The sequence below is a fragment of the Apium graveolens genome, chromosome 6 (assembly GCF_009905375.1).
Source record: "Apium graveolens cultivar Ventura chromosome 6, ASM990537v1, whole genome shotgun sequence".
Lineage (NCBI taxonomy): Eukaryota > Viridiplantae > Streptophyta > Magnoliopsida > Apiales > Apiaceae > Apium > Apium graveolens.
In genome coordinates, this window is record NC_133652.1 from 88904902 (window position 1) to 88976990 (window position 72089).

At 35.1% G+C, this 72089-nt stretch overlaps 4 protein-coding genes across 8 annotated transcripts; 1 reads left to right on the forward strand and 3 right to left on the reverse strand.

Moving 5' to 3' along the window:
- Positions 1-27385: 27385 nt before the first annotated feature.
- On the forward strand, positions 27386-31731 carry LOC141667023 (SKP1-like protein 21). 3 transcript variants are annotated; one of them, XM_074473312.1, is made up of 9 exons: positions 27386-27477; positions 28443-28545; positions 28987-29208; positions 29391-29582; positions 29681-29791; positions 29881-29956; positions 30160-30361; positions 30956-31088; positions 31371-31731. In XM_074473312.1, the coding sequence occupies exons 2-9, from the start codon at positions 28510-28512 to the stop codon at positions 31374-31376; spliced, it is 978 nt and encodes a 325-aa protein (XP_074329413.1). In that variant the 5' UTR covers positions 27386-27477; positions 28443-28509; the 3' UTR covers positions 31377-31731. The 3 variants fall into 3 exon arrangements, with proteins under 3 accessions (XP_074329413.1, XP_074329416.1, XP_074329415.1); XM_074473315.1 differs by having other exon boundaries at positions 30160-30283; XM_074473314.1 differs by lacking the exon at positions 27386-27477 and adding an exon at positions 27531-27808.
- Positions 31732-31936: 205 nt separating this feature from the next.
- On the reverse strand, positions 31937-39379 carry LOC141667022 (signal peptide peptidase-like 4). The gene is made up of 14 exons (XM_074473311.1): positions 38945-39379; positions 38029-38187; positions 37787-37898; positions 37510-37629; positions 37164-37315; positions 36869-37057; positions 35542-35576; positions 34965-35127; positions 34033-34086; positions 33319-33411; positions 33085-33227; positions 32759-32829; positions 32382-32465; positions 31937-32236 (listed from the first exon to the last, which is right to left on the reverse strand). Exons 1-14 carry the CDS (start codon positions 39071-39073, stop codon positions 32130-32132), a joined length of 1611 nt encoding a protein of 536 aa, XP_074329412.1. The 5' UTR covers positions 39074-39379; the 3' UTR covers positions 31937-32129.
- A 3104-nt stretch (positions 39380-42483) lies between these two features.
- Positions 42484-50188, reverse strand: LOC141664386 (U-box domain-containing protein 33-like). Of its 3 annotated transcripts, XM_074470324.1 has the most exons (9): positions 49478-50188; positions 48734-48855; positions 48229-48350; positions 47326-47430; positions 45740-46163; positions 45448-45585; positions 44389-44919; positions 43209-43973; positions 42484-42980 (listed from the first exon to the last, which is right to left on the reverse strand). In XM_074470324.1, exons 1-9 carry the CDS (start codon positions 49731-49733, stop codon positions 42798-42800), a joined length of 2646 nt encoding a protein of 881 aa, XP_074326425.1. In that variant the 5' UTR covers positions 49734-50188; the 3' UTR covers positions 42484-42797. The 3 variants fall into 3 exon arrangements, with proteins under 3 accessions (XP_074326425.1, XP_074326427.1, XP_074326428.1); XM_074470326.1 differs by lacking the exon at positions 48229-48350 and having other exon boundaries at positions 48705-48855; XM_074470327.1 differs by lacking the exons at positions 48229-48350; positions 49478-50188.
- Positions 50189-52096: 1908 nt separating this feature from the next.
- Positions 52097-52679, reverse strand: LOC141665300 (uncharacterized). Its single transcript, XM_074471280.1, has 2 exons — positions 52427-52679; positions 52097-52299 (listed from the first exon to the last, which is right to left on the reverse strand). Exons 1-2 carry the CDS (start codon positions 52677-52679, stop codon positions 52097-52099), a joined length of 456 nt encoding a protein of 151 aa, XP_074327381.1.
- Between the last annotated feature and the right edge of the window lie 19410 nt (positions 52680-72089).

The following is a 72089-nucleotide window of genomic DNA, read 5'->3' on the forward strand; positions in this document are numbered from 1 at the left end:
TCTCCACTAGGATTCATTTTATCAACTGACTTATCCCTTATTAATTAATTACAAATTTAATTAATATTCAGGGTTTTGGGCCTTCTTTGTTCCATCAGGTCTGATCTGGTCCATTAGGCCTGATCAATGTGTTAACCTTTTTGGTCTGAATGTCATACATCTTCTTATTGGGCCTTGTAGCCCAAATCATATGTAATTAATGCAACATTAACTATGTAATCATAATTTATTTATTCCCTATCAATATCAATTAAACTATATCTTTCAATTATTAATATTGTATATAAAACTAAAATATTAACTTAATTTATAAAAAAACACTAGCATATACACATATGTTTTTTATAGTTATTATCAAATTATATTATTAAAAAATTACAATAAATAAATTTCATTATTTGACTTCAAATTAAATTCAAAAACTTATATAATATTAAAAAAATAATATGTGTATCGCACGAATTTTAAGCTAATAAATTAAAATATATAAATATTTACAGAACCCGTGCATAAGATACTACGAAGTAAAGCGAAGAACTCACTTGCAAGTTGTTATTAATGATTGATATAATAATTGTTAGGTCACACACACACTGTAGAGGGGGTGAATACAGTGTATAGTACAATCAAATCGAACTTTAATAACTCAAGTAACAGAAAACAAACTTTATTGAAACAATAAACTCTGTTACAATATGGAACTGTTACCTCTCAGTGATGAACAATATATCACGAGAGCTGCTAGGGTTACAATGAATAATCTTCTCGAATATGATAACACTTTTAGTGTAAACCCTATGTCTGTGTTTATATACTACACAGTTACAAGATAATCGCTAATTGATATGGAATATAATTCTGCTTCCTAAAATATATCAATCAGATATCTTTTCTTCCAAGTATTCTATTCTTCATAGAATTCCTTCTTCATGCATATCTCTTCTTATGTTTATCTCGATCTTCTTTCCTTTAATCAGCTGTCGTCCTTATCTGAATGTCCTTAGTACTTAAGTTCTGATATCTATCTTCTGATGATTATCTCCTGATAATATAAGTACTGATATCCTTAAGTCCTGACTTCTAGTAAGTACCGATTTATCCTGTTTAAGTAAGATCTGAAAACTAAACATAAATCATATTAGCCATGACATTATCAAATATATCTAACAATCTCCCCCAACTTGTAAATTAGCATAATATACAAGTTTAACAGATATTTGATGATGTCAAAAACATTAAGTACAAATGCATGAGAATTAGACTAGATAACTACAACTTACAGTCCTTAAAGCTTTACCAATCTTTAATATCTGATAACAACTTCAGTCTGTATTCATATCAGAATTTACGTAGTTGTAGATCTTGACTTGGCTTCATCTTCTGATCTCTCTGATGTCAGAAGTTGTTCTGAGATAGTTCTTCAACAAACATCTCTCAGCATATCTGAGTTCATCAATCATCCTCCTTTTAGCATCTTTAAGTTATGCAGTATCTTCACCAATTTGAAAGATTGCATCCCTGAGATCATTAATTCTAGCTTTTCTTATATCCTCATCCAGTCTGATCAAATATGCCTTATCAGACTCAAGATTGAATTACACAGCCCTGTAACCCAGAAAGGTAGTTATAATCTTAGCAGTGTTGGGCTTTATTTCAACTATATCACCCTTGTGATCTCTGTACTTTGGAAGATATGTGTTGTCAGATTTAACAGAATAAAGCCTTTTCTATCTCTGAATCTGATTCTTCAAATAGTTTGCAGCACTTTCAGTTATTCTGTCATTTACTTGAAGTAAGAATAATACATGCTCCAGTTCTTCAAAATATTTCAATGGAATGGCATTTTCCCTTATATGATAAACCCTACCATCTGTCATGAAGTACAACAAGATGTGTTCTTTCAAGTAGGTATGGTAAACCATTTTTACAGATTCCAGTTGATTTAATCTCTCAGGAGTTGCTCCAATACCTGGTTCACTCAAGGAAGTTGGATCATTGGTAGTGTTTTATATTCTTCTTTCATCAGCACTTCCCAATCCAGTTTTATCTCTTGCTTCCTTTCCAGTAACCACTCTTGCTTCAAAACCACTTACAGCAGTCTTCAAAGATTGAGTCTGTTTTGCTTTAGTGAATCCTGGTAGGAGTGTCTTTGATTTATCTTCTGATATCAAGTTAACTTGAGCTATGTCAGAGGTTACTTGCTTCTTTGAAATATCAGAACTTACTATCTCTTGACTCTGAACAACTTGAGCCATGTCAGAGGTTGTCTTAAAAACTTTTCTTGAAGTCAGAGCAAGATCATCATCTTCATCAGTAATTTCTTCATTCACAGGAGGCACATAAACCTTGATAGGTTCACCAACTTTTTCTTTGCCCTTGAACCTTGGATCTATCTACGGTTGTGATTTAGCCATGGTTGCTTCAGTATTTGTCCTTTCTTTTATCATAATGCCTTTGAGTTTTGGAAGTTTCATTTTACCAGAAGCTTCAGATTTAGACTTGACTCTTTCTGATTTAAGTCTGGCTTCTTCTTCCATTAAACTCTCCAAGTCCATTCCTGGATTTTCTTGAAGAAATAATTGTCTTGACATTTCTTCATCAAGATCTAAAAGTTCATTAGAACTTATCCTTTTACCAGTAGCAGAAGTGATTCTTTTTCTAGTATCAGTACTTGTCCTATGACTTGTGATTTCAGCTTTTCTTGATGAGAAACCTCTACCTTGACTATGACCTCTACCCATTCCAGAGTTTCCTTGATCAACCTTTTCATCATCCTTCCCCTTCAGTGTCTTATCAGTTTTGCATTTGGACTTAATTACTTTCTCCCCCTTTTTGGCATCAGCAGGTAAGAGAAGAGAGACAAGCAATTCCACTGAGGCTTGGATTTTATTAAGTTGAGATTGCTGAGAAGATTGATTTTTCAGAATATCATCAATCTGAGCTTGTTGTTTCTCTTGAGTCAACTCAATGTAAGCAACTCTGTCAAAGGTAGGTTGGAAGAATTTTTTCTTATCAATCTTCTGAATTTGTTCTTGCTTCATTAATTCTTCCTGAATTTTATGTATCTCTGCATGAGTAGTTGAATAAAGTCCTTGTAGATTTTTAGTACTCAATGCAGTGACTCTAAGCTGTGTTTTGAAATCATCAATGATTAACATCTCATCAGCTTTTGTCAAATGCTCAGCAAGATTCTTTGCAGATGGAACACATGTAACTGAGTTCCATTCCTTAGTCCACTCATGTCCTGCAGAAGTTTCACTCCAAGGCACTAGTGCTTCTCTGGTAACAAACTTCTTAACTAACTCAGATTTAAGAACAATTTGTTGAGGGGCATGTCCTGAAGGACCTGCTTCATCAGCATCTGCATTTGGAGCAGCATCACCAGTATCTCCAGCATTTGCAGCATCAGAACTTTCAGAATCAGCATCTTCTGATAAAACAACAGTATGAGAAGCAATTGAGGCTTCAGCATCATCCTCTAAGTGCTGATTTGGATCTTGGTTCTGATCAACAGCCATATTCTGATGCTCAACATTAATCTGATCATCATCATCTAGATGTATAGAAGGTGTAGTAGATAATTCTGGAGTTTGAGCAGCATCAGTAACAGGTGTTGTTGATGGATTAGTTGATGTTGGAGCTTCTAAGTAAAGCACTTCAGGCACAACCATGTTCTGGATATCAATGTCGGCACTTGTGCCTGGATCAATAGGAGATACAGACTTTTGAACAGGAGACACAGATGGTGTGTTGGCCTTTTCAGTAGCAGCTTCCTGAGTTGGAGTTGATGGAGAAGTAGTGGCTTTAGCAGATTCTGGTTCTTGTGAGATCAGAGATTCCTGATCTCCTTCCTTAGCTGCTGCTTCCTCATCATCTGAAACTGGCCTTTTAGCTCTCTGTTTCTTGTATCTCTTTGAAGGTGGGGATTCCTTGGGAGTTTCAGGAGAAGTCATTTTTCTAAGCCTTTTGAGAAGCTTAGATCCCCCAATTCCAGAATCCTTATGAAAATGAACTTTCTCAGCTTATTTGACAACAGGTTCTGATGTAGACACCTGTTCCTCACTATCATATTTATCTCTCAAAACAATCCTCCTTCTCTTCTGAGGTGTTTGAGGAACAGTCTTTGTCCTTTTAGGCTTGGAAGATGAAGGCTTCACAGTAGGTGCTGAGGATGAGGGTTGAGTTATCTGTGAAGTGGAGAGATATGATTTGAGATATGTTCTGAGGGATGGTTGAGTAGTATGAGTGGTATGTTCTGTTGGTTGCTGTGGTGTTTGAGATGTGGTGGTAGGTTGGATATTAGGATAAACAGATCTATAGGCGTCAGGATCAGCATTTACCAAGATCTGTTTTACAGACTGAGGAATCTGTAAAGGTCTAACCACCCTTTTCTTAAGATCAGCATTTACCAGGTCATTAAAGGCTCGTTTTGCAATTTTGAATGGTGAAATTAAGGTACTGGCTAGTTGAGGGGGATTAGTACAGCAAAAGTTATATATAAGCTGACAGAATCTAGCAAAATAAAGTACATTTCTATCTTCTGTCATCCTATCCCCTATGAAACCTATCACAGCATTTGCAAAATTGAAATGAGTTTGGTTAATGATTGTATACCCGATGTGCTGACTCATTATAGGGATTACATCAAAGTTGGAACACTTATTCCCAAAAGCTTTAGTGATGTAATCAAATAAGAAGCTCCATTCCTTTCTGATGTGAGCCCGTTTCAACTGCCCAAGCTTAGCCAAACTCTGCTCATACCCCAAACTGGCCATTAACTCCTGAAGAGCTGATTCCTCTGGTGTTGAAAAGGTACATCCTTCTGGTAAATGTAGGGCTTTGCGAATTGTACCAGGAGTTACCACATGTGTAGAATCATCCACTTCGAAAACAATACTGGGAGTACCATGTGTACCACCATTATCAAAGTGCCCAGTCCGCTAAAATGTCAGAACTTGTTAGCTCGAAAAGACTGAAGGCTGAGTCAAAGCATACCCAATTTTACTGTGTGCAAGAAAATCTTGCACAAAATGCAACTCAGACGGAGCTTCAGCATGATCAAGAATTGCAGCATAGTTATTTGGAACAAACTTAGCTCCATCAATGATTAAATCCTTAGGTGCCATGAGAAAAATTTAGATTTAAGAGTGCCTGTTAGGTGTTTGATAAAGTGTCTGTATGAAAAACCAACGTCAGGAGATGAGAGAGAGTAAAAGCAAAGAAAGAGAGATAAAGTGTAAAAGTAAATAAAAGATTCTATAATCTTCTCTCTCTCTTACTTATACTTGTAAAAAAAAATATAACCGTCGGACACCTGTCAGACATGCAGTAATAATGAATAGTTAATGGGCACGGGAAAACAGTAATCATTACTTACCCACTTACAGTTTTTCAAGGAAAACCCGTTCCACTTACCCAGTTATTCCATTAAACGAGGTAAATCAGTTTTAATTCAAAATTGAAACTGTTCCCACTTATTCAATTATTATTCACTGCAACTTCAATATTCTGAGAAAAATTCAAGAATGAGAATGAAAATCAAGTAAATAAGTACTGAAATTGTAAGATCAGAACTTAATTTAAATCAAAATAGAAATGGTCATCAGAACATGGATATTTCAGGATTTATTAGTGCACTTAAGTTACAAACATCTCAGAGACAAAAGCTTGTAAAGAAAAAGGAAATTCCATTAATATATCAAGAGAATACATTCATGAAATTTAAATTACATCAGAGCTTTACAAGATTGTCCTAAGCTTCTAAACCTAACATCAACAGCCTTAGTCCTAGCTCAAGAAGCAGGGCAAGGCTGACGATGAAGAAAAACAGGAAGAAGAAAATAAATTATTTCTTAATCCTACTCTCGACAAACAGAATAGCGAGTCTGATGATTCGCTCTTGCTGGCGGAGAGCTTCCCGCCTTTCCTCCTCCAATCGCTCCAAATGACGATGGTAGTCCATATAGAAGAACAGGAGGTGGGTGAGTACCTCCTGGGGAACTGTGTCCCATATCTCATCAGGAATGGCAGTGACGTTCCATTCCTGCTGCCAAGCTTCACAGCTTAACTCCATGTTGAAGGTCTCATAGTTTAAAAACATATTGTAGTTAACCATGATGTTGTATATAAGAGGGAAAAGAGAGTAAGTGTTTGAGGAAAGAATTGATGTATAGGCTGATGTGAAGTGTTCGTTTATATAGGAAAGAGAATGCCAGGAGACTCAAAGAAATTTAATGCTAATAGGTAGAATTAATTCTACCTCGTCTCCCTAGACTTGGGAAGACGAAAAACAGTCATTGGAAGTGTAAGTCAGGGTTTAATGCGCACAAGTAACAAGTAAAAAAAACTGTGCATTACGTGTACCACTATCCCTAATAATATTGACTGTTAATATTCTACCCAAACATATTCTGATTTAAAATGAGACTATTTTTAGATTTTATCCACAAATAAGTCAAGTAAAGGATCAGAGTTTAATATCAGAACTTAGACTTATATCAGAACTTAACAGTCATCAGAACATAATTTCTTAACTCGAAAAATGAAGGCCTATTTTTGTAATTCCTCACACAAATTCTGATATAGATTCTTCAGAACTTAATCATCGGATCGTTCAATCAGAACTTGCCCTCAGAATATATGCAATTTGATACATAAACTGTTCATCTAAAACAACATAGATCACCACAGTAATTTTCATCATTTATATGGAGTGTTTAGTGTGTGCATTAAGCTAAATATCAGACAAAGAGTAAAGTTTGATTCACTTCAGTACATCTTAGAAATAAGGCATAACTAAAATTTTACTAAAAACCTGTTATTATTCTGAAACCTACTATTGAATGAGTTCATACTTGAGTCCACCTTACTTGTTTTGTGCTAATTTTGTGCATCTTTTTAAATTCCATTGTACAGTGGCTTCTCAGTGTAAGTGAGTCACGACTGCTTATCAGAATTTATGCCATTATCAGAGTATTTCTCCAGTAATCATAGAGTGTGAAAAGTCACCAAGAAAATACTTTACTTTTCTGATGCATATTTACTTAATACCAGCAATGCACTTGGGTCGTCCCTTCCACATTTTTACTCTAGATCTCAAAGGAGTACCTGATTTTAATCCTTGATTCTTTTTCTTATTCTTTTGATAAGTGAGATTTATCAGCACTTAGTACATTCAACAGATTTACTAGCATCAGAACTTAACAGATGAGAAGCATTATTCTAGTTTGTGACTTAGTAATAAGATAGACAAAGTAAACTCAACTAAACTCAATATCAGAATTTGCTTGTGTTAATAGATTTCCACAGAAATAATTACTTCTAACATGGGATCTCTAGGTTATTAAAGACTACTAGGTTAGCATCTAGCACAGGTATCCTCATAGGATTGAATAGTTACAAAAACAGTCATATCACTGTCAGAGTTTAGAAAGTCATATCAGACATCATTCAGTATTTAAGCAATTTTCAATTAAGCACAGAATACACAAAGAGAGTAATTTCTGTAAATACTGATCATAAAGTCTGATGCATCAGAACAAAACTAAGCAGATTTAGAGAAAGAACCTGAAACCATGCCAAGTTCATTTACTAATCTTGTAAAAGTAGCTTCACACAGTGGTTTTGTGAAGATATCTGCTAGTTGTTGATCTGTTGGAACAAAGTGCAATTCCACTGTAGCTTCATCCACATGTTCCCTTATAAAATGGTATCTGATGCTGATGTGCTTTGTCATTGAGTGTTGAACTGGATTACCTGTCATAGCAATAGCACTTTGATTATCACAGTAAATAGGGATTTTGAAATATGTTAACCCATAATCCAGTAACTGATTCTTCATCCAAAGAATCTGTGCACAACAGCTTCCTGCAGCAATGTACTCTGCTTCTGCAGTGGATGTGGAAATTGACTTTTGTTTCTTGCTAAACCAAGAAACCAATCTGCCTCCAAGAAATTGGCAGCTTCCACTTGTGCTTTTCCTGTCAATTTTGCAACCTGCAAAATCTGCATCTGAGTAACATATTAGTTTAAAATATGATTCTCTGGGATATCACAATCCCAGATCAGCTGTTCCGTTAAGATACTTGAATATTCTTTTTACAGCTGTTAAGTGAGGTTCTCTTGAATCTGCTTGAAATCTTGCACAAAGACAGGTATCATACATGATATCAGGTCTACTAGCAGTTAGATAGAGTAGAGAGCCAATCATACCTCTGTAATCAGTAATATCTACTGATTTACCAGTATCCTTGTCCAGTTTTGTTGCAGTGGCCATGTGAGTGGATGCACTTGAACAATCTTGCATTCCAAATTTCTTCAGCAAGTTTCTGGTGTACTTAGTTTGACAAATAAAAGTGCCTTCTTCATTCTGCTTGACTTGAAGGCCCAGAAAATACCTAAGTTCCCCCATCATACTCATTTGATATCTTGACTACATCAGTTTGGAAAACTTCTTGCAAAGTCTGTCATTTGTAGAACCAAAAATGATATCATCAACATTAAGTCCTTTCCATGGTTGAGGTAGAACAGTATTTTGTCTATAGTTCCTCTGTTAAATCCACTTTCTAGAAGAAACTGGGCTAATGTCTCATACCATGCTCTAGGAGCTTGCTTAAGTCCATAAAGTGCTTTATCAAGCCAGTAGACATAATCTGGATATTTGGAATCTACAAAGCCTGGAGGTTGTTCAATATATACTTCTTCCTCCAATTCTCCATTGAGAAAAGCACTTTTCACATCCATTTGAAAGACAGTAAACTTCTTGTGAGCAGCATAAGCCAAAAATATCCTTATGGCTTCCAATCTAGAAACTGGTGCAAATGTTTTATCATAATCAATTCCCTCATGTTGAGAATATCCTTTTGCAACCAGCCTTGCCTTATTCCTTGTAATTATGCCATCACTGTAACACCCCCAGATCTGGGGTCGGGGATCCGGGTCGTCACGAGTTCCACTTCCCTTAAAAACACCCAATCTTATTAAACAATCAACTACTCTTTACTGTGACCTCACAATATACACACACACACCACAAGTTATAGTCTCAGAGATGAATATCCAAAAATAATCACAAGTCGTTTTATTCCACAATTAAGTCAATACACCTTAAAAAGGTTTCTGAATAAATTTACATTTCTTTGCCATTATTACAATTCATAATATACATAAGTCTGGTACATTACTAGTTGAAAACTTAGCCTATTGGTAATTTCTACCTCAGCTACAGCGGCCTGAACGCTTCCGGAAAGCTGCGGAACGTTTCCTATCTGCTTGTGAATTGGGAGCTTGGTCATGTTCATCTTATCTATCTGATGTTGTGTGATGAAAGAAGAAAGCAAGGGTGAGCAGCAAGCCCACCAAAATAATATGTATAATGATTAACAATATATGAGCCTACTCATAATACTCATGAAAGTCTTGGTCAAAAGAAATGAACCAAGTTGATATCTTAATGCGATGAAGTCGCAAAATATTCAGTATATATATATATATATATATATATATATACTTTTCAAAATATGGGAAGTCCTCTTCCATGCATAATATACACAGAATTCCAGTGTATAACTGTATAAAAATATCGTTGCAAGGTGATCTCATATATCTAACCTTGTCTCAACGTTTTTCTGAAAATCTTTGTCATGCATAAGATAATCATTTACTATATATAAGTTTAAAAGATGAAGTTACAAGATACTCCAATATACTTATATCTTTTCCAAATACTACTTGAACTACCACCGTTCAAGTTATAATTAATTTCAAAAGTTCATCACATAGATGAGACTATAAGACAAGATTTGAATAGATTAAATCTTTAAAATATTATCAAAATAAAATGAAGTTACGAGATACTTCATTTGATGTAAACATCATTTTGAAAACTTGACCCTGCCAACACCCAACAATCGCCCAACCGTAGCCTTTCTATCGAAGTGCTCTGGGTAATGTTGCATGAATTATCCAATTGGATGATGAACTCATTACGGGAGTTTACCGCGCCAGGAAGACCACTTACGATGATCAGTCGTAGTAGTACAACCCCACCATTCTCTACATGTAGAGGAGAACCTGTCGGATTTACTTGTCAACCGAACACTGAACTCCTAAGGAATGGACCGCCTTAGCGGAACTTCCAGGCCATTTGGGCCAATATAATAAGGCTGGGCCGGCGCTACTCGACCACTTACGCCACTCCTAGTTCAGATGAAATCCATGACTCTGAAACGTAAAGCTCGTTTCCCCCTTTCCCCAAGTAGAAACTTGTTGATACGGCTCCACCAAGAAGTCGTACCTAGTTGGAAAGGAAAACTCACCGATATTTCCCAGGCGATGCCTGTTAATGGATTAACTTGTTCCAAGAATTTTACTTCCCGAATATTGGGTAAGTAATCAAAAACTCTTTTACCAAGACAGCAACCTTGTTGCGAATATAAAACACACCACCGAGCCGGATCCCTCAGGTTTTGAGCGAGTATTTAAATCCCCTTTTTAAAAGGAAGATCTTAAATATAAAATTAGTTTTGGGATCCGCTCTAACTTTTAAAAATCATTTTAAAGACTCGAAAACACTTTAAAGAGTGTTTGGAGTAAAACTGATTTAATGAAGTAAATCAGTCCCCAGTATATTTAGAAAATGTCTGAATATTATTATTTAAATAATATTCCCACAAAGAATTATCTTTATAAAAATAATTGAAGTAGAAGTATTAAAACTTATACTTGAAACAAGTATTAAATAATCAAAGACATACCTATACGAAAGTACTATCTTTATTTGAATAATCAAAAGTGAGTTTGATTATCGACACCTTATTCTTTAATAAAATAAAGAATATATCTCAGCAATTAATCGGAGTCATAGATCCTCAAATGAATATTCAAATAATATTCAATAAATAAAATAAGCTGAGTCATAAGCCCTCGAATGAATATTATAAATAATATTCATTAAATAAAATAAAGGAGTCATACATCCTCAAATGAATATCCAAGTAATATTCAATAAATAATATAAAGGAGTCATACGCCTTCGAATAATATTCGAAATAATATTCAATAATAAAATAAAGTTAAAGTTATCGAATAAACCTTATTCGATTAATAGTTTTGAAAACTATGACCATATATATATATAAGTATATATATATATATATATTTATATCCATATATACAAAATCTACTCGGGATCCTCGACTCCCGGTTTTAGAAAATATTTCCACCTTTGGGTCCCTATACTAAGGGTATATGCAAATTACCGCTATCCTCTAGCATAGGTATTATCAACAATTATATATGGAAAGAATACGAAACAGGCATGCATATATATTCCATATCAGCATGCTTCAATATATCACAAAATTTGCTAATTAACCAACATGCATCTATCACAAGATAATGCATATACATATATACATCACAACAACAGTATAACGGGTAGAAAACTTGCCTGAGCGACTTGGGGTGATAAAAGGCTCGGGACGAGTCTGGTAACCTATAAACAACAAGTAAGTTGGAATTAAACCAAAATTACTTGTAAATCTATACTTTAACTAACTTAGACTCTAACGCTTGTTTTGCGCTCACTGATTTGCTTAAGTCACTCGGGTACCCGCGGCTCCACCATTTTTAATAATTTAACCTTTACGAGTTTTAAAGCGATTCCTTCGCGAGTGTCTTACCAACTGCCTAACACACTTACCATAAATGTTTCATACATTAATTAACCCTTTTTGGTCTTTAACCTATGTTTCAAAGTAAGGCGAGGGAAAAAGTTTCGTTCGCGAAACGCCGTTACTTGAAACGGTCGTTTCTCCTAAACCGTGCATCGGAATCGAACGAACTACATATCAAAACGAAGCTCGTAACATGAGCTATCTAAACATGGCAGTGGTCATAATCTAGCAGGGGGTTCTCGGGTCCTAATGCTATGCACAAAAACAGTCCAAAGAAAATCGGACGTTACGACGGCTATGTTTACGCGATTTCCCAATTATTAACCATTCAAAACCAATCACAAACCAACCTCAAATCCAACATACAACCAACATCCATCCTCATCACATCATAATAACCCCAAAAAATCCACATTAACCATTTATACTTATTCCTCACATGAACTAAAAGCTTTACTTAGGTTCTTTAACTAATTACCAAGATTTACCACTCCAACAATGCAACAAAACCAACTAATCTCTACAAACTCAACCAAACTTCAACCAATCAAGCATCATGCTTCACATATGCTATATCAAACACATTCAATCCTAATTACTCAAAACTAAAGCTAGGGTTTGAAGTTTATACCTTCCTTGGAGAGTGGAGAATCAAGAGAATGGCTTGGAATCACCTTTAAAGCCCTTATCCAAGCTTAATCTAAACAAAACTTCAAGAACACAAATTTTAGTTCTTGAAAACACTATTCACCATCTTCTTTCATGATTTATAGAAAAAGATTGGCTTGGAATTAGAAGCTTAAACTTATAGGAAGTATGTAACTATCCATGGGGAAGCTTAGATAATTACCTTGCTAAATAGTAAGTGGAGGAGCTTGGACTTTCATTTTTTAAGAAAACCACCCGAGAGCATGAAGAAGAAGAAGAGAGAATTTTGTGTTTTGGCTTGATTTGCTTTTGGTTGGTTGATTTTTGTTGTTTGTTTTAGTGAATTACCTAGTTGCCCTTGGTTTTGTGTGGTTAAAAAGTCACCACATCTCCTTCCTTTCTTGTCATGCCTATGTCACCTTGCACATGTCATAATGCTCCCACTTGTCCACACCTTGTGGTTTGATGATGTCACAATCCCTGGCTTCTTGTACAAGCTTGTCTCTTGGTCACTTATTTGTTTTACGGTTCGCTTATCTTTCGTTCTCGTTTATCGTTTGAGGGATCATACCCGGGATCTTATTACTTAGGTTCCCTTAACCTTTCTCAATATATTGTATTCCTTTTATGATCCTCTCTTATAATCCTTTAATTTAAATCCTTTTTATCCTGTTACCTTATACTCAATTCTCTCCGTATCTAGTGGATTTCCGGGAAAAACCAAAGTGTTCAGAATTGGATTCTGACGATCTTTACATACACTTATATACCACATAGAGTACTAATAATATCTCATAAGATCAATAACAGAACCCCTACATAGCGTGGCATGAAAAGTTTTCTCATTCAGCAAAAACACTATTCATAAGGGTTTCAAAAATTTCTCAAAAATTGGGGTTATTACAGTCTCCCCTCCTTAAAAGGATTCCGTCCCGGAATCAGATAGAAATGAATAGGGATACTTTCTTAGTATTGCACTTTCTAACTCTCAAGTCAATTTTCCCATATTGTGGTTCTACCATCAAACTCTGACTAGTTTGATAACCCTTCTCCTAAGCACTTGTCCCTTTTCGATCTATAACCCCTTTCTGGTTGCTCCCTATAGGTTATGTCTGGTCGCATGCCTATGCGCTCATATGCCCCTATTTATCTGGCATCCGAATTACATTTTCTTAACATTGATACGTGGAACACATTATGAACTTGCTACATATTCGGGGGTAGGGCTAGCTCATATGCTATCTTCCCAATATGTCTTAATATATCCAAGGGTCCAACAAATTGTAGACTTAGCTTTCCTTTCTTTCCGAACCTCATCAATCCTTTCCAAGGGATACTTATAACATTACTAGGTCCCCTATTTCATACTCTTTATCCTTTCGTGTCAAATCAACATACTTATCATGTCCATCTTGGGCTACTACCAGCCGTCCTCTGATTAGATCTATCATATCCTTGGTCCTTTGGACTACTGCGGGTCCGAGCATCTTGCGCTCTACAACTTCATCCTAACATAAGGGAGATCGACATTGTCTTCCCTCAAGGATCTCATAAGGCGACATCTCGATAATGACATAGGATCTATTGTCGTAAGATAACTCAATCCTCATTAAGTGATCATTCCAAATTCTTTCAAGTCTATTACACAGACTCTCATCATAGCTTCTAATCATTAGAACTTTTGCTTCTCAATACCCATTCTTTTCCAGTTCGTAATCGCTACTACCTTCCGTTCCTAATATTATACGGGTTATACTTTTGCTCGCTAGCGTTCTATAACCTTTTAATAACCACGTCAACCTTAGTATCACGAATGTGTTCCCATTCCGCATACTACCACCACTTTATTACTCCTTTTTCAGTTGTTTCTATTTTCCAAAATTTGATCAATCAAATAGAAGTAAAGGAATTTGTTGAGAGATCACTAAGATCATGAACACTTGTTATATCGCATAGTTAGTACAGAAGGTGGCCAGCCTTTAGTACTTGACAAGCAATTAAATAATAGCTGGTATCCTACTCGGCTTCTATCACACAGATAGATAGTCATTCGACAATACCTCCCCTTCTGGAAGGGTTGTTCTTCTCAGCTTACATGAAATGAAAAGAAGAGAAAAGAACGAATTGAAGAGATTTGTATATATGAAAAAAAAATATACTGCCACAAAATATCTGGCTTGGAACCTACCTCTGAACTATAGAGGTTTGTCATAGGAGAACGAAACATATGAGTATTTATAACAACATCAAGTATTATAGCATCGTATTTCACATGCCTAAATATTTGCTATTCCGTCCATCATTCTATGGACCCATGCTCTTCCTCGAGCTTATACACAATTACCTTTGAAACTCCCTCGATGTCGAAAATCGAACCTGGGATCTCATTCTAGACATCATCGTTACTAGAATTCTATGCTTGCACCGCAACCTTCCTCGTATAATAATACGACTCTCTATTGATAAGAAAGAATAAATATTCAATAGGTAGATACTCTACTTAATTAGTCTATCAATGATAACTTATACACTACCACTACCCGATTAGTGGTATTCAATCTCAACATCCATTCCAATACAACTCTCACGGTTGTAACCAGCTCATTACTCGCAGAATCATTGCTGCATTACTATGGTCCACTACTGACCTACTGTCGTCATTCATTTTCCAAGAAGTCTTAATAGCTAACCATACGGAGTCCATACATGTCGTATCAAATCCTTCTAGGGAGGTAACATAATCACCATTTCTGATTCATGAAGAACACTCCTGATCCTGACATACATACATGACATGAAGCAGATAAAATTGCAGAAGAGTTTCAATCAAAGCAACGATAGCAGGTTAATACCATTCTAAATCATATGCCTTAAATAGAAGACTTACTCAAAGGTTCGTCTAGTCCTTTTTGAAACATGGTCCTGGCTTATCTCAAGATAGGACCTTCTAAGATAGATAGCCCGTTCATGGCGATTACACGAATTAAACCTTTACCAACTACTATTACGGTTGGGTATTGCACAGTCATCAGGAGGAATGTCAATCTTCCAAACCATAATACAACCTTCGCAGTTTTAACCATCATCACTGTATTCTTTTGGCACAAGCGCCTATAATTATCCTCTTACCTTTAAAGTGTCGGCCACCTCTTTAGCCTTTCCTGATAGTAAAATTTCCTTACAGTCAATGTCATTTTAACCACCTCCAAATATATTTTCTACCTTATTTCAATCACAGCTTATATGAAGATGGTCTCAGTCTTTAGAGGTTAATCACTGTCATGACTGACGCTCAATCATAATTAGAACATCTTTTATCTTAAGTCCTAATTGCCCTGAACAATTTCGACCATTACTGATTCGATCCATACTTTCTCGTGGTTTAACACGTGCCTCACTTGGCAACATTATAATTACGTCATATTTCCTTTATCAACATTTCTATTCTTGAGAATTTTGAATATTACCTTTCTCCTTGTAAAACCTCTAAGGTTATCCTTCAATCGTTCCTCCTGTATTCCCTAGATACAGGGCATATCACAATACCATTTACTAATACTAGAACCATTGTCTATATTCTTCTGAAAAATTTCTCCACTGATTCTTAAAGGTTGTTGTTACCTTAACCCTTTCCCAATCATACTGTCAAAACTCATACTGTCCCTATTAAGGGTGACATGCCAACCTTTATGCAGTCCCCTACGATTCATTTTAAGTTACCAATGTTCTATCCTTAATTCCACCTTTAAAAGGTACCTGCGTCCTTCCATGGATAAATCAAGTCATATATCCTTGATAGATTATCTTATTCATCATTCCCACCTCGATAGTCTATACCTAACTTCATAATAGCATCCTTATTCAAATTGAGGTCAATCCATATGGCCTCCAAAAGATAACAATGGTCATCCGCTTTTCTTTCCTGATTTGGTAATGATAACATGGATGTTCTGGAAGATATTGGTCATGTTCAACGTGAACTTCTTCTTAATAATTCCTTATTTACTTTTGTTGTTTATCTCAACAGTCACCTCAATGTTGGGATACCTCCCATACCTGGCGTCTCCCTTTCTGGGTATCGAGCCACCGGTCTTACATTTCACATTATTGAAGGTCACTTCCTTCATCCAATTTTTCCTGATTTCTTACTTTCTTGTCTCCTCAGTCTATCCGTGTCTCAATATTTATCCTTCGAACTATCTCAAAGTTTCCTCGAATCCTCCCAACTTAAAGGGGGTACAATATATGTATCTCTTATGCCTTCAACCATCAATTTTAACTCATGGTGGATCATCATCCTGACGATTACATACTTTTCTATTTCTATTGCTATGAGTCTTTAGGGTTTCCTCATACCCAACTCCCTTATCATTCCTCAAACTCTATTGCCTTTATATTCCTTTCCACTTCAGTTTCTTTTTATTTTCCTTTCTCTTATCATTATTTCACAAACCAATCACAATATAAGCATTGATTTCAAACATCCCGTCATTCTGGATTCGTGTCCTCAGAACGAATCTTGACAACTTTTACAACTTAGATTCATAATTTATCATACTTATCTGCCTTTATTCTGGCTCTAAAGCTTTTACACTATCTCCTTATCTTTGGGAATTACTTTCCCGAAAACAATTGACTGGACTTAAATCAGTTTATTCTAACCTCTGGCTCCGTGCCTTTCTTGGTCTTTCACCAACGGGTGGTCTCTCTCTTAGGAGGGTAAGTGACAAAAACGGTCTTTGGTGGTTCATCAATCATTTTGAATCTCAAATGATTCCTATATTTCCTTTAGCCAGGTTCTTGCCTCGGCTGGGTCAGCCTGTTCCTTGGAACTCTGAGAGCTTAGCGATTTAAAGGTCATGAAAGAATTTCACACCATATTGTTTCCTCAAGGTGGTGGTTGGGAATAAAATATAAGTTCTGTTTAGACAGGTTCATGAATTTCCGTATAGGAGTACCGTCTCGGATCTCCTTATCTCGCTCGACTTTCTGTTTCCTTAGTATGAAATATTTCATCCTACTCCCCATAATTGGGGTCATCTTTTAATTTAAAATCCTCATTTTCCACTCCATTATGTCATGGGTTCCTTCTGTCTTGATGGCGACCTCCCTGACTATCACGTTCAGGGTTTGCTCTAAATCTTATTCCTCAAACTATGGCTCTCATCTAAGTTCTCATCCTTACGCTCTTGAACTTTCGGAACCCAAATTCTATAGGAATACCTCATTATTCCCTTATCATCTTTCTCGATATTAATCTTTTATCTAATTGTTGGCTCTCTGCCTTCATTCATAACTTTTTCTGGCATAATATGATCTTTTCCGATAATTCGGGCTGTATTGCAATCTCAAACAGGTTTTCGGTACCGGCTCCGGTTACCTTCACTTCTATTTCCATTTTCTCAAAACCTCTTATAAACTCTCTCAAAGACATTATCATCTTGAGTCTCTCCTTTTTACTAAGGGCATCAGCCACTACATTGGCTTTCCCCGAATGATAAAGAATCTCATAATCGTAATCCTTGATTAGCTCTAACCACCTCATTTAGCGCATGTTGAGCTCTTTCTGCGTGAAAATGTACTAGAGCACTTATGGCTTAGGTAAATCTCGCACTTCTCTCCATACAAGTAGTGCCTCCAATCTTTAGGACAAAACTATTGCCACGAGCCCAAGCTCATGGGTGGGGATATCGAATTTTATATTCCCTTAATTGTCTTGACGCATACACGATTACCTTGATGTGCTGTATAAGAAGCACCTTAATTCCTTATGCGAAGCGTCACTACAGATCACAAAATCTCCTTTTCCATCCGGCAATGCCATCATAGGGGTCGTCACCAATCATTGCTTCAGTTCTTAAAAGCTGTCCTAGCATTTCTCTGTCAATTCGAACTTCTCAGTCTTATGAGTAAGCCGCGTTAACGGGGCTACTATCTTTACAACTTGAACGAACCTCCGGTAGTGACCGGCCAATCCTACCTCTGGTAGTCGACCAAACCATGGTCATCAATTCATCAGTGGTCCTTTATCCAATCCGGTCAGGATCCTCCATGGGATCCTCCTCAACAACTATCCCTTCTAGGACAACATCCTCAACCGCTAAATCCTCAATATCAACATCATCCGGTCCTGCGTTAGGACGCTCTATTGGATCCACAATCTGATCTCCAATAACTAATAAAACATCATCGTGTTGTTGCTCCTCAACCTCAGGGTTCGGAGTCCCGCTACCATCTACGATAACGAACTACGCTTCTATCACGATATTTATAAGGGTTCCCATAAGGGTTTTAATTGTCAGTACTACGTTAGGTAGCCCGACTATGAACTTGGCAAGAGTTCTTATTATCTGATGAACTTATTATCTTAACGTCACATCATCTCTGAGGTTTATAACGCTTAGCTCTGATACCATTTCTGTAACACCCCCAGATCTGGGGTCGGGGATCTGGGTCGTCACGAGTTCCACTTCCCTTAACAACACCCAATCTTATTAAACAATCAACTACTCTTTACTGTGACCCCACAATATACACACACACACCACAAGTTATAGTCTCAGAGATGAATATCCAAAAATAATCACAAGTCGTTTTATTCCACAATTAAGTCAATACACCTTAAAAAGGTTTCTGAATAAATTTACATTTCTTTGCCATTATTACAATTCATAATATACATAAGTCTGGTACATTACTAGTTGAAAACTTAGCCTATTGGTAATTTCTACCTCAGCTACAGCGGCCTGAACGCTTCCGGAAAGCTGCAGAACGTTTCCTATCTGCTTGTGAATTGGGAGCTTGGTCCTGTTCATCTTATCTATCTGATGTTGTGTGATGAAAGAAGAAAGCAAGGGTGAGCAGCAAGCCCACCAAAATAATATGTATAATGATTAACAATATATGAGCCTACTCATAATACTCATGAAAGTCTTGGTCAAAAGAAATGAACCAAGTTGATATCTTAATGCGATGAAGTCGCAAAATATTCAGTATATATATATATATATACTTTTCAAAATATGGGAAGTCCTCTTCCATGCATAATATACACAGAATTCCAGTGTATAACTATATAAAAATATCGTTGCAAGGTGATCTCATATATCTAACCTTGTCTCAACATTTTTCTGAAAATCTTTGTCATGCATAAGATAATCATTTACTAGATATAAGTTTAAAAGATGAAGTTACAAGATACTCCAATATACTTATATCTTTTCCAAATACTACTTGAACTACCACCGTTCAAGTTATAATTAATTTCAAAAGTTCATCACATAGATGAGACTATAAGACAAGATTTGAATAGATTAAATCTTTAAAATATTATCAAAATAAAATGAAGTTACGAGATACTTCATTTGATGTAAACATCATTTTGAAAACTTGACCCTGCCAACACCCAACAATCGCCCAACCGTAGCCTTTCTATCGAAGTGCTCTGGGTAGTGTTGCATGAATTATCCAATTGGATGATGAACTCATTACGGGAGTTTACCGCGCCAGGAAGACCACTTACGATGATCAGTCGTAGTAGTACAACCCCACCATTTTCTACATGTAGAGGAGAACCTGTCGGATTTACTTGTCAACCGAACACTGAACTCCTAAGGAATGGACCGCCTTAGCGGAACTTCCAGGCCATTTGGGCCAATATAATAAGGCTGGGCCGGCGCTACTCGACCACTTACGCCACTCCTAGTTCAGATGAAATCCATGACTCTGAAACGTAAAGCTCGTTTCCCCCTTTCCCCAAGTAGAAACTTGTTGATACGGCTCCACCAAGAAGTCGTACCTAGTTGGAAAGGAAAACTCACCGATATTTCCCAGGCGATGCCTGTTAATGGATTAACTTGTTCCAAGAATTTTACTTCCCGAATATTGGGTAAGTAATCAAAAACTCTTTTACCAAGACAGCAACCTTGTTGCGAATATAAAACACACCACCGAGCCGGATCCCCCAGGTTTTGAGCGAGTATTTAAATCCCCTTTTTAAAAGGAAGATCTTAAATATAAAATTAGTTTTGGGATCCGCTCTAACTTTTGAAAATCATTTTAAAGACTCGAAAACACTTTAAAGAGTGTTTGGAGTAAAACTGATTTAATGAAGTAAATCAGTCCCCAGTATATTTAGAAAATGTCTGAATATTATTATTTAAATAATATTCCCACAAAGAATTATCTTTATAAAAATAATTGAAGTAGAAGTATTAAAACTTATACTTGAAACAAGTATTAAATAATCAAAGACATACCTATACGAAAGTACTATCTTTATTTGAATAATCAAAAGTGAGTTTGATTATCGACACCTTATTCTTTAATAAAATAAAGAATATATCTCAGCAATTAATCGGAGTCATAGATCCTCAAATGAATATTCAAATAATATTCAATAAATAAAATAAGCTGAGTCATAAGCCCTCGAATGAATATTATAAATAATATTCATTAAATAAAATAAAGGAGTCATACATCCTCAAATGAATATCCAAGTAATATTCAATAAATAATATAAAGGAGTCATACGCCTTCGAATAATATTCGAAATAATATTCAATAATAAAATAAAGTTAAAGTTATCGAATAAACCTTATTCGATTAATAGTTTTGAAAACTATGACCATATATATATATAAGTATATATATATATATTTATATTTATATCCATATATACAAAATCTACTCGGGATCCTCGACTCCCGGTTTTAGAAAATATTTCCACCTTTGGATCCCTATACTAAGGGTATATGCAAATTACCGCTATCCTCTAGCATAGGTATTATCAACAATTATATATGGAAAGAATACGAAACAGGCATGCATATATATTCCATATCAGCATGCTTCAATATATCGCAAAATTTGCTAATTAACCAACATGCATCTATCACAAGATAATGCATATACATATATACATCACAACAACAGTATAACGGGTAGAAAACTTGCCTGAGCGACTTGGGGTGATAAAAGGCTCGGGACGAGTCTGGTAACCTATAAACAACAAGTAAGTTGGAATTAAACCAAAATTACTTGTAAATCTATACTTTAACTAACTTAGACTCTAACGCTTGTTTTGCGCTCACTGATTTGCTTAAGTCACTCGGGTACCCGCGGCTCCACCATTTTTAATAATTTAACCTTTACGAGTTTTAAAGCGATTCCTTCGTGAGTGTCTTACCAACTGCCTAACACACTTACCATAAATGTTTCATACATTAATTAACCCTTTTTGGTCTTTAACCTATGTTTCAAAGTAAGGCGAGGGAAAAAGTTTCGTTCACGAAACGCCGTTACTTGAAACGGTCGTTTCTCCTAAACCGTGCATCGGAATCGAACGAACTACATATCAAAACGAAGCTCGTAACATGAGCTATCTAAACATGGCAGTGGTCATAATCTAGCAGGGGGTTCTCGGGTCCTAATGCTATGCACAAAAACAGTCCAAAGAAAATCGGACGTTACGACGGCTATGTTTACGCGATTTCCCAATTTTTAACCATTCAAAACCAACCACAAACCAACCTCAAATCCAACCTACAACCAACATCCATCCTCATCACATCATAACAACCCCAACAAATCCACATTAACCATTTATACTTATTCCTCACATGAACTAAAAGCTTTACTTTGGTTCTTTAACTAATTACCAAGATTTACCACTCCAACAATGCAACAAAACCAACTAATCTCTACAAACTCAACCAAACTTCAACCAATCAAGCATCATGCTTCACATATGCTATATCAAACACATTCAATCCTAATTACTCAAAACTAAAGCTAGGGTTTGAAGTTTATACCTTTCTTGGAGAGTGGAGAATCAAGAGAATGGCTTGGAATCACCTTTAAAGCCCTTATCCAAGCTTAATCTAAACAAAACTTCAAGAACACAAATTTTAGTTCTTGAAAACACTATTCACCATCTTCTTTCATGATTTATAGAAAAAGATTGGCTTGGAATTAGAAGCTTAAACTTATAGGAAGTATGTAACTATCCATGGGGAAGCTTAGATAATTACCTTGCTAAATAGTAAGTGGAGGAGCTTGGACTTTCATTTTTTAAGAAAACCACCCGAGAGCATGAAGAAGAAGAAGAGAGAATTTTGTGTTTTGGCTTGATTTGCTTTTGGTTGGTTGATTTTTGTTGTTTGTTTTAGTGAATTACCTAGTTGCCCTTGGTTTTGTGTGGTTAAAAAGTCACCACATCTCCTTCCTTTCTTGTCATGCCTATGTCACCTTGCACATGTCATAATGCTCCCACTTGTCCACACCTTGTGGTTTGATGATGTCACAATCCCTGGCTTCTTGTACAAGCTTGTCTCTTGGTCACTTATTTGTTTTACGGTTCGCTTATCTTTCGTTCTCGTTTATCGTTTGAGGGATCATACCCGGGATCTTATTACTTAGGTTCCCTTAACCTTTCTCAATATATTGTATTCCTTTTATGATCCTCTCTTATAATCCTTTAATTTAAATCCTTTTTATCCTGTTACCTTATACTCAATTCTCTCCGTATCTAGTGGATTTCCGGGAAAAACCAAAGTGTTCAGAATTGGATTCTGACGATCTTTACATACACTTATATACCACATAGAGTACTAATAATATCTCATAAGATCAATAACAGAACCCCTACATAGCGTGGCATGAAAAGTTTTCTCATTCAGCAAAAACACTATTCATAAGGGTTTCAAAAATTTCTCAAAAATTGGGGTTATTACAATCACTATCAGTTTTGTTTCTGAATACCCACTTTGTACTAACAACAGATCTATTCTTTGGTCTTGGCACTAGGGTCCAAACTTTGTTTCTTTCAAATTTATTTAACTCTTCTTGTATTGCTTACACCCAATCAGCATCTTGAAGAGCTTCTTCCACTTTCTTTGGCTCAGTCTGAGAAAGAAAAGAGTTGAAAAAACATTTATTTGAAGTAGCTGTTCTAGTTCTGACACCTGCATCAGGATTTCCAATTATCAAATCAGATGTATGTGATTTAGTCCACTTCCTTGCAGATGGAAGGTTCTCTCTAGAACTGGATGCTCCCCCATGATCCATGCTGTCTTCATTTTCATTTTCTGATGTTCCCCCTGAAACTATGCTCTCTGAGTTGGATTCTTCAGAATTTAGATTTTCAGAACTATCAGAACTTGGCTTATCAGAACTTGACGAATCAGAACTTGAAGAGCCAGATTTATATTATGATGCTTCTTGAGATGCGGTAACATCTTGAGTATGCTCCCCCTGCATAGGTGCATCTTCCTTTGGCGTAGTCACCACAGTTTCAATAACATCAGAGTTTAATCCATCAGAGTTTGCAGTATCAGGACTTAGATTGACAGGATTATCAGTATCAGAATTTGAGTCTTCATTTTCAAATCTCAGCTGATCATGATCAATAAAATCTTCAAGTCCAGTAATCTTCTTGTCATCAAAAGAGACATTGATAGATTCCATGACCACTCTTTTTCTCAAGTTATAAACTCTGAAGGCTTTTGTGGAAAGTGGATATCCAACAAAAATTCCTTCATCAGCTTTTAAATCAAATTTAGATAGTTGTTCAGGATGAGTCTTAAGAACAAAACACTTGCATCCAAATACATGAAAATACTTCAGATTTGGCTTCTTTTTCTTCACCATCTCATATGGTGTTTTTCCTTGCTTGTTAATGAGTGTTGCATTTTGAGTAAAATAAGCAGTCTGCACAGCTGCAGCCCAGAAATAGGTTGGAAGCATTGCTTCATCAAGCATTGTACGTGCAGCTTCAATGAGAGTTCTATTCTTCCTTTCAACAACTCCATTTTGTTGTGGAGTTCCAGGAGCAGAGAATTCCTGCTTGATTCCATGGTTTTTGCAGAACTCTTCCATTATCAAATTCTTGAATTCAGTACCATTATCACTCCTTATTGTCTTCACAGAATCTTTGACCAATTTATCCAGTTGCTTGACATGATCAATCAGGATAGATGCAGTTTCATTTTTTGTGTGCAAGAAATACACCCATGTGTATCTGGTGAACTCATCCACTATGACCAAAACATATTTCTTCTTTGCAATAGACATGACATTTACTGGACCAAATAGATCAACATGTAGTAGGTGATAAGGCTCAAGAATTGATGATTCAGTCTTGCTCTTGAATGAGGATTTTCTTTGTTTAGCCTTCTGACAAGAATCACAAAGGCCATCAGGAGCAAATACTGACTTTGGCAGTCCTCTCACAAATTCTTTCTTGACTAGTTCATTTATATTGTTGAAATTTAAATGAGAGAGCTTCTTGTGCCAATTCCAGCTTTCTTCAATTGATGCTCTACTCATCAGACAGATTGCAGAACCATCAGTACTTGTTGAAAGCTTAACCTTATAAATGTTACCACGCCTGTATCCTTTCAGAACAACTTTGCCTTTAGATTTACTTACAACTTCACAGTGTTCTTCAAAGAAATCAACATGATAACCTCTGTCACATATTTGACTTATACTCAGCAGATTGTGTTTAAGTCCTGAGACCAGAGCTACTTCTTTAATGATGACATTCCCAAGTTTGATGTTGCCATATCCCAATGTTTTTCCAATATTGCCATCTCCATAAGAAACACTTGGGCCAGCTTTCTCCACAAAGTCTGATAGCAGGGCTTTATTCCCAGTCATATATCCTGAACATCCACTGTCCAGAACTAGGATATTTTTCCTGTTGCCCCTTGATTCAGCAGCTTCAGAACTGCTTTCAGCACTTGCCTTATCAGCATTTGCCATCAAGGCATAATTCTCCTCACTTTCAGAATCTAAGGTGTCTGTCCAGTTTTTCTTCTTTGTGACAAGAGCCTTGCCTTTGTCACTCTTTACTTTCTTCCAATCAGGAGATATGTGGCCTTTCTCACCACAGTTGTAGCATTTAACATTTGTATAATCTCCTCTGTCAGACTTTCCTCCTCTGCTTTCAGATCTTCTGAAATTCTTCTTATCAGAACTTGTGCCTTTACTGGAAAACATCTTTCCCTTCCTGAACTTTCTGTATGCAATCTTTGTGATCCCTTTCACCATAAGAGCACACAGCTTCATCATCTCCTCATCAGCATCCGTCTCAGTCAAACTTTCAGATTCCGAGTCATCATCACTTTCAGAACTTGATGATTCAGTATCAGACTTTGTGAAAAGAGCTTTACCCTTGTCTTTCCTTGAGGTAGCTGCCTTGGGGGATTCTTCTTCAACCTTTAGAGCAACTGTCCTTGACTTTCCACCTTTCCTCTTGCTTCTTTGTTCCATCTCAAGTTCATGAGTCTTGAGCATTCCATAAATTTCATCAAGAGTTGTTTCATCAAGATTGTAGTTGTCTCTTATTGTTGTTGCCTTCAAATCCCAGCATTCAGGAAGAGCTAACAGGAATTTAAGGTTTGAATCTTCAAGATCATACTCCTTATTAACCAGTGACAAATCATTCAAGAGTTTGACAAATATATCATATAAATCAGTTAATGACTCATAGCCTTTGAGTCAAAGTGTTCATACTCTTGAGTGAGTATTGTCTTCCTGTTCTTCTTAATTGTATCAGTTCCCTGACACCTTGTTTCCAGAGCATCCCATATCTCCTTTGCAGTCTTGCAGTTGATTACCCTGTTTAACATTACATTATCAATGGCATTATGCAGTAAGTGCCGTACCTTAGCATCCTTAGCAATTGATGCGATATCTTCAGCAGTGTAATCACTCTTCTCCTTTGGTACAGTCTTTGTTGCTTCACCTGCAACTGCAACAGCGAGCTTGGTTGGTTTGTGAGGTCCTTCCTTGATTCTATCAAAATATTCTGGATCTGTAGCTTCCAGAAACATGGTCATCCTCACCTTCCATATGGCATATTCAGATGGTCTTAATATGGGAACTCTGATGGTCTCATACCGACTTTGAATTTGTGTCTTTGGAGGTTCTTCAGTTTTGGTGGGCTTAGTTGGAGTTTCTGTGTCAGACATGATTGTGTTTGGATCTTAAACTGTTTGTGTGTTAACAGATAAGCTCTGATACCACTTGTTAGGTCACACACACACACTGTAGAGGGGGTGAATACAGTGTATAGTACAATCAAATCGAACTTTAATAACTCAAGTAACAAAAAACAAACTTTATTGAAACAATAAACTCTGTTACAATATGGAACTGTTATCTCTCAGTGATGAACAAATATCACGAGAGTTGCTAGGGTTACAATGAATAATCTTCTCGAATATGATAACACTTTTAGTGTAAACCCTATGTCTGTATTTATATACTACACAGTTACAAGATAATCGCTAATTGATATGGAATATAATTCTGCTTCCTAAAATATATCAATCAGATATCTTTTCTTCCAAGTATTCTATTCTTCATAGAATTCCTTCTTCATGCATATCTCTTGTTATGTTTATCTCGATCTTCTTTCCTTTAATCAACTGTTGTCCTTATCTGAATGTCCTTCAGTACTTAAGTTCTGATATCTATCTTCTGATGATTATCTCCTGATAATATAAGTACTGATATCCTTAAGTCCTGACTTCCAGTAAGTATTGATTTATCCTGTTTAAGTAGGATCTGAAAACTAAACATAAATCATATTAGCCATGACATTATCAAATATATCTAATAATAATTAATTGAAATATATTTCTTCCGACCCATTTTTTACGCGCCTTTTTAAAAGCGGGTGATGATAAAAAATAACATATTTTTTAAAATTAATGACCTAAATATGAAATTTGAAAAATACGGCTATAAATATCAACGAGATACGCTTTCTCATATTAGATATTTGAAATACGACGTCTAAGACCGGGTATTTGTCATATTTTTTTATTTTTTTAAAATTAAAATACGCTTTCTGATGTTGGATATACGAGATACGATTTCACATTCTCATATAGGGTATTTTAACCAATCTTTTTTTTTTAATTTTTCAAAAAATATATTTTTATACAAGAAAATAAGAAAATATTTTTTTTAAATACCTGACCGGTAAAAATGGTCAAAATATTGAAAATATGTATTATAAAAAAATTGTTATTTTTATCATTTTTCCATCAAAAGCTTTATTGTTAGCTTAAACTGTCCTTTCAAAACCCTATCACCCCCACCCTCCTCGATTTCAAATTTACATTGTCTCTTTTTCCTCCTGGTAAATTTTCTTTCTTTTTCTTGATAATACCTGCTTTATATGTTTTGATTCATTCTTTCAAGTTTTCTTTTTATATTCAATTGTGTTTTTTAATTAGTGACCTTTTCTTGGTATATAATTAGTGATTCAAAGTTGTGATTTTTATTCTTTTGATATGATTTCAGTAACTGGGTTGTTTGTAGTTTTTGTTGGTGGGCTTTGTTTTGATGGGAATTGAGTTCTTGAAATTGGATTAGGTTCTTTTTGTTAAAAAGACTATTTTTTGGGTGTTTGATTGTTTTCTAGTGTTATAACAAAGAATAGTGAGCGACTACTGGGTGATTTTGTCAAGGTTGTTACAATGTGAGCTAGTTTTTTTTAGACCTCGTAGTACCACAAATGCACGATTGTCAAACTTTTGCCCGGTTCTACAGTTTTGTTGTTTTTGCTGAGAAGTATGTTGAATATTTATTTAATCAAGTCATATTATCAGGAGTGTCTTTGTGAGCTAACTATTCTAAAGGACTTCATTTTGTTAATACGAGGAGATATTGAAAATGCCAAGTGTGTTATAAATTATTTGTGTTTGTTAGCATGTGATGTACGAGGTTGATAATGAGATTGTTTTGGGTATTTGTAAACTAGTAATGGCTTATAGATGAGTTATGTGATTGTGATTTGCTAACTGCAATCCCTTCTCGCTACACCTATAAAAAAGATATTGAATTAGAGAAGAAGATTGCATACATGAATAGACAGGAAAAATGTGAATTGAACAATAGCAATAATAGTGATGTATTAATAAATGTTCTTGCTCTTCACTCGAGTTTTTAATTTTTTTTCTTATTCAATCCGCCAAGTAATCTAAGTTAGATGGATCCTTACTTTCAATTTAACGAATTCAAAGTCGATCTTACTATTAAGGAATCAAATTTGTGAATCGAATATCGAATTGGTTGTAATATGCTTTGAATCTTCATTTACAGGGTCTTACGAAGTCATACCTGGAAAGTTCTTTATTTTGAAATCTCTGCTTGAGAAGTTGAATACATCATGTCAGAACCAGATCTTCAAATAACTAAAGTTGAGGTGTGTTTTTCTGTTTTATAAATTTTTATGCAGAAATTTATCTTTCAACTGTCCTCTAATTTCAGTTTGACCCCTATATAACTTTCATACACCTAACTTTTAAATATATAAATTTACTACAGCGGCTTTCTTATCCAATGGGTTCTCTTTGCCACATTTTTCTAGTTAATCTTACTAACCTACTGATTTACTACTCACCTCAATATTGGGGAGGTTGATTTGCAAATAAGGTTAGTTTATATATGGTTATGAGGGTCATATCCATATTATGTACTGTTTCACGTAACTCATGTATTTAGCAGCTACTTTGGTATTATGTGTTCTGTTTTCAAATAGTGCGTTTAGGCAATTTGATACTGCTTCTTTACTTTGTGGTATGACATTTCTCTTATCCCGTGTATATACCTTTTTTATCTAAAGCTTTTCTCATGACATTTTCAGGAGGAGGAGCCTTATGTATGGATTCAAACTGCAGATGGCTCAATTCATGAAGTTGAAAAGGAAGTTGCCAGTTTTTGTCCTTTAATATGTCATAAAATAGAGTCAGGAGTTGGGTATTCGAAGAACTATCCCATAGCTTTACCTCCAAGAGTTAATCCCGCCATGCTGAGTTTAATATTTGATTATTGCCAATTTCACCATGTAGCTGGCCATTCAAACAAGGCAATCAAAGTTTCTTTTAGCATCTTAAATTTATTTCTTTGAATTACAAGGCAATTTATTTTTCCTCTCAAGAGAGAGTTCAAGTAGAGTTACTACTTACTAGAACTACTTACGTCGGATAACTTCATTAGAATTTTAACAACCACAGAGCTGGAATTGATATTCAATTTTATTTTGCACAGGAGCGAAGGGCTTTTGATGAGAAGTTCAGCCGTATGGACACAAAAAGGCTCTGTGAGTTGACATCGGCTGCTGACAGTCTGAATTTTAAAGCATTGGTTGATCTTACCAGTCGTGCACTTGCACGGATGATTGAAGGAAAAACTCCTGATGAGATTCGTGAGACATTTCATTTACCCGATGATCTTACAGAGGTCTTTATTTCTTGCAACTAGTAGGCTTAATATGAGTTTTCTTGTTGAAACGCATATATTACATCTTTAATAGTATAATGACAAATTTCAACTGTCAGGAAGAAAAGCTGGAGCCTCTGAAAAACACAAGTGATGATCCACGTATCCGGCTTTTAAATAGATTGTATGCAAAAAAGAGGAAAGAACTACTAGAGAGACAAAAATTAAAGGTGAAATGATTTCAAGCCCAGATTCAGAATTCATGATATATATGTACCCTTTCGTATTTTATTTTATTTTTCTTTTTTGTTTCGAGTAGAACGAGACGGAAGTAGAGCAAGAAGATGATCGTTCAGTTGATGACCTATTGTCTTTTATTAATGGAAAAGATGGAGGTATTTTGACACTTTTACATGTTTCTTGTATGGATATATTGTATGTACTATGTAGCTGATTTGTTTGCACTTGGCCCCTTCTTTTGTTTTTCTAATGAGCGTCTTCAGTCTTGATCTTTATGCATTTTAAAGCGTTCTTATTTCTGAGAAATGTGTCTATAATCTTTGCTTGATCTTCCTTAAAGTTAGTAGTGGTATTACAGATTCCAAGGAGGTTCGAAGTTCTAAGAACAAAAAAAAGAGTCGTAAGAAGAAGAACCCACCAAAGAATCTCCCTCCCAGCTGCAGTTCTTCAAATGGAAATGCTTCTTCAAACACTGGAAATAGGTTAGCACTTGAAGATGAGTTCGATGACGGTGACATAGATGATGAGATAGATCCTGCATTGAAAGAAAAACTTGATAGGTTGGCATGATAAACCTTTTATAAATTTATGATTGCACCATTATACCCACAAATGCATACAACTCCGAGCTCGGCCAAATCTCTATGACTTCTGTGTTTCAGAGGAGGTTTTACTTTTCTACTATTATTTTTTTTATTTCTATTGTGACCTTTAGATTCTATTTTTCTATATATATATGTGTGTGTGTGTGTGAATGTGAACATGAACTAACACTACATTTTCAACCTCTACCAACGTACATAGGGCGCTTTCCCAGGGAGGGAGTTTCCACTGAATCTTTGTCTATGAGGACCATATGTTATATTGTAATTGTACAAAATATGATAACTAATTCTTGTTTGAGTTTTCATAGCAAAGGTTTACATTTTCAATCATTCTTGTAAATTTTTGGATTTTTTTTCTCGATAATATGAAGTAGGAAGTATATTTCCTTTACACCAAAGTGACTTCAGCTTCTTTATGACTTCCTGTATACTTCAACTTGTACCACACTGCCATTTCATATTGGTTTTACGCATTGCTTTATATATATTCGGTCTTTTGTGATACTTATAATTACTATTTTTCTTTTTTATTCTTTCTACCCTGCATAGGGAAGTAGAAGATTTTGCTCGGAGATTGAATTCAGACTGGCCTGAGAGGATGCAGGAGATATTATCTTCAGGCCAGGAACGGAGACCAGGTCCAGTATCTTCAACGGCAATAGATCCTTCAATTAATGTGCAAGTATGTGATCCCATTTGTCTTCATTTCTTTAATTTTATTTTCTGTTATTATTATGCTGCACAACTGAGACATATTCTGAGAATATAAAAAAGGTTGTACTTTTCCTTTGTGCCTATGAAGGCCTTCTCCTTAAGATGTCCACGACAATGGAGTGGAATAACGTTATCCATGTACCTGTATACTGATAGACTTCTCTTGTAGACTTAATGGCACTTCGTTATTATTTGCTGAACAAAACCTAGATATAATTGCAGTACTGAAATTTGTGTTTTTAATGGACAGGAATAGACCATAATCATACATGGAGACCTCTTCAAAGTGGCTTCTAGTCAACACCTTAACCATTCGTTACAACGAAAACATGGATCTGGGTGCAAATGTAAATTAGACTGATGGCTGTGTTTCTTTATGTGTTCCAAGTGACTGCAATTTTGATTTATGAAGGGGAAACTCCTATTTTAGACAAGAATATAACAAAATGTGCAGTTACATGCCAAGGCCTTTTGTGAATTATGAGCAAATCATTTTGTAAATTTTAAATTTATGTGCAAGTCAGATGGTGGCATCTATAAGAAAATAATCTGTAGTGGTCACAAACACTATAAGATCGTGCTCAGTTTGGCTTTGGCTCTTCTTTCTGCTATATTTGTTGTCTATCTTACCTGCTTAAAACAAGTTCTGGAGCTTGTAAAATTTTAAATATGTATATTAAGTTATTAACGAACTCAAATGCTACAGGCGATTTTTCTCTTAATTATTAATAACTTTTTGTTTTCTGAGTGCACAGGTAAAGAAATACATCAGCATATTAAAAAGGAACATGTAAGAATCTGTAAGACTGGAACCACTGAACTTAAATGCAATTTCATGTATTAATCTGTTCACTACTAGTATATATATACCTAGTTATAAGCAGGTGTTACATGACTAAATGTAACAGCAGCCTAGCATTACATTTTTGACTTGGCTATTATATGTATCCGGGTAAACTATTTGAGTTTCATATCATACAAGTTAAAACTTCCATGTTACAGATTTTATTTACTGGTAGGACTCTTGATGGACATGTGGGCAATGCCTCTCCGGTCCTCCTCTGGTCCATAAGTTCTTAAGTTCACCCCTTTTCTTTCCCATGGTCAAGAGTGTGCCTGCATGGCGCACACAACATTAGGAACAAAAGAAACTTGACAATGAATAAACTACAGTTCTGGCATTTCAATTAGCTATTGCAATATGTAAGATTTTGCTACTGAGCATGAAATGCCTGTATAATTGGGTTGCCCGAGAACATACCAAGCATAAAAGGAACAATGTAAAGCAAAGCTGGTTGACCATGTCCATCCATCAGGTTCAGTGCTACGTAAGTTACAAGGAGGCCTGCAGTTTATCAGCTCGTACATCATTGTACTAAAATCGTGCATGTAAGCACTTATAATCCACACATCGCTAAGTCATGTAATCATGTTAAAGGAAAATACACTCAGTCATTGTAAGAGCTGAATGTTTGAAATAAACTATATCTACATATTGAGGATCTAGTCATCTAGAGACCAATTCTATAACCTTCAATCCTTCACCAGTTTATGTCTGATGCTATGTAGTTCTCTAAGTAGCATCATAGTTTATTAAAGGAATCTGATTTGTATCACCATAAGAAATGTTTGTCATACCTAAACCATAAGCCATCATCGCCCAAATAAAGTATCCATTTCGAATTTTCTTTTTGGATAGCCAATCAAACCTGCAAATGCAGAATATAACTTAACTAACACCCGCAGCTATAGCATTTTTTAACCATAGAACAGATATCTTTTAAAACCAGCTCCCTTTTGAAAACTGTGTAATATATCCGGTAGAAGCAATAAAGGGATGATAATGTAAACAGTTTGAAGAGGATTTAGAAGAATGAATAGATTTAATTTATGAAAGCCACTTTACCACGAGGCTACGAATACACATAGATAATAATTTATAATTAGCATAAACATGCCCAAACCTTAAAGAAAATGCTACTAGCAGTCCTGGTAGAATAATATCACCAAACCCAATGATACTGTAGCCGCCCCAGGGATCAAACATCCGTGGAATCTTTAAAAGCATCGGAATGCCATCTTCCCCACTATTATCACCGCGAGCCACCTGTGTTGAAAAAATGAGGAATCATTGTCATAAGGAATTAACAGCAGCAATTTTTTCATGGGCTAGTTATCAAAGAAACTATAAAACTCACCACTATCATAACACTTTCATGGAAACACCACTTTGAAACAAACACCCAGAAAATGTCGTACAAGAATGCGCAACTGAGAAGGACTGTTCCGACCTAATTACATCGAAGAAGAAAATGAAATCAAGTCAACATGAACATAATTTACACCAATATGATCAGATACATAAATTAGGAAGCAAATAACTTTTCTTTATATATATCAACTATCTAAATGTTCAACTCAACTGTAAAAATTTAAACTGTATCATGTTCTGTTATATCCCGAATGCACCAATTTGGTGTAAATTTTACACTAAATTGGTGTAAAAATCACACTAAAATTTAGATCATCTCCAACCCATCTACACCAAACATCACACTAAAAAGGAACCTTTTTTGTTTTGGAAGCATATTCTTCTTCTTTTTTGGGTACAAAAGGAATGATTTGTTTTGGTTAAAGGATATAAGGATAGTAGTGGAATGTTGAAATATTCTAAAAATTTTGGTGCAACACCAAATTTGGTGCAATTTTTGGTGTCACGCCAAAATGGTGTGACTTTTAGAGTTGGGTTGGAGTAAACTTTTACATTAAAATGGTGTAAAAGTATGTTTTTAGAGTTCCATTGGAGATGGTCTTAGGACACGTACATATGCAAGAACAATGAAGGTAAAACACTTCTTACAGATATCTTAGTAGCCAACTCTGGGTTGCAGAGAAAAAGTTTAGAAGCTAACCTTGAGATTAGGTACTCGAATTATTTGAAGGACTGTTATGATCAGCGCAATACCCTGATTGTAAAGGAAAAACAACCAAAAACATTAATGTTGAAAGCTCTATCAACTTCGTAGTAGTAAACATCCATAACTGTGTCACTGTCAACGTATATATAATCCAGTTTATATAGAATAAGCATAGAATCAGAGTTGGAAAATCTTGCATACATTACGAATGACCCTACTATTTTCTGGCAAGACAATAATAAAAGAAAAAAAGAAGTGGAATTACATTCCTTGCTACACGTATTCAATCAGATACCCGAGTCAGATTATAGGTAATTTATACTAGTAGATCTGATGACAGCCTAAATGTTGTACCGGCGACATCCTAAATTTGTAAATCACTTGAGGCTCTTAAACATGTTGCGCACATTGTGTAGTGATGGAAGAAGGTTCCTACAGTGGCTAAAATAATTAAGTGACACCCAGCTCATAGTACATTATATCCTACTTCAGACATGATATGGCAACACACCTATCATTTTAAGTAAGAATGGATAGATTTTTCTACTTCTCCATTCGGCTTAACAAATGTGGCCTGATTTTATAAATGATGGGGAAACAAAAGGACAGGAAGCTGATTAATAACTTTCATTATCGTTTAACATTTACATTAACTGCTGTATGAACTAATCCTCAGGTTGGTCAGGTAGCTTAAGGTAGTTGAACAGAGCTACTTTATGGGTGTTAAAGATTTCAGAGTCAACCAACTATAAAATGAAGAAAAACTAAGGATTCTTTTTCTACTTTCTGTAGAACTGGCAGAGCAGTATTCTTATTCAGGTGGTTTGATGCTTCAACATTTGTGGCAGGCCTTTAGAGAATCCATATTTGTCTGGGACAAAAAAAAACTGAAAAATAAATATGCAAGAGAATGTAGAATTTCTCACTAGGATATCTTGACCTATCCAAGCCAAGGAACCTTGGCGGAAAACTGCCCACACAACAGCAAAAGCTATGCAGAATGGAAAAACACCAACTGTCAAATATGAGACAGCACCCAGCAAGGGTACTTTGAGAAACGATTCCCCAGCATGTACGAACAATCTGAAACTGTACATATTTGAATAGTTAGCCAGTTTCTGACAAACATGTAAGCTTCTCATAAAAGGAAGCTTATCTTCTGTTTAGTACAGTTATATTTAACAGCAGATAAACAAGAGGAAAGCATTATTATGGCATTAACCAGTTACCCTATTTCTCAAAGCTTAGTCTTTAATACATCAAAGTCTTATATACAAGGAGGAAGATAAATCAGTTTCCTGGACAAGCACATTATTTAAAGAGTTAAATAGATTTAAATGGGAAAAATCTAAGAACACACTGAAAAGCCATCACAAATGATCAAGAATTAGAGCACAGGTTTTCTTGGAATCTTATAGAGATGCTTCCACTAGAATCAATGCGTACAAACACATAACACATGAGCAGGAGAGCAAAAAATGTAAGGAATCACAGTTTACGTACCATGATAACAATGCCACCAGACAAGTTTGCAGACCCTGCAAATACATTGAGAAAACAGAATCTATTCAATCAAAACATAAGAGATAGTCTATTAATTATTTAATTTCAATCATTACATTTACATATTTTTTAAGTAAAGCCGCTGCACTCAAACTTGGTTTGCTAAATCCATACTTTAAAAAGATTTTAAGATTGCAAAGGTTCTGGCGAAGGAAATTGATATATCAGCCCTAGTTAGTCACACGATTTGCCGAATTTCATGCTCAAACTCTATGGTTCGTTGAAGGTCCAACTGATATTTTATTTCAACACTAAGCTTTTAGTACTGAAGTCCAAATCAAAATACTGCTATGGTACTACTACCAGGGAGCTCTAAAAGAATAAAATTTGCTTTCAAGATTACGAATAAGTTCTCTTGCCAGTACAGTTCCTTGAAAAATCATTTCTCCGCTTCAGTAACCATTTCAGTAATTCGAATATCAAATAATTAGGCTGTCCAAATGGGGTTCCGGATTTAATTTAAACACGCTCAAGCTATCCATTGATTTGAATTCTAATAAACTTAATTCTAGAAGCCGAATACAATAGTTTGCAAATAGGTGGCAACATAAAGCTCTTGTTCAACTATGGTCATAGTTCGTAACAATTACAACTAATCTCCAATGCTGAATCTATACTCTTTATTAACAAGGAAAACCCCTTTTTGGTGGAACATACTAATACCAAATTATCAAATTTTGGTTATCCTTATATATTTAAATTAATAGGTTCCACCCCAAACTTGGGATTAAATTAAGAGCAGTAGTGCTAGGTACCCCTAAATATTTTCCCCAAAATTTTCCCAAATGACATGTGGTAATTTTTTATTTGTGGGCATATATGTATACACGCCGGGTCCTACCTTATTTTTTATAAAACTTAGTAACCACTCGCATGACACATTAGCATTTGGGGAAATTTTGGGAAAATTTTTGGGGTACCTAACATTTTTCTTAAATTAATAGGTTTAACTCCAAACTCGGGTTCGAATCTCTGCAACTACATAATTATACACGATTTTTTTATTTAAATTCACTTCTTTGGTTTCACCTTAGGTATGATCTCATGTAACTACATAACTAAATAATATTTATTTATTATTGACTTTCATCTTAAAAGCTCAGCTCTACCATTACATATTTAAATAGTACTTATTAATTATTTTTATTCTCAGTAATTTAATAAATTTAATATTTTAATATTAATAGATTCAATAATATAATCAGCTAGTATGTCTAAATGATGCAAGTAAGAATACGATGGACTTGGACTATGGTAGTATTCGCACCTCCACGCCACCAATGCAAAAGAGAACCACCAAAATCTCAATGAACCAATACGACATCAATTTGTAAAGCAAAACCAAAAAGCAGGATGCAACCACAACAAACAGAATCGCTGACGTTGTGGTAATATCAACCACACCACTGAAATTGTTCCCTTCCCCCTCCATGCTTACAAAATCATCTGAGGAATCCTATAAGAACGTAGAAAATATCTTATTCAGGCAGGTGAAGACTATTCTTCTCCAATACGTGATCATTCTATCCTAAAGGTTGATCAGATGTATTATATTATGTGACCTTTAAAAGTTTTTCCTGCTCAAGGGCTTCTTCTTTGGCACTCCATGCAGACCAATAAGATGCACACAAGATCGTGCCAACAGCCATAAGCCATAGGAATACTTCAGCCACATCAACCAGTGGGCGCTGCGGAGAATAAAGCTGCACGGAAACTGAAGAGGAAATTTGTAAGTGACAGCACACAGCAGGGAAATTTTTAGATCACCTATAAACTGGAAGAAATATGTCTGCAACCCGAAGCAATAAGAGACCAAGATGAAAAGAAAATAATCACAAGAAACAAAGGAGACTTAAATCATCACATAAGACAAACTATATAGTTATAGAAGTCTGTAATATGTCTTACCACTATGGTTTTGCTTTATACTTTCTACCAGGCTTGCCCCAGCATCTTGTGGGAGCATAACAGCAGGAATGCCAATCTCAATATATGTCTCATTGGCTTCACACACCATTTTGAAAAGTTCTGCCCATAAATTCAAATCAAATGAGCTAGTTAATACTTAATATGCAGTGTGCAGCCAAAAAAATCAGCAATATATACTTAAATCTTTACGATCAAATAAATTATGCAAAACAATCTTACAAGTAACTTATTGGAATGTATAGATGATTAGACTTACCTGTCTGGTTGTTTATGATGATGATGGCTGATGCACCAGCAGCTTCAGCAACATTTGCCTTGGATGTGAAACTGCAGTTACCCCGGTGTACTAGAATGACTTCACCTGTAAGCTACCATACAAGAAAAGAGACCATGAACATTGAACTCAGATCTTACTGTCAAGACACCTGCTTTACTTGCAAGCGATATTGCTATATGTGCATAAATATGTACAGGTAAAAACATATAAGCAATGGATACCTTATTCTTCGGTTTACTGCAACAATCAGGAGGGTCTGCAAAGGCAACTCTAGTTTGGCTTGCTTTCCTCTCTTTTGATTCTAAGGTGGGACCAAATCGAGCACCAACACCAACAAACTCATCTGCTTCTTGACCATCAATCCACGTTGGAACTTTTACCTATGCGCGAAAAACAAAAGTAACCTAACATAAACACATAGACTAGCATACCATCTAGATATTGGACAAAGGAAACTATAATTTTAATCTTAGAATGGAAGAACTAATTAATCCTACTATGAGTAAACTTGTTTAATTGGCACCAGGTTCTAAAAGATGTAAGAGAATTTCACTTTCTCTTCTAACCTTGGATATATAGACTGCCATACCATTTATTTGATAGAGACACGAACAGTCAGTACAGATGGAACATTAATTATCTACACTCAACATAGAAGTGAACTCATACAAGTACAAAAATAAGGTATACAAATCTTTGATCAAATTCAAGAACTAAAGTTAAAACTACATATTCAAGTTAAGAGAATTTCTAAACACACACACTACCAAGAACAACAAAACTCCAAAATATCTCTAGAGTAATTTCCATATCTGTTGGATCTGATTAAAAAAATCTAAATTTTCCTTCATTACCACTTAATCCTCATATCTCACCACCACAAAAACAATTCAAACTCCAAAATTACAACCTCTACACACATGAAAGTGTAATAACATCACTCTCAGCAACACAACACACACCCACCAGTAACAAGATGAAATATTTTCAACCCAACTAAATCCAAAATAACAAAACTACAAATAAGCTTAAAAAATCAAACTTTCTTCCACCAACACTTCACTATCATACTCAACCAAATAATTCACAGAAAATTAAACAAAAAAGAACCAAGAAGAGGAAAATTAGGGATTTTACCAGAACAAAATTGTTCTCACAACCAGGCTTCTTTGGAGCTACATCATCTTGATGAACAATATCACCAGCAAACACCTGTGAACAAAATAACACAAAAGCTAGAGCAAACCAAGCTCTCTTGGGCTCCATTAAAATCTAGGGTTCTTGTTCTTTTTTTTTATTATTCTTTCTTTATTGTAGTATTGACTTGTACCCAGTTCAGAAAAACAAATAGAATATAGATAGTACATGAAAACTGTACTATACAGACACTATATGGTGTATGGAGAGATTAATGCAAGACCTTTATTTTGGGGCTAAGCACACCTTTTGTACTTGCATTTGTTTAAAGTTTTAATCTTTTTTCTATTAATTTTGGGGACAAATCTTTGTTTTAGTTGAATACAGTCACATGCTTAGTTCAACAATAGTCCCCACTGGTCCTTTTACAGGATGGGTTTTGTAACCGTTCATCTTTCTTAACCTTTTTCCCTCCACTTTTGACTGTCTTTTTTACCCCTGAGATCATGTTTGTTTGCTGACATGATGAGATATATATGCATATAAAAGTTGTGTGTATAGGTTAGTGTAGTGTGATGGTGAGAAGCATCTGTGTCGTGGGCTCTGGATATATGGCAAACTGCTCAAGTTAATTTTTTTTTAATTAATTACACACGCACCGTACAAATTGAACTTTTGAGCTCCGGATAAATTCAGAACTCAACATCAGCTTCAACTTATCCAACACTGTTGAAAAGAACATGCATTCATGGGTTAGGTCATGTTTGGTTGTGAAATCAAAAGAACATGGCCATGTTTAAAATCTCTTGGACACAATCATATGAAAATCTTTTTGTTAAAATTCATAACAAGAACCTAAGAGGTGACAGGATCTTTGTGTGCAAAAATGATATGTATGTACATTTTCATTTTCGGATCCGCAATTTTATTTCTACGAGCATCCATCTATCTATCCTATTATATTATGAATATCTGGTTAATAGTCGGTCTGGTTACATAATTATAATAATATTTAAAATAAAACATTTTCATAAATAGAAAACTAATCACAATATAATTATATAAATACAAATACAAATAGAATTGTAATATATCTAATGATTTTGATTTGGACAAAATAATATATATTATTAAATAAAATTATACTATTGATCTAATCCCGAATAAAAAAATAAAAATAAATTACTTACAATTACTTACTATTTATTTTTAATAGTATAAAAATAAATTATACTATTAAACAAGCTAAAACAAAATAAATTGAAAATAAATTTGCTTAGCAGATATAATGTCATCAGATTAAAATAAAATTATATATATTATCAATTCAGTTTAAAACATAATAATATTCATTCCGGCTAAAATGAAATTAAATAAAACCACGGGAGGAGAATTTATAATTATACCTCATGAGTCAAGTCTGTCGTTTAAATGCGGTTTACCTGGTTCACGTGATTTGCAGGCTATTACGTGAACCCGTAGGTTAGCGCACCCAAAGGGTAGCGGCTGCGGGTTATCTACGATAAAAAAATATTAAAAATTAAATTTAATCGGCTGGATTTGGTTGACATAACCGTACTGAGACTAAAACCAAGATTTGTTACCTCAGGGTAAAATAGTATAATAAATACTACTGATCTAGCTAAAAAAAATTATCAAACCGGGTTACAACATAATGTGTTGGTCGATATAATATCATCTGAATAAAACATAATATATTATTTATTCAGCTTGAAACAAATTAATATTTAATCATAGCTAAAATAAAATTAAAAAAAAAACTAAATATAATTAAATTGTTGCTATTGCGGGTCTAAGGTTAAAACAAAATAATGTATATTATTGATCAATGTTAAAACTAAAATTTAATTAAAAATAAAGGTAATTCTTATATTATCGATCTGTGTTAAAATAAAATTAAAGTTTACTTAATTCGTTGTTAGATATAATGTAGGCTTATGATTGTGAGATAACTGAGATCCGACCCTAATAGCCGAAATATTAAAAGTTTGATTGCAGATCTGTATGTAAAATGTTTTGGTTTATATAATTATGAGTTTTTCAATTTCTATAATATCCAAAATTATTTTAATAAAATGAAAATAGAGATAATTCCTTAATTTGCGTCAGACAAAAATAAATCAATACATGTCATTCATTCATGCTAAAAAATTATACAATTGATTCATTATAAATCAAAAATAAAATAAGAAATTAACTATACAAGCTAAAATAAAATAATATATATACTTTTATTTGGATTAACATAAATTTTTTATCATTGATACATAAACTTATAATCATTTATCCGGGTTTAAATAAATTAAACCAAAATAAATATGAATATAATTAGTTAGATTTGTTCGGTATATCAAGGTAAAGATCGTTTACCATTGATGTGAGCTAAAATTTATTTTTTTTAATTAAAACATAATTATCTTTTGTAAACACACTTATATATTTCAACAAAACTAATTTTTTTAACCAGTGATATTTATTTAAAAAATAAAATTTCACTAAATTATACACATGCATATTTAAAATAATTATCAAATCATATTATCAAAAATTTATAATAAATAAATTTAAAAGTTTAAATTTTTCACTTCAAATTAAATTCAAAAATTATATAATATTAAAAACAATCCTTGCATTTCACATGTTTTATACTAGTATTTTGAAATTATGGCCATAAATGTTATTTTATGGATTTTTTTTTGCTAAATTGAATTTTACGGATTTTTTACTTCTATAGCAATAAAGTGTGAAAAGATCAAACTACTCACATTGAATATTTTCAAAGTTTATTTATGTGCATTTATGGATTGTTTTGTCTTTTCACCATTCTTTACTCCCTAAATTAAAAAATAACTTTGACAGCAAGGAGGTGTTGCTGCAGTAGTTGAGTTCTTGTACCCTTAGGGGAGGTCAAGAGTTCAATCCGACGTGTGCCTTTGTTGTCAATTAACAAAAAAAAAAAACTTTGATGAAAACATCTCCCTAAATTGATTAAGACATCTTATCAAACACTTTATTTTTGAACTCGTATACAAGATTATATTTAAAATCCGATTTCAAATGCACGAAATTAAAAACATGCCAGAAAGTTACAACTCAAAAACTACAACTAAGAATCGAATTCCGCTTAGAAAACTTTTGTAATATTCCCATAAAGTAGTAGTACCTACATGTGGATATGGTATGGATACAGATCAACAGTTGGAGTATTATTCAGCCATTGGACAAATACAAGAGAGGAGAAAGAACAAGCAAACAAGCTAAAGGAACAAGAGTTTAAAATTCCAGAGATTAGAAAATTTTAACTTCAATTGCAAAAATAATAAGACAGTAGTAATATGTATTTAATAAAATTTGACTTGTGCTAGATAATTAAGGAACTTCTCCTGTCAAATCGCTCGTCCTTGGACCTCATTTCTCATTTCTGAGGAGTTTTTACTAATTTAGTTATAAATATACGGTTTTTCTAATGTGTGCCTAACCTCAATAACTTCTTTAAGAATGAATAGAAGTTACCAATATTTATAAAAGAATCACAGTTTAAACTTATAATTGTGAATTTGACAGGTTTACATACCTGATGTGTGAAAAATTGTCTATCAATGCCTTCTAAGTGTAATTTTAAACTAAACCCAGTATTACAAATACTCTGCAATAAACAAATACTAATACTAATGTTTTACAAGTATCATAGTAATATACATACTATAAGAACCACCTATACAACATGATAAGAAGAGTGGCTATATCAAAATGAGACTCCAAATACAAAAAAAAAAACACACTAGAAGGATAGACAATTTGTCAGAAATTGAAGTAACTGGAGAAGGGTGTCTTAATGTTGCTGCAGCCACTCTTGAATTGCAGAACGAAGAGCATGGTTGGGAATGAGAATGTCATTAGCAAGCTTTTGATCTGTCATTGGTGATGTATCATTTCCACTCTCTAGCCACCCTTTTATAGCCTCAGTTTCATATGTATATCCATCAGATGCCACTACAGGCTCTTGCATGACTTCCTGCATATTTACAGTCCGTTAACAATTATTTTTCTCATCTCTAATATGGAAGTCCTAAAATACTATTAATAGCACTTACATCATAAACAAACTTGCACTATAAGAGCCACCTAAGGTCTCTTTCAAAAGAAAATTTGCAAAAACTAGGGAAGAAAAAAAATATCAATACAGATTTCATACATCGTATACAAAAGCTATCCAATAGTAAGATATCAGCAGTGTACAAACCTGGAAGATTGGACACATATAGAACTGGGGAATCTGAAAGTGGTCCTCTGAACCACGCCTGAATGATGAGGCTCCACAAGAAAATTTCATTGGTTCTAGCATTCTCCATACTTCTGAAATCAACTCAGGTCTTTTATTACGACTCATCTCACAACAACTCAATGCAAGTTGAGCCAATTGTTTAGCTCGCACAAATGGCCAGTCCCCGGCTGTACAATCCAGCAAGTCTTTCAAATTTCCTTTATCAAGTGCAGTTTGCACGTCCTTCGCTATTCCCAAGGCTGGTCTTCCGGTTAATAGTCTTAACAATATTATTCCAAATGAGTAGACGTCTGACTTTCGAGTAAGCTCTCCTGTGGAAAGATATTCAGGGTCAATGTACGGAAAAGTGCCCTTTGCATAGTCTGGTCGGCAACATATCGTTGTGTTGTTGCTTGACAACTCATCTTGAGAAATTAGGCAGCAGATTCCAAAATCACTTAATTTGCTTACGTGGTTGGCATCCAAAAGTACGTTGGAAGGTTTTAGATCACCATGTATAATGCTTTGGGGCTTACAAGAATGAAGAAAAACGAGTACAGAACACAGCTCTGCAGCAATACGGACCCTAGTTTGCCAAGATAGTGGTGGGGTGTTTTCCTTGCAGCTGAGACGATCCTCAAGGCTTCCATTAGGAAGATACTCATATATGAGGATCCAAGCTTCTGGGCAGGCTCCTATGAGAGTGATAAGGTTTGGATGCCTCAATGTACTCAAAACATTGACCTGTTTCAAGAAAAATGAACAGCAAAAGTGCAATGCTAGCGATATAAGATTAGATAAAAACACCACTATAAGAGATAAAAATGCACTAAACAAGAGATACTGCAATAATGACAACTGATTACAATTTAAACATGGATTCTTTGAGGTATGGGAAAATTTCAACTAGCATATGAAGCCTGCTAATAGATCATGTACAGAAAGAAGCAAACCATGAAAAGGGGTTGTAATCCAAACCAGACATAGAATTTAGGATAATTAAATTATGTACCTCTGGAGAGAAAATATAATCTACAAATTCAAGACTTCCAAGCTAAAATTTGTTTTGAAAAACAACACTATCCTGAATTCTATATAATATCAGAACCAGGGCATTAAACTTCCATTAAGCAAACTATAGTTCAGAAGATTTTTTTACCTCTTGTTCAAACTCTAAATGTCCTTGTGAGCTATTAGAGTGTAGCACCTTTACAGCTACTTGAGTATAACGAAGGACACCTCTATATATAATTCCATAACCTCCTTCTCCGATCTTCAAGGATGGGTCAAAGTTGTGAGTGGCTTCTTTGATTTCTGATAAGGAGAACTCAGTGTAAAACTGAGTCATACGTGCCATTGAGGTGTCTTCTACTGGTTTTTTCCTCAGTTCTTCAGCTAAACTAACTGCATTATCAAGTTCCACGAGCAATTCATCCCGTTCCTTCTTGTAGCGTTGCAATAGATGAACAGCTGAGAATATCTTTTGTTCCAGCTCCTGCACCATCTCATCAGAATTTCTGATTTGGAACTCCAGAGACGACTTCTGTTCAAGGGCAAGCTGTAAGTCTTTCATAATATCATCTAACTTGGGCTTCAGCTTCTCAATTTCTTCTTTTCCACTAGCTAGAGCTTCTTCTATTCCTTTTTTCCGTTTCAATTCCTCAGCACAGGAACTTTCCGAAGCTTTAGTCTGTAATAGTAATACAAAAGACATAAATGAGAGCTCAATTGCATCCAGCGAAGTCATCAACTGTCTACACTATGCAGTTAGGGATGGCAGCATACAATTATATATGCTCCCGCAACAGCGGGGTTTGGGGAAAGGTCCTGATGGATGCTGCCTTACCTTCCTTTCTAAAAAGAGGATAAGCATATTTTTAAGGCCCTAAGCTGTGACCTGGCACTAAGAGATACCAAGTAGATACTAAACCATCCGCCAAGCACCACATTCAACTTACACAAAAGAAGAGATGATTAAATATAGTATGAAACTAAAAAGTGCCCTATAAAGATAAGATGACTCCAGCTTCTCATCGAACAGGTTGTAAGCTGACAATAAAAAAATTCCAAATTTGAGGTGTCATGTATTGTCGTAGCTGTACACGTGTCCACTCTTTTGTCCAACTAGAATACCATGATAACATACACTTCTCATTATCTACTCAAATAATTACAGCAATAACACAAATAGAACAATAAGGGGAATCTTAAACTTTACCCTGCGGATGGCCTCAATAGCCTGTTTTTCAGCTTTCCTACACTTGATTGACTCTTCAATTGCTTTTTGCCTAGAATTGTCTGCCTCGGCCATGGTTTTCTCAAGCTCGTCATAGAGTTTATCACTTGCAATCTCTTCCTGATTATATATTACATAAACCTTTTAGGAACACTAGAGATCTCAAGAAAATGAAAATTAAGACTGTAATTCATGTGAAGAAGTAGAATTCAGATAATCGCCAAAAATGTTAACATGCTCGTAAGTAGATAATTCAAATGAGTTTGAGGTTCACCTGTGCACTAACAGAGGATGCGTTATAAAGACCCTCATTAGAATGAGGTATTGCACGTAACTCTGTTTCATTTATGCTCCTCTTAGGTCTTGAAATCGATCGTAGAGTTGAATTTTCTACCACTTCACTAGAAGAACGTGGCGAAGAAATTGAATCTGCTGAATCACTCCTTGAAATATTATCACAGGCATATGAGTTCCTTCCACTACTTAAGCTGCTACTTCGAGTTGTCCCTCCATTGGCATCCTGGGAAGAAATTGCTGACCTTACTTTGCGGAAGTAAGGGGATGAACTGGCCAATTCATTATATCCCCATTCTTGACCAGAATTCTGTCTCAGAGAGCTCGAATGTACAAGAATGCTCGATGGTAATGGAGGTGGTGGAAATAACGCTTCGCCGCAAGTTTCATCTAAGTCACCTCTCCTATCAAGATTAGTTGTGTTAGTTGTCATAATGATTGCATGTCATAATCAAGTGAATGCTCAATTAGAATTAGCCAACATAATTGCATGATTATGATTTGCTTGCGAACATTTAATACGTTTATTAGGGCTGAGCAAAAAAGAGAAAAAATCCAAAATCGAAACTGCTAAAAACCGTTAAAATCCGAACCACAAAAAACCGATCCGAAACCGAAAAACTAAAAACCGAAACCGACTCTCCAGTCGGTTTTGGTTATAAGTAGAAACCGAACAGGAAAAACCCGATCCAAACCGATTCTTAAAAATAAATAAATAAATTATATATATTATACTTGGGGTAATTCTGACACTTGTTTTGAACCTTCTGTCTCATGCCCTGCACTAGGCTCCAGAGAGACACTTGTACCCTCCTGCCTTGACTAAGTCTGCTTTGTTGCATTTGTAGATAGCAACCTGATTTGTAATGTTTGTTTATGTTTTAAAGTGTGTATAACCATGTTTACATTTTCATACCCATCATGCCCTTACCTAAGTGTTCTTTTCTTTAAGGATGTGCAAGACTCTGTTTTCAGCTTTTCTTCATCACATGTGTTGTTATGGTTGTAGTTCATCATGTGGCAGCAGGATATTTTCTAGAATGGTGAGAAGTAGATACATCTATTATTTATTAGTTATTACACATCCATTTTAACTTCTCTGTTAGCTAGTCCTTGTGATTTCCAAACCCTTGACAATAGCTTAATTTGTCAATAAAGTTGTGCAGTTTATTATGTCTTGTGAAATTTGATGACAAAGTTTACAATAGCTTAATTTGTAAAAAAGAGAATAGGAGTTGTTTTTGGGCTAATCGTATTTTATTTTGTCAATTTTATTTCAGGCGGTTTTATAACCGAAACCGATCCGACAAAAACCGAACCGATGGCTTCGGTTGTGGTTTTCAATTTAAAAAACCGAGGATACGTATGCGGTTTCGGTTTTATCCAAAAACCGCCTCGATCCGAACCGTGCTCTACTCTAACGCTTATCAATAACTGAGATTTGAGAATAAGAAGGATCTCAAAAGTCTACAAGAGAATCAACAAGCTTATTCTCATGTAGAACCCAGTAGTTTTACCTATTCAAATGATACCAGGTCAATTTAGTAAAGCAAGATCTTGTTTTACCTGGTGTATATGAGGTTCCCATTGCAGACAAACCAAATGTGACAGTAAATAGGCGCTTTCTGGCAAACATGTATTGCTTTCTTGGACTTCAGCTCCATCATTTTTCTGAGAGATAAATCCACCATGTTCAGAACTCTTAGTTATGCATTGTCACCAATTTATGTTCATTAAACAATAAGCTATTAAGCTTCACAACAAACAGGAATATCTATCTTGATTCAACTATATTCTTGCTGTTTATGAAGAGCACGTAGTCAGCTTACTGTAGTCCAGGCCAAGTTTAAATGTATTAAACAAATAATCAAGTCGAACCTTAGCCTTTACAGATGCTCCTAAAGCAGAATGGCATTAAGGTAATTTATTGATCATCACCCCTCCCCCCAAAACCTCAAAAAGTACCAAAGAAGTAAAATGTTAGTCATGGTTGCCCCTCCATGAAATAGGAACTAGATGCCACCTAGCTTATACATTAATCAAACTAGATTAACAATATTCTCAACTTCATTTTGCAAAAAAGAAAAACAAAACAAAAAAAAGAGCTTCAAAAATTAAAATTGTCACAATTTACTTGAGCTTTTTTCCATTATAACATTTAACTCATGCCCCTACACAAAATGTTAAATTTAGGTGCATGGAATTAATGGAAATGGGACACGCACATCTACCTATTTGCAAATTTCAGGAATAGGATTATAGGAATCCTCTTAGTGGAATGAAGTGTTGATAAAAGTTTCAAAACTGCTAATTAAAAACATCGTTTAGTCACACTGGCCCTTCAAGTGTAGGATCATCATCTGTTCACGTGTACTAACTATGGTAAATCTAATTTAGATAAGCTGAACAAGATTTGTTAAGCTATACAGGGAAACACATAATAGCACATCATATCTTCATGTTTTATACTTTGAATATAGTTTATCAGCAGCAGCTCCCATTACAAGCTTCTTGATATTGTGCATGGCGATGAGCTCCACAATGCCCTTCTCGATGGATTCCATTTCAATATGCAGGGTTTCTGCCCACATCTATAATAAATTTTGCGGATGACTCAGATAAGAGAGAAAAATAGGACTAGTATAATATTTACAAAAATGTTAAGAGCATAGACTTCAGATCCTAGAGACATTCATAGCTATCTACAATCACTGTCCTTCGAAAGACTTGTGCTTGTATCCATAATATTTTGTGGAAGAGTACAATAATACTAAGCCTTTCTTGTAAAAGGGAAAAATCTCCATCAGTCCCTTGGTCTTTAAATCTAAATGTTTATCATATTTCTCAAAAAAAAATGTTTATCATATTTCTCAATAATAATGAAACTTAAAGGTTCTGTAATGTTATAAAGTTTGGTAAGTAAAGTATGACTCGGCAAGAGTTACATGAAGAGGAGAACAAAAGAAACGAGTACCCCTGCCCGCTCACAGATCAGCCCGTATGTTTTCAGCACATCATCCATACATTGTCTCTCAGAATTATGGTAAGCTCCGACTTGGTGATCTTCGACTCGACTAATTGAATATTCCGTACCCACTATAAAGCAAGAACATTTTAGTTAACATAGTTATTTGTAAGAAGGATCACTTAAAACTGGATATAATTGAATAAAAAGAACACATTATCCTAGAAATGATACTCGATAAAGATAACAATATCTGGCAGCAGCATATAGTGGTATGCATGGTTGCTTTTGTTGGCTGTGGATTATAACCATATGAATGGGTGCAAATATAATATATATATATCATACACACACACGTTCCAGAATAATTTAAATTGATGATTAGACTTAGCGATTTATACATATATCAGGTTCTCTAGAAAAGTTTGCCCTTAAAGAAGTTCATTTTAACAATAAATTGCAATTTCTAACTCTTTAGGATAGTTTAACATCTGCATCAAAAAAGCACATAAATCAGTGAAACTTCTCCACCTAAAGAAAGATAGTTATGAATAACCTAGCCATAGTATATCTACTATCTAGTATGGGAATGAAGCATTAACCTAATAAATCTACCAAAACCTTAAGATCAAGTTGCAGGCTTCACTGGACATATACTATGAAATCCTTTGCTACTGGAAAACAAAGACTGAAGACGAGATTACTAGGACATCTTTTAGGGTAATTTTCATATTACAGAAGGAAATTTCTTACTTGTGAGCATTTTCTTTGACGTCTGATGAACATGGAGGATACACAACTTCTTTCCCTGAAAATTACGCACTGCCCATTTCAAAGTTAATTCACTGTCCTTGACATTTTCGCTAACCGAAACATAGACCATCTCTTCTTCCCTCACTTCAATCTCTTCCACAATGTCACTCCTACTTTCCATGATCCCTTTCAAAGCAATATCTGGAACCCTTATCATTGAATGCGAAACAGAATGATATGGACTTGTCAAAGTCATCGCAATTTATCAATTTCTCAAACCCCAATTCTCAAATAAATTCAAGAAAAAACCCTTTCTTTCTTCAAATCTCTCAACTTCACAATCACACACAAACACATCCACAATCTGCTATTCACAAATACAATCACTACAAAATCACCAATAAATTCTTGCAAAAACCCAATCTATCTTCAATCCTCTAATCCAAACACTCACTTAAATTCAAGAAAATACCCTCTTTTTTTCTTAAAGACGTGAACTTTACAATCAATATAACTCACACAGCCTCACATACATATACCCACGAATTTCTAAGCATATACACACAGATATTATATGTAATCAAGCTTAATTCTCAAAAACTTGTGATACAAACAGTCAAATCTAATAGAGCTAATATACAAGATAAAACAATAAAAGGGACCAATGCCAAGAAACCCAAAATATGGAAAAGACGGTGGAGTGTGTAATTTGGGTGTCAGTTCTCGGAGTTAAAAAATGGTCCAAAATCTTATTTCGAAAATAAATGGCCCAAAATATTATTTTATAACGAAATTTTGTTTAGTATTTTGGATGTTTTTTTTGACGAAATGCAAATTTATTCCTCCAAATCAAACATCATACATTGCATAATATTAATTGGAAAAGACCTTCAATCAAAGATACGATCATCGATACATAATCATAAGCCGACATATTCGCATATCGTTTAACAAAATACAACTTAACGTTGTTCATACTATTAATCATATCCCGACATTCCTCTACTACTTGTCCAACCCTCGATCTCATAGCAGCAGAGCTTCGAATCATCTGAGCAATAGTCAAACAATCTGTCTCGATGATAATAGAGTGTCAGTTCATCGTTTTAGCCCAACTCAATGCTTGCTTAACAGCTATCGCCTCCACTAAAGATGGTTTCATAACCTCTGGATAAATTCTGGTTTGTGCTGAGAGGAACTGACCTTCTCTCCCTCGAGCAATGATTCCAATTCCTGACTTGCCAAGATTTTCAAAAATAGCAGCGTCCACCGATATCTGAACTTCATCGAGTTGTGGCTTCGCCCAAACCATTGCACCATCGCCTGGAAAGATAGGATGAATTGATGGTCCAACTTTTCTATTTTGAGCTACTTCACATTGTGTAAGATATTCCCAAACTTTCGCTACAATTCTCATTTCCTGCCAACGCTTATTACTCCAGACCGGGTCATTCCTGGCTCTTCATATTGACCAACACAATGTGAGCATTTTCGCTTTCTTCTCCTTCGACTGATTTGCCAACCTCGATATCAACCATACAAGAAACTCCATGGTCGTGTCTGTGTGAATAACTGGGTTGAATTGCTTCCAACATCTAGCTGCATACCTGCAATTGACTAAAACATGAAATATTGACTCCTCGCCCTCGTTACAAACAGGACACAAGTTGTTAATTTGCACATGCTTAGCCTGCAACTGAGTTTTTGTTGGCAAACAATAATTAATTGCTCTTCATATGAGGTTTAACACCTTAGGAGGAGCTCGGATGTTCCACATCATTTTCCAAAACTCCACATTATCAGTTGTACCCCATTATCCTTTCTGTTTCTGTAGCAACTTGTAGGCACTTCTAACCGTGTATTGACCCGATGTCTTCATTTTCCAGTACAAAACATCACTACTGAGCTCGTGTTCTACCACCGTATCAGAGATACACTTCTGATCCCTTTCCTCGAAAATGTCTTGAATGAGTTCTGAGTCCTAATTTTTAGTACCAGTGTGAAATAGCGACACCACTTTTTGATTAATGATTGCTGGTGATCGAGTTAGAATAAAAGGATTCTCCCAGTCACTTAACCATAGCTGATTAAGGATATTAATGTCGTTTCCAGTACCAATCCTCCAAGATGACCCTGCTGAAACCACGTTCCTGGCTTCCATGATACTTCGCCAGATGAATCTAGGACTCCCTCCCATTTTTGCTTCCAAAAAATTTGTATCTGCAAAGTATTTAGACCTGTAGACTTTAGCTACCAGGCTCTCTGGATTGGTAATTAATCGCCAACACTGTTTGCCCAACATTGCAAGATTGAAGTCCCGAAGATTCTTAAATCCCAAAACACCTGCGTGCTTGTGTCGAGCTAATCTATCCCACGACATCCAATGAATTTTAGACCTCGACTTACTGGAGGTGTCCCAATAAAACTTATTCATTTCTTTCTCAATTTCCTTAGAGAGATCAAGAGGAAGTAAAAATACGCTCATGGCATAAGACGACAATGCCTGAGCCACCATTTTAATAAGAATCTCTTTGAGGGTTTCGAGATATTCTTCTCGTTCCAACTTCTGATGCTAGCTTTCAATCTCTCTTTCAAGTAACCAAACATCACTGTTTTGTTTCATCCCAGCACATTAGGTAAACCCAAATACTTCGTAGTGTCATCCGCTTCTTTAATTAGCAACTGTTGGCATATGATATAATTGTTATAGTCTATAACGTTAGCACTGAAAAATATCGTGGATTTATCCTTATTCACCCTCTGACCAGAGGCCATCTCATATAAAGCCATCAACTCCGTAAACTTGCCTTCCTCAGCTGTGTCTGCTTTACAAAATAAATAAATATCATCAGCAAAAAGCATGTGACTAATGGCAGGTCCTTTTTGACAAATCTTGACCCCCCTGCAACCATCTTTTCTCCTCATAAATTTTAATCATAGCCGTAAGACCTTCAGCACATATAATAAAGAGATAAGGAGATGGCGGATCTCCTTGTCTCAATCCTCGAGTAGGAGTGATAGGGCCAATCTCACCTTGATCATGCACAATATATACACCACTATAGTAACACATTGCATAATTAAGTGAGTCCACCAATAAGTGAGTCCACCAACTGCTAAAACCCAATCTGATTAGCATCTCTTTAAAAAATTTCCACTCGACTCGATCATATGCTTTAGCCATATCAAGTTTAAGCGCCATATACCCCTCTTTACCGAATTTCTTTTTCTTAGAAAGTGCATAATTTCGAAAGAAATCATGATATTATTAGAAATTAGCCGACCCGGTAAGAAAGCTCCTTGCGTGTCTGAGATGATCAGTTCCAACACTTTTTTGAGACGGTTGGCAATAACCTTGGTAATGATTTTCATGGCAACATTACATAAGGCTATTGGACGAAGGTCCGTCAACTTGTAGGGGTGTTTTTTCTTGGGATAAAGGACAATGTTTATAGCATTTATGTCCCCCACAATCTCGCCCGTCGTAAAAAGAGTACAAACCATCTGAGTGATTCATTCTCCTACAACCTTCCAATTTTTCTGGAAAAAAAGCTGGGGTCATGCCATCCGGCCGCGGGGCTTTATCAGGATGCATAAGGAAGATGGCTTCTCTGACCTCTTCTGCCGTCACATCTTCTAAAAGTGTTTGATTTTGAAGCTCAGTAACCTGAGACGAGATGCGGCTAAAGATTTCTCCTCCCTGATTATGTTCTTCAGTAAAGAGTGTTTGAAAGTACCCTTTTATCATGTCTGACAGTCCCTCATCCCAATTTACCCAATCTTCTGATTTATTTTTTAACCTCTGAACATGATTATTTCGCTTTCTTCTATTGCATACTGCATGGAAATATTTTGTATTTTTCTCCCCCGTTTGAAGCCACAGTTGCTTCGAGCGTTGTCTCCAAAATATTTCTTTATGCTCTAGGACCAAGTACAACTGCTTCTTAGCTTCCTCATATTTAGTTTTTGAAGTATCATCCCTTTTATTACGAAGCATCTTCAGGCTTCCTTCACAATCTTTGATGTGTTTACTAAAGCAACTAGTGATCTCTCTTCCCCGAATTTCTAAACTCTCCGCACAACGTTTCAGTTTTTGAGTTACAGTACCACTGGCTTCCTCCTCCCAACATCCTTGGATTATCTCATAGCACAATGGCTCCGTAAGCCATGCATTTTCAAATTTGAAATGTTTCTTCTTTTTGTTATTGTTGACAGCTTCCAGAATTAAAATCAAAGGGCTATGATCCGATGGAGACCCTTCCACATTATAAACCTTAACTGTATTAAACCTACTCAACCAACTGGTATTAGCCAAAACGCGATACAATCTACTTTCTGTCCAATGATCGGTGTTATGGCCTCGTTCCCAAGTGAATTGATGACCTATTAAGTCAAGATCATGAAGGTCTGCATCTTGAAGACACACATTAAAACCTTCAATTAAAGCTTCTGGATATGGTGGACCTCCTCTCTTGTCTGATTGCGAGGTTATATTATTAAAATCTCCAACTAAAACCCATGGGAGATTAGCATCACGAGGCAAGTTTCTTAACAGGTCCCATGTTTTTTGTCTATGATTTCTTGCTGTATAAAGCTACTTCGTACACTGTTTGGGATGTATTAATTTTTTTATAATTATTTTTACCCATAAAATGCTAGATTATAAACCGTTAATAGGTAAAACACTACATATTAGTACATTCTATTTACTTTTTTAAATGTTACAAAATCGTAAAATGTTAGACAAAGGTTCGTCTAGCCCGAAAATGCTAGTTAAAAATACTTTTAAAGTCAATTTTTTAAAATTTTGAAAATAGGTTATACGCTAGACGAAGGTACGTCTAACGTCTGGGATGAACACACGACTTAAAGAAATGTTTTACATAATTTTTAAAAAATAAAAAATCTAAATGCTGACGAAGATGCGTCTATACTTAACACTCTTTCATGTTATGTTTTGTCACTTGAATCACATAAGCTACTCATCTTTTCTCGGCTACTGTAAGTTTTTAATTTTTTTCTAAAATATACAAAAACACTACGAAATTTTGCTAATTACCGAAATTAAAGCATTACAATGAAATTAACAATAACAAAACACGCGTATACATAAAAATGATCAATAAAAATCTCCAAATTCAATAATAAAATTTAGCCAACATTAATACTAAACAAGTTTCACTAATAAACTTGTACGAATGCAACATAACATTAATGAAAGAACTCATTTTCCCCCTTTCAGTGCTTGGAAATCCATCGCATTCTGGTACCTCGTCAAATTTCTTTTTCCCTTATTTTTCTCAACATCTTTGTCATGTATTACATTTGGAAAGTTAATACCCGTCGGCCAACACGCATCTCCTTTGCTCAGAATGGGTTCGAACGCTCCATTATAAACCATCGATATATTCTCTAATTTATAGATTTCACTAACCAACGGTTCATGGCTCAACTTCAAATGCACGCAACAAGCAATCATATGAGAATAATGAATATGATAAGTTTTCTATTTCTCACAAAACCACAAATACTCGTGAATCCTAACAGTATGCCTATTACCCCCTTTTGGTCAACTTTTCTAGTGATTACTTAAATCAACAAAGAATTTCGATCACAGACTTTGACATTATGACCCCTAGCACGCACAATTATCTGACTTAACATCTTACTTGCATGGTTAGTAAACACTCGACCTTTAGATAACTCGGTTGCAATTTCCAAATGCCTTTCATCAAAATACTCAACCGTCTTCAAAAATAGTGCTCTAACCAAGGAACTAATCGGGAGGTTTCTAGATTCAAGAATCGCGTTGTTCCAACTTTCCGCATGATTGGTGGTCATCATACCAAAAAGTTTCTCTTCATCATATGCTAAAGATCATTTACTCAATGGTTTATCCTCAAACCATTCCATCATCCGGAACTCCTCAATTAACAATTGCTCCCATATAAAATCAAACTTCTTCTCTTGCACCTAAGAAGCGAACTCAGCTAACCTATTTTTCCATCCATTTCTCCTATGTGCACTAGAAAAATTTGTAGCCAAGTGTCTAATACAGTATCTATGATGGTCAAGGGGCTCCGCACCATCCTGTCTGGCGCATAGCTATAATAATCACAGCATGTCTATCAGAGATGACAGAAATCCCATGTCTCCTACCTGCCACAAACCTCCTCAATCTATCCATAAACCATCCCCAACCAGACACGTTCTCGGATTCGACAATAGCAAATGCCAATGGAAGAATATGACTGAAGCCATCCACTGCCACATCACTCAATAGTATACCGGGATTTGGACTACAACAATGAGTCCCATCTATATGTATGACAGGCATACAATGCTCAAATCCATCAATGCATGGCTTGAAAGCCCAGAACAGCCTCTTGAATGTCACTTCATGTTCCAAATATAGACATAAAATACTCATTAACAACAAAAAATTATAAACATATGAAAAAACATATAAACATGAATATGATACTAGTATCAAAAATGAACAATACCTCTAAGCTCTCACGATCTTCCATCTCATCCTCCTTAAAAAGCTAATCAACCTTTGTTCCCACATTAAAAAATTGCAACACTTCCATAATAAAAGGGAGGTCTTCATATGATCCTTCCCAAGATCCATATTTTTGAGCCATTGCTAGTTTTTTAGCATATTTAATCTTCTTTCTTCCCGGTTGGTAACCAAAAACACTTTTCACCGTCGCCATTAACATTTTTTCCATAACTGTGGGATCGACTACAATTTGATCCTTAACTAGTTCAAAAATATCATGAGATGTCAAATTAGGATGGTCTTGGATAACGGTGGTGCGCAAACATGTGTGTGGAGCCGAAGTTTCCATAATTTGGAATTTCCCAAGTGACCTTCGCAACCTAGCATTTAAACTCCATTCACACCATTATCCTTCTTCTTACAAACCGCATTCCAATGCACCAAATTTGATCGAATCACCTTAATCTCTTGATGATTCTTGCTATAAAACTCTCTAACCATATGTATCAACACATTTCCTGAATCAAATATCATCCTCTCCCTCAACTCCATCGGCTCCGATGTCTCCTCTCGTCTAATCAAAGCCGACTCAACAACATCATAATCATTAAAACCTCTACTACTACCCGTATCATCATCAATATACATACTACCAGTAGTTTGACAATCAAAACCCTTACTAGTACTCCTCTCGAAAACTCTCAAACTAGTTTCCACAACTCTCGAACTTGTTTCAATCAATGAACAAGTTAAATTTTTTTTGTAAATAAATTTCAACAAAGAAAGGAGGTTCATTTGAAACAATAATTCCAAACATCACCTCAACATCATCATCATTGTAACGCCCTCCAAACCCGGGTCAGATGTTTGGGACCCACAACACACACACACACACTATATTAAACCTGTTATGAATATAATAATATGTATATAAAATGACCCTACTTACCATAATCCACGGATCGATGTAGTTTAAAGTATCTCCACAATCCACAATCTTATATATTACACAAACGTACCAAAACCCAGTTTATTTATCTTACATCTGAATTTTCAACTTTATTACAAACTATAAACACAACCAAGCCAAACATCCTCTGCTAGTCTATTCCAATTCAACCAGGATACCTAGCTCGCACACTTGTCTGGGGATCCTCGCTACCACCAGTTTCCTTTTTTCAGTGGAAAAACATATAAACAGTTTTGCAAGAGTGAACTAACTAGCTCAGCAAGTCACAAAGACAGAAACTGAGATTAACAATGATCAATGGAAATGATATAAGGAATCAAGTTTACTGATAAGCAATGATTAGAATTGGATATTCATTTTCATTTTAAAAACCAAGGTTAGGCTGCTGATCAGTCACGCACTAACCTCGAGCAAGGCTCCCAGCTTTGCTCTATATACTGGATCCAAGGCACGCATTGGCCTATTATGACCACGAATCTAGTCCGACCACGAATCTGGTCCATAGTTAAAAACAATCCAATTCTAGAATCACAATGTGATAAGCAATGTAACTCAATAGTTGAATCATAAATAACATTTACTTTGAAACGTAGGATGATCTATAATTCCATAAAATAACTAGGAAATCACAAAGGTTGGGTTTCAATCAAGGAAAGAAACGGAAAGCAGAAGACCCAAGGGTTCAAGAGTTACAAGAATTGGTCTTCTGTTATACAAGATATAAGGGTTGATATGATAGGCAATTTCGTATCAGGAATCAGTATGTGGTAGGTATGTATTTGTGGAATAGTATCATGTAGGTGGGGTTATATATGTGAATTTAACAATCAACGGTTTATGAAGAAACAGGCTTATGGCTCGAGATCAATAAGAATCAGAGTTTGGGGTATGTACTTCAAAGTACTTGCAATATAGAATAATAACCATTTAGAGTAATTGCAACATAATGAAGAGCGTTCCAAAATACTTGCAATATAATCAAGAGGAGAAGAAACACTTGTCTTATCGATTCGCTTTCACTTTACTAGAACTTATCAATTAATTCCCATTCACTGACTATCTGCTTTCCTTTTCTACGCCTTGCTTCCTCTGTTAAATATCACATGTACTTATCAATACTACTCATTATCACATTCTATTCGATACAAGCTTCTAACTACCCTTCATTTCACCCAAATCCGACATACAGATTGCAAGTTATGAACACAACAGTCAAGCAATGCACGTATAGTCATTTTATACATCAATCAGATCACATATGACATGTAGCACGTAAGATATTCAATTAAAATAATTATTCAAGGAAGATTTAGGGTTAAAATGATTTTCCAGGTATTTAATATGAATTTTTGAACATTTTTCGGAATTAAAACGGGACTCTGAATCATTTTATAATTAAATAATAGGGTTTGAATACCCGAATATGACTTTAAAACAATTTTATAATAATTATCGAGCCTTGAAAATAATTTAAAATAATATTTTAAAGCTCAAAACTATTTCTCGAAATTTTTAAATCAATTTTAAATAATTAAATCTAATTATTAAAATTAATTAATAATTAATTAAATTAATTAATCAATTAATATCAAATTAATTGATTAATTAAAATAATTAAAAACTAATTAAAATTAATGAAAATAAATTAGATTTATTTTTAAATAATTAAAAACCATTTTTCTGAATTTAAAATAATCTTTGAGAATTAAATTTAGATTTTTAGAATTTTTAAAATGAATTTTCGAATTAAAACATAATTTAAAATAATTTGTAAAATAAAATAAATCAAAAACAGTTTTTGATTTTCGATTTAGGGGAAATAAGGATTGAAACCAGTTTTAATCCGGGTCAACAACCGGGTCGACGACCCGCCGGACTTGCCGCCCAGAACCCGATGAACTGCCGTTTCCGGCCAGCTTCAATCACGCTAATTACACCCTGTCTGATCATATTTCTCGAGGGGAATTACTCTAATCCACTCTAGCAACACATAGGCTATAATATCTAACATTTTTGTCCCCCGGATCGTGTTCCCCGACGAACTCGCCATTAACGTTGGCGAGTTCGGAGGTTTTCCGGCGGCGTTATTCATGCATCCAAAACTGCAAATGGTTACATGAATCGTTGTGTTTTTACACGATCTATCGATTAACACAACTCACACATACCCAGAATCAGCGAATCAAGAGTTCCCAAATTTGAGTAAGAACATTCAAAGTAATTAAAAACCCTAATTCAATTAATCCGAGAATCAAACCTCATTTTCTATATGTTATTGAACTCCAAATTCATCATATAATATACCAAAATGATCAGGAGAACATTATCTACATGATTATGCCATCAAATCACACAAATAACATCAAGAACAAAAATTCCTATTTTAATTCATAAATAATTTGAAATAAAATAATTAAATTAGAAAAATACCTTAATTTCTGCGCAAAAACAGATGGTGGATTCAGGTAGAGGTTCTCGAGAGCTTCGTTTTGATATGTTGCACGCCCGAATCGGAGTTCGATAACTCTTTCGTTTGTACGTCTGATTTTTAAGAACGTATCGTTTTTAGGGTTTTTTCTGTATTTCTTATTGTTTACTGGTTAATTATGATTATTACGAATAAAATGAAATAATAAAAGGGCTATATATATTTATGGAATATTGGTTCGTGTTGGATCGTTCTCAATCGTTAAATTAGTTACTTAGCCGCTAAGTAACTACAAAAAACGATCCGATTTAATACCCATATTGGATATTTATCCCAACCGGGTCTTTTATAAAACACTTTATACGAAAATAATGTAATATTATCCCGTCTTTCGAGAATACGGGTTTTGTTGATATATCGAAACAATTATCGTATCGAAAATGGTACGCTGGGACGCGTACGGGTCAAACCGTAATCTGGATTGAAAAAGTCAAAACACGAAAAATGTCCGGAATTACCAGATTAGGTTAGGAAGGAGTTTTCGGAAGAGTTTCGGGTTGTAAAAACGTAAAAACGGTCGAGGTTGGACGATTCCCGGCTTTATAAAATAATTTTCTAATTTTTCAGAAAATAATTAATAAATTCATAAATCAATATAAAATCATATAATACTCCAAAAATTACCAGAATAAATACCTTAATCATCTATATTTTATTCTAGACATAATAAAATTAACACACTCACATTTTATCACATATATTCATCTAAATATTATTATCAAACAACATATAATTCACCAAAATTCACATAATAATCACACAATACTCATTTATTGAAAAAAAATAATTACATGCGAGATCCCGGATATTACAATCATCTTCATCAACAACCAGAATAATACCAAATTTCATATCATTGAAATTTTTCCATCGATAACACAACTTAAAATCATACAAACTTCTATCAGTTTTCAATTTCAAAAATAATACATCACGCAAATTATTTAAATTCATACTATAATCGAGTCTTATTTGCTTAGAAACCGGTTTGTCATATACGTAACCTTTTAATTGAGTTTGTCGTATATTACCATCCGTGTAAATCCACGCGATCACTGTAACTGATTGCGCTCCTGATCCCAAGCCGGAAGCCAATGTGAAACAATAAAAGCTTTAATATATATTAATATAACAAATTTGCCTTGATATTGGAGGTTTTAGGTTTTAACAGTAGTGGTTTGATGAGAAAAGAGCAGAAGCTGGGTTGGTTGTACGTGTACCGGGGGAAAAAACGTTACACAAATGAGCTTTAGAAGTAAAACGCTAATCGAAAGGATGTTAGCTTATTTTATTTTTTATTTAATAAAATCTAAAAAACAGTAAAACGTTACACGAAAACTCTTCACAAGTAAAACATCTTACGAAATTATGTTAGACTCATTTTTTTTAATTAAACCTCTTAAAATGGTACAAAAAAGCGTCAAAGGTAAAATACGGGATGAAGGCTCATTTTTGGAACCTAAACGCGGGACGAAGTCTCGTTTTGGTCCAAACAAGGTATAATATAACATTTTTCTTTAATTTTTTAACCTATTACCTTGGATTTACACAGTTATGCCTAGTTTTGCAGAAAACTAAAATACAGAAATTGCAGAAACTGTAGTACATAAACTCGGCGCGGAGTCATATCTAAAATATATACAAATACAACCAACAAAATGATTAAATTTGGTTGTAGTGAAGTCTGAATCCTAATAAAAACAAAAACAACACAAGGTCATTAGGCCCATCTACAGGTCTTTTAGTCTACATCCTCAATATTTCATAAATTAAACTCCTAAAAACTGAGAAACTAAGTAGCAGCAACCATCCAGCATGTTAGCATTTTTCAATTTCTGCATAGTTACAAAAATCCACAATCCACTTCATCATCTGCATTAAAAGAAAACTTTATAAAACCTCAAATAAATTTGTCCTCAACAAGAAAATAATAAAAAAACAATAGAGAATTTGATTTTACAACAAAAAATAAAATAAAAAAAGCCCATTTTACACTTCAAACATAGAAGTAGATACTAACATGGAATCTCGTATAGATTTCAAAACTAACAATTAAGGTTCGTATAGGTACATTTACACACGAAAGTAACAATTAAGGTTCATACTAACCATACACACTTAAACACTTAAAGTTAAACTTACCCTCATTTCTTCGACACTTCTGCCCATCGGTTTCACAATTGGGAGGATTACAAGTTCTCCTTAAACGTCGTTTACCCTGAGAAGTGTAGAAAGCTCCATACTTTCCAAGACGGTCCCGGGAACTCTGGTCCTGCAAACTCTGCGATGACACAACATCCGTACCACCATCAGAATTAGTAGAAGGTGTGGGTGTAACATGCAGACTAAATTATGGAATAGAAAGATCCCTAGCTAGGCGCTCAGTAGGCTGGTGAGAATGATGTAGATGAGGAGGCTGCTCAGTGGAATGCCGATCGGTAGGACGCAGCTCAGTGGAAGGCTCTTCGGTAGGAGGCTGCTCAGTACGAGGCTCAGGAGTAGGAGTCTGTAAAGCATAATATAACGTAATATGTAATCGAGGAAATATAAATCAACATGAAACAAAAATAGATTAATAATATTAACCGTAAAGCACAGGAACCCTGAAGATGAAGACTGGGTAAATACGAAGAATCAAAGATGAAATTAATGCTCTAAGTCCGTAAGCATGTCATGGAAAAAAGTTCATTAATATGTTCAAGCCTCCGTGAATAATAAAATATTAAAGGACTTCTAGTGACAATAAAATGTATTGGTTTGAAGTATTAAAAATCAAGGGTTTCAGTGATTGAAGCAATGAATGACCTACAGGTTATATCAGCTCAGAATTGTAAAGTGAATAAGTGAATTTAATTTAGTGTTGGTTGTTTGTGAACCAGACCAGTGCATCAAGTATCAGCGTATCATAAAAGAATTAATTGAATCATACTGAAGAATTGAAGTTGATGCAATGTAAAGTGGATCAAAGGATGGAAGAATTGAGCTGTATTTGAAAAGCCAAGAAATATTTTAAGTATGGAATCATGTTCGCTCTTGGCACAACTAAGAGTAAGACTAACTCTTTTTTCCTTCTTGGCACAAGTGGGGAAAAGTTCTAAGTCAAGGACTTTGTTTCTTCTTGTCGCAAGTGGAAAAGGAGTCTTAAGGCACATAATCTACTCCCCCTTGGCGCAAGAGAAATCATATACTAAAGGGAATGCTTTTGTTTCTTCTTGTCGCAAGTGGATATAAAATCCAAGTCAAAAGACTTATTTATATTCTTGGCATAACTGGAAAAAGAGCGATTCTCCTCTTGGCGCAAGTGGAGCATTTTTCTAAGTGTTGTTATACACTCTTGGCGTAACTCAACAACTTGGTGATTTCATTGATAATAGAAGCAAGTCAAATGTACTAGGATGATAATTGGCCACGTGTACAAATGAATTGAAGTCCACACAAAATAAGCAGAATGATTTTAATTGATTCAGTTATCTTCTTCAGCTCCCAACTTTATTTTATGAAGCGCCATTGAATGCCAAATTTATTAAACTTGTAAATATACTGTTATATTATTGAATTTATTGTACCTAACCATTTGATTGATTAGAGTGTAGCAACCTTAAGGTTTATATTAATAAAACAATATATTCCTCGAATTATTTTATGTCTATATTGATTTTGTATATTTAACGAAGAACTTGAAATGAATCGAGATTATATGTACCGTATTCAACCTCCCCCTTCTACGATATTGTGGGACTAACAATTAGTATCAGATCTTTTTGATTGATATTGTGGGACTAATAATTTTATTCCGCCAAGATGATGAACAACCAAAGAATTGGAAGTATCAAGGTTCCCCTATTTATTCGAGAAAATTACAACCTATGGAAGAAATAGATGATGTTGTTCATCAAAGCTTCGAATCCATTATATAGTGGGATATTACTGAATAGTCCTTATATTCCAATGGAAGTGGTTGCTGAATCGTCTACCGCAACCGGTGTAAGAATTCGTTCTACATCTACTCCCAAGGATCCGCCCAAATTTACGGAGACGGACAGAGAGTTGATAAATCTAGACACAAGTTGTTATGCCACGTTTTGGCATGACAAATATTTTTTAATAATTCCGTAATTTGTTAATTATTAATTATGATTAATAATTAATTGCTTAAACCCCAAGTTATCCTCTCTCCGAAACGAGGAAAGAATCAATCTCAATAAATCAATAACGAAAAATATCTCTCAACGATATTCTTCAAATCAGAAAGACATCACAACGCTTAGATTAAATCAGATAAAATCGGTAATTACCACATTAACGAAACTTATCCCCAAAGTCTCTTAGGGATAAGCCCAAATTTCACAGAACTGCGTAGGCTTGATCCAATATAAATTGGTACATAGGCATCTTGGCAAAGGGATCCGATATAACGAGACAAATCGAGACACCTCCCAAGTTCAGCCTCTCTTTTTCATAAACCCTAATCTCATAATTACACACAAATCACTCTAATATTCCAGCAACCCTCCAATTTCGTGTTGTTACGAAATTTCCCCAACAATATTTTAATTACCACATTAACGAAAATTATCCCTAAAGTCTCTTTGGGATAAGCCCAAATTTCACAGAACTGCGTAGATTTGATCCAATATAAATTGGTACGCAGGCATCTTGGCAAAGGGATCCGATACAAAGAGACAAATCGAGACACTCCCAAGTCCAGCCTCTCATTTTCATAAACCATAATCTCACAATTACACACAAATCGCTCTAATATTTCAGCAACCCTCCAATTTCGTGTTGTTACGAAATTCCTCCAACAACATTTGGCGCTAGAAGGAGGGGCTGCTTTCATTATTCGTGGAGGACGGATAATATTCAAAAAATTATACACATCCGGTTTTGGGTTTACAGTAGTGGACACGGGGGGACGACTGTAAAAAAAAGCCACATGATTAATTTTTCAGAGTTAAAAAAGCGGCACGGTGTTACAAGCGGAGCAAGACGACGACTGCTAACAAAGAACAGAGTAAAAAAAATAGGACTCAGCGCGGTGGAAGAATGAAGTCATCACAAGGCCAACTGATGATTTACGTGGACAAAGTGAAATCAAAGCAAAAAAATACAAAGCCATACTCTGCAGGAAATTGGAAAATAAAGTGGAGTCCCCATCGGAGAATCGAAAAACAATGACTTGCCTTCCGGTTCAGCCCAAATGCTCGGCAAAATACAAAGATAAGTCTTCTGAATATTTATTTAATTTTTCCTGCAATTAAATATATTTGTTGTTCGAGTATTATGTGATGCATGCATGAATATTATGTTTTTAATTATGTTTTATGCAGAGAAAAATATTATTTCGTGCGAGTCACATATTTTTATGATTGTAAAATTATTGCGCCATTCTAATTTTAGACGACGCATATATTTTTGAAAATATTGTAAGAGATATTTATTTGAGAGAATTGTTGATTTTTAGAAGATCGTACAAGCTGTATATTTCTGAAATATAAATTATTTATGCTAGTTGCATAATTTTGGGAAAATGTTTAATAAAGAGCATTATTTTCAGGAAAATAAATATCGCAACAATTTTAAATTGACATATTTATTATTTTTGAATTGCGTTTTAAAATATTTTGCATATACTATTGCGATAATTGTTGAATATATTTGAGATGTCATATTTAATATGTTTCATGTTTTGTTTTCAGATCTTAACTAACAGGAAATATCATTACTTACTGGAATCAGGACTTACTGGAAGTCAGGACTTAAGGATATCAGAACGTAGATTATCAGAAGATAATATCAGAAGATGGATATCAGAACTTAAGTACTGGAGGACTAACAGTTAAGGAAGGAAGCTGATTTACAGGAAAGAAGATCGAAACTAATACGGAATAAGATATGCATGGAAAGAGTTCGAGGACTAGAAGAATTATATAAGATATCTGGTTGATATATTTTAGGAGACAGAATTATATTCCATATCAACTAGAAGTTATCTTGTAACTGTGTGTCTATATAAACACATACATAGGTTTACTCAATAAGAGTTACGATCATCGAGAAGATCATATATTGTAACCTAGCAGCTCTCGTGATATTTGTTCATCACTGAGAGAGAACAGTTCCATTGTAACAGAGTTTATTATATCGAATACATATGTTTTTTGTTACTTGTGCTTTAAATTGATTTGATTGTATTCTACACTGTATTCAACCCCCTTCTACAGTGTTGTGTGACCTAATAAGTGGTATCAGAGCACATCTGTTAACACACATACAGTAAAGATCCAAAACAATCATGTCTGAAGAAGTAGAAAATCCAACCAAGATCGCTAAAACTGAAGAAACTCCAACGACTCAAACCCATAGTCGATATGAGACTATCAGGGTTCCTATGCTGAGACCGTCTGAATATCCCATATGGAAAGTGAAGATGGCTATATTTCTGGAAGCTACAGATCCAAAATACCTTGACAGAATTAATGAAGGACCATATAAGCCAACCAAGCTCTCTGTTGTAGTTGCAGATCAGCCAGCAAAAATCGTACCAAAGGAGAAAACTGAATACACAGCTGAAGATATCTCATCTATTGCCAAGGATGCAAAGGTAAGGCATTTGCTGCATAGTGCCATTGATAATGTCATGTTAAATAGGGTAATTCACTGCAAGACTGCAAAGGAGATATGGGATGCTTTGGAGACATGGTGTCAGGGAATTAATGCAATCAAGAAAAACAGGAGGACTATACTCACTCAAGAGTACGAACACTTTGACTCAAAAAGTGATGAGTCATTAACTGACTTATATGACAGGTTTGTCAAACTCTTGAATGATCTGTCATTGGTGGAAAAGGAATACGACATTGAAGATTCAAATCTAAAATTCCTTTTAGCTCTTCCTCAAAGTTGGGATTTGAAAGCTACTATAATAAGAGATAACTATGCTCTTGATGAAACTACTCTTGATGAAATTTATGGAATGTTCAAGACTTATGAACTTGAGATGGATCAAAGAAGCAAGAGACATGGGAGAAAATCAAGAACAATTGATCTTAATGTTGAGGAGGGATCCCCCAAAGTGGCTGTCTCAAAGAAAGGAAAATGAAAGGCTCTCATCATAAAGTCTGATTCAGAATCATCAAGTTCTGATGATGATGATTCAGAAACTGAAAGTCTACCTGAAGTAGATGCTGATGAAGAGATGATGAAGCTGTGTGCTCTTATGGTGAAGGGTATCACAAAGATAGCCTACAGGAAATTCAGAAGAGGAAAGAAGTTTTCCAGGAAAGGTAGAAGTTCTGATAAGAAGAGTTTCAGAAAATCTGAAGGTAAAGGAGGAAAGTCTGACAGAGGAGATTACTCAAATGTCAAATGCTACAACTTTGGTGAGAAAGGCCACATATCTCCTGACTACAAGAAAGGAAAGAGTGACAAAGGAAAGGCTTTTGTCACAAAGAAGAAAAGCTGGGCAGACACCTCAGATTCTGAAGATGAGGAGAACTATGCCTTAATGGCAAATGCTGATAGCAGTTCTGATGCTGCTGAGTTAAAGGTACCTCAAACAACTTATGCCTTTCATACTGATGATATTACCGAGTTGAGATTATATCTTAAAACTATGTTTATTAGCTATAGAGATCAAACTTCAACATGTGAAAGATTAATTTCTGAAAATCTTGCTTTTAAAAAGAGGAATGATTATTTAGAAAAAGAGTTAGTTATGTTCCATCAAACTCAGAAGGATAGAGATGATGCTTTCTATGTTAGAGATGAAGTGCTAAAAATGAATAAATCTCTAAAAACTGAGTTAGAAAAGGAGATAGAGATTATCAGGACTTGGACTAACTCTGGCAGAGCAACTCAGGATATACTAAGTAGTGGAAACTGGAAAGAGGGCTTAGGTTATAGAGATGAGAAAAGTGAAAAAAGGAACTGAACAAGTTAAGCCAAGTATTGTTAAACAGACTACTAAGCCAAAGGTAAATCCTGTTAAATTTGTAGCTAAAATTATAAAGTCTGATTCTGAAAAGATGAAAGATATTGAGACAGAAGTGATAGCAGAGTCAACTTCTGACAAATTAGAACAAGATAAACCAATTGAAGTTAACATAGGCTTAATGACAAAGAAGCGGCTTAAACATAAGCTGAAAGAGATTACCAGTGTAAACAAGGTAAAGACAGCTAGGAAAAATAGGAATGGAAAGGAAGGTGTGAATAAAAGCAACAATTATATGCCTATTCCTAATGCTCCTAGAAAGAAATGCTAAAATGTGGAAATTCTAACCATCTGGCTTCTTTTTGCAGGAAGAATAAGAATATAAACTCCTTACCTTCTATGTCAGGAGTTAAAAGTCAGTCTGTTAGGTTTAAGCCACAAAATCCTTGTTTTCATTGTGGTAGTATGTGGCATTCCATTTATACTTGTAAGGAATATCATAGTTTGTACTATGATTATTATCAGATAAAACCTTCTTTGAAGAAAGTTACTTTAATTCTTTCTAGTGTAAAGTATGATGCAAAGTTTGATAATGTTAATACTGATAAGAAAATTGTTAGCATAAACTCTGATGTTAAATCCGCTGCAAATGTTAACAAACTTAAAAAGGCCAAAGGATCCAAGCAAGTCTGGGTCCTTAAAACTAACCTTTAGTGGTCTTTGTGATTGCAGGGCAACAGGAAGAACATCCTAGTTCTGGACAGTGGATGTTCAGGACATAAGACTGGAAATAAAGCCCTGCTATCAGACTTTGTGGAGAAAGTTGGCCTAAGAGTTTCTTATGGAGATGTCAACATTGGGAAAACTCTGGGATATGGCAAGATCAATCTAGGGAATGTCATCATTGAATCAGTAGCTCTTGTCTCAGGACTTAAACACAATCTGTTGAGTATAAGTCAAATCTGTGACAGAGGTTATCATGTGGATTTCTTTGAAGAACACTGTGAAGTATTAAGTAATTCAATAGGCAAAGTGGTTCTGAAAGGATACAGGCATGGTAACATTTATTAAGCCAGACTTTCAACAAGTACTGATGGTTCTGCAATATGTCTGTTGAGTAGAGCATCAACTGAAGAAAGCTGGAATTGGCACAAGAAACTCTCACATTTAAATATCAACAATATAAATGAGCTTGTAAAGAAAGATCTTGTGAGAGGATTACCAAAAACAATATTTGCTCCTGATGGCCTTTGTGATTCATGTCAGAAGGCAAAACAAAGAAAATCTTCTTTCAAGAGCAAAACTGAGTCATCAATTCTTGAGCCTTATCACCTACTACATGTTGATCTATTTGGTCCAGTCAATGTCATGTCTATTTCAAAGAAGAAATATGCTATGGTTATAGTGGATGAGTTCACAAGGTACACATGGGTGTACTTCTTGCACAAGAAGACTGAAACTACATCTACCCTAACTGATCATGTTAGACAGCTGGATAAATTGATCAAAGATTCTGTTAAAATCATAAGGAGTGATAATGGCACTGAGTTCAAGAATTCAGTCATGGAAGAGTTCTGCAAAGATCATGGAATCAAACAGGAATTTTCTGCACCTGGAACTCCACAGCAAAATGGAGTTGTAGAAAGAAAGAACAGGACTCTCATTGAAGCTGCACGAACAATGCTTGATGAAGCAAAGCTTCCAACCTATTTTTGGGCTGAAGCTGTGCAGACTGCTTGTTTTACACAAAATGCTACACTTATAAACAAGCATGGAAAAATACCATATGAGATGGTGAAGAAGAAGAAGCCAAATATGAAATACTTTCAAGTATTTGGTTGCAAGTGTTTTGTTCTTAAGACTCATCCTGAACAGCTTTCCAAATTTGATCTAAAAGCCGATGAAGGAATTTATGTTGGATATCCACTTTCCACAAAAGTCTTCATAGTCTACAATTTAAGAACAAGAGTTGTCATGGAATCTATCAATGTCTCTTTTGATGATAAGAAGATTACTGGACTTGAAGATTTCGATGATCATGGTCAGCTGAGATTTGAGAATGAAGATTTAAATTATGATTCTGAAAATTCTGATCCTGTAAGTTCTGATGGATTAAGTTTTGATGTCGTTAAAACTGTGGTAACTCCTCCAAAGGAAAATGCACCTGTCCAGGAGGAGCAAGCAGAAGAAACTACCACATCTCAAGACTCTCAAGAAGCATCAGAACCTGTCACTGACTCTTCAAGTTCTGATTCATCTAGTTCTGATGAGCCAAATTCTGATATTTCTAGAAGCTCTGATTCTTCAACTCCTGAAAAATCAAACTCATATTCTGAAGTCTCAGAGAGCATAACTACAGGGGGAGCATCAGAAAATGCTGATGGAGATAGCATGGATCATGGGGGAGGATCCAGTTCTAGAGATCAACTTCCATCTGCAAGGAAGTGGACTAAAGCACATATACCTGATTTAATCATTGGAGATCCTGAAGCATGTGTCAGAACTAGAACTGCAACTTCAAATGAATGTCTCTATCATTCTTTTCTATTTCAGACTGGAACCAAAGAAAGTGGAAGAAGCTCTTCAAGATGCTGATTGGGTGCAAGCAATGCAGGAAGAGTTAAATGAATTTGAAAGAAATAAAGTCTGGACCCTAATGCCAAGACCAAAGAACAGATCAGTTGTTGGTACAAAATGGGTGTTCAGAAACAAAACTGACAGTGATGGCATAATTACAAGGAATAAAGCAAGACTGGTTGCTAAAGGTTACTCTCAGCAGGAGGGTTTTGATTATGATGAAACATTTGCACCAGTTACTAGATTAGAAGCCATACGGATCTTTTTGGCTTATGCTACTCACAAGAAGTTTAAAGTCTTTCAAATGGATGTGAAAAGTGCTTTTCTCAATGGAGAATTGGAAGAAGAGGTATATGTTGAACAACCTCCAGGCTTTGTAGATCCTAAATTTTCCAATCATGTCTACAGGCTTGACAAAGCACTTTATGGCCTTAAGCAAGCTCCAAGAGCATGGTATGAGACTTTAGCTCAATTCCTTCTGGAAAGCGGATTTCACAGAGGCACAATTGACAAGACTTTATTCTACCTCAACCATGGAAATGACTTACTTTTGGTACAGATATATGTTGATGATATCATATTTGGTTCTACTAATTCCAAATTGTGTGAGAAGTTTGCAAAGCTAATGCAGTCAAGATATCAAATAAGTATGATGGGAGAACTCAGCTATTTTCTGGGCCTTCAAGTCAAGCAAACTGAAGAAGGCACTTTTATCTGTCAATCAAAGTATACCAGAAATTTACTGAAGAAATTTGGAATGCAAGATTGTTCAACTGCATCCACTCCCATGGCCACTGCAACCAAGTTAGATAAGGATATTGGTAAATCAGTAGATGTTACTAACTACAGAGGTATGATTTGTTCTTTATCCATCTAACTGCAAGTAGACCTGATATCATGTATGTTAACTGTCTTTGTGCAAGATTTCAGGCTGATCTAAGAGAACCTCACTTATTAGCTGTGAAAAGAATTTTCAAGTACCTTAAGGGTACAACTGATCTAGGATTGTGGTATCCTAGAGAATCAGACTTTAAGCTAATTGGTTACTCAGATGCAGATTTTGCAGGATGCAAAATTGACAAGAAAAGTACTAGTGGAAGCTGCCAATTTCTTGGAGGCAGATTGGTTTCTTGGTTTAGCAAGAAACAAAAGTCAATTTCCACATCAACTGCAGAAGCAGAATATATTGCTGCAGGGAGCTGTTGTACACAGATTCTTTGGATGAAGAATCAGTTATTGAATTATGGGTTAAAATTTTCTAAAATCCCTATTTATTGTGATAATCAAAGTGCTATTGCTATGACAGGTAATCCAGTTCAACACTCAATGACAAAGCACATCAACATAAGGTACCATTTCATAAGGGAACATGTGGATGAAGGTACAGTAGAATTGCATTTTGTTCCAACAGATCAACAGCTAGCAGATATCTTCACAAAACCACTATGTGAAGCTACTTTTATAAGATTGGTAAATGAACTTGGAATAATTTCAGGTTCTTTCTCTAAATCTGCTTAGTTTTTGTTCTCATACATTAGACTTTATGATCAGTGTTTACATATTGTATTATCTATATGTAATCGGTGCTTAATTTGAAAATTCATTAAATGCTGATTTTTATCTGATGTGGATTTATATACTCTGATAAGTGTTTTGATTGTTCTGTGACTATTCAATCCAATGAGGATAACTATGCTAGATGCTGACCTAGTAGTCTTTAACATACTAAAAATCCCATGTTTGAATTAGTTGTTTATATGGAAACTCATTAACACAAGCATATTCTGATATTGAGCTTAGTCAAGTTTACTTTGTGTATCTTATTACTAAGTCACAAACTAGATTCTTGTTTATTATCTGTCAAATTCTGATGTCAGTAAATCTTAAGAATGAACTAAGTGCTGATAAGCCTCACTTATCAAAAGAAAAGAAAAGAAAAGAATAAAAGTCAGGTACTCCTTTGAGATCTAGAGTAAAAATATGGAAGGGAAGACCCAAGTGCATTGCTGGTATTAAGTAATATGCATTAGAAAAGCAAAAAATTTTCTTGGTGACTTTTCACACTCTATGATTACTGGAGAAATACCCTGATAACAACATAAATTCTGATAAGCAGTCGTGACTCACTTACACTGAGAA

Excerpts from the sequence above, each read along its gene's own strand:
- LOC141667023 (XM_074473312.1), top strand. The coding sequence starts at position 28,510 with ATGTCAGAACCAGATCTTCAAATAACTAAAGTTGAG. Across the intron at positions 28,546-28,986 it reads TTCAAATAACTAAAGTTGAG|GAGGAGGAGCCTTATGTATG; the intron begins GTGTGTTTTTCT and ends TGACATTTTCAG. Across the intron at positions 29,957-30,159 it reads TATTAATGGAAAAGATGGAG|ATTCCAAGGAGGTTCGAAGT; the intron begins GTATTTTGACAC and ends GTGGTATTACAG.
- LOC141667022 (XM_074473311.1), bottom strand. The coding sequence starts at position 39,073 with ATGGAGCCCAAGAGAGCTTGGTTTGCTCTAGCTTTTGTGTTATTTTGT. Across the intron at positions 32,830-33,084 it reads CTAGTAGCATTTTCTTTAAG|GTTTGATTGGCTATCCAAAA; the intron begins GTTTGGGCATGT and ends CTGCATTTGCAG. Across the intron at positions 32,237-32,381 it reads CATTGTTCCTTTTATGCTTG|GCACACTCTTGACCATGGGA; the intron begins GTATGTTCTCGG and ends TGCGCCATGCAG.
- LOC141664386 (XM_074470324.1), bottom strand. The coding sequence starts at position 49,733 with ATGACTTTGACAAGTCCATATCATTCTGTTTCGCATTCAATGATAAGG. Across the intron at positions 46,164-47,325 it reads GGGAACCTCATATACACCAG|GAGAGGTGACTTAGATGAAA; the intron begins GTAAAACAAGAT and ends TAATCTTGATAG. Across the intron at positions 45,586-45,739 it reads CATCCTCTGTTAGTGCACAG|GAAGAGATTGCAAGTGATAA; the intron begins GTGAACCTCAAA and ends ATATATAATCAG.
- LOC141665300 (XM_074471280.1), bottom strand. The coding sequence starts at position 52,679 with ATGGCGCTTAAACTTGATATGGCTAAAGCATATGATCGAGTCGAGTGG. Across the intron at positions 52,300-52,426 it reads CTTTATTATATGTGCTGAAG|ACACAGCTGAGGAAGGCAAG; the intron begins GTCTTACGGCTA and ends TTTGTAAAGCAG.